This window comes from Micromys minutus (assembly GCF_963924665.1).
Source record: "Micromys minutus genome assembly, chromosome: 21".
NCBI lineage: Eukaryota > Metazoa > Chordata > Mammalia > Rodentia > Muridae > Micromys > Micromys minutus.
Window position 1 is genome coordinate 20,118,304 of NC_137956.1, and position 72,089 is coordinate 20,190,392.

General features: G+C 40.9%; 1 protein-coding gene across 2 annotated transcripts; it reads left to right on the top strand.

Moving 5' to 3' along the window:
- The first annotated feature begins 1,799 nt into the window (after positions 1-1,799).
- Positions 1,800-55,396, top strand: CYB5R4 (cytochrome b5 reductase 4). Of its 2 annotated transcripts, XM_080933933.1 has the most exons (16): positions 1,800-2,009; positions 6,601-6,754; positions 12,482-12,582; positions 14,994-15,075; positions 21,735-21,764; positions 23,417-23,477; positions 24,968-25,025; positions 27,005-27,098; positions 28,191-28,223; positions 29,237-29,359; positions 42,644-42,784; positions 43,988-44,140; positions 45,756-45,906; positions 46,173-46,259; positions 51,401-51,565; positions 54,954-55,396. In XM_080933933.1, exons 1-16 carry the CDS (start codon positions 1,935-1,937, stop codon positions 55,006-55,008), a joined length of 1,563 nt encoding a protein of 520 aa, XP_080790059.1. In that variant the 5' UTR covers positions 1,800-1,934; the 3' UTR covers positions 55,009-55,396. The 2 variants fall into 2 exon arrangements, with proteins under 2 accessions (XP_080790059.1, XP_080790060.1); XM_080933934.1 differs by lacking the exon at positions 43,988-44,140.
- Positions 55,397-72,089: the final 16,693 nt, after the last annotated feature.

Below are 72,089 nucleotides of genomic sequence, written 5' to 3' on the forward strand. Positions count from 1 at the left end.
CATAGCAAAAATGCTTTAAGTAATTATCTATAGTTGAGAAAGAAAAGCAATCCTGGGTCTCTGAAATCTGAAGGACTGTAAATACGTATCAAGGAGCATGGCTCTCACTCTGATACTCTTTAATTGGGTGTCCAGTACTCTCTGTATATATTGAAGGATTCCTATAATTCAAAAAAAGATTTAAATTTGAATTATTTGTATAGAGTCTAAAAATTTTGGGAACATGAAAAGTATTTTTTTTGTCCTGGATAAAGCTAAGATTTGGAAGACATAAAATTCAACATTATCCACTTTCCTTTTGCTCTAGTTCACAGCTCACAATGTTCTCATATACACACTTTCTTATGGGGACTAAAATAAATTCTCAGTGACTGGGTTTTCTTATGTAGATATCATAGACAGAAACTTCGTCCATCATTTAACGAAATGGACAATTTGCATGGTTAGGGTGACACAGTAAAGTATGATCGTGAAGTCTTCTTAGTTTATGTATAATCATCTGGTCAACAGTTTAGTTGCAAACAAGCATATTTTTATTAACCTATAATCTGAGCTACTGGTGAGGCTGAGGCAGGAGAACTGCAAGGTCAATGCTTGTCTGGTAATTTACCAAAAATATTGTCCCTCAGTATTCCAGAATAAAAATGGGTAGAGGTGGAGATGAGAGGTAATTAGCCAGATAAGAAGTGCCTTGTGCTTCAGTGACTTAGCATGTCCACAGACTTCCCTCATAATATTCAACCACATTATCACAACTTTGGCTCTAGGAACTCTGGAGACTTCATAAGTAAATGAATGATGTGTCCAGAGTCAGGATGAATTAGCTTCCTTCAGAGAATAGATAGGGTTCTGTAGATCTGCTCTTTGGGAAAATGTTCTCTTTTTATCGGATTCCACCCTGTGGATCTGTGTATTCTGCTAGAGACATGCAAAAGAAAGTCCAATTTATCACCAACACGGGCCCACAACATTAGGTGCTTCTCTTGTTAACAAATCAGAATAGTACAAGGTGGTCTGTCTTTTGTAACATGCCTATTAGTGTGTATATGCTGTGTGTGTGTGTGTGTGTGTGTGTGTGTGTGTGTGTGTGTGTGTATGCAGTATATGGTTTAGATATGGCCATTTATCTCTTACAAAAACTCAAGTCTATTCAAACAGACAAACTGTTCCTTTAATGAACTAAAAGTAATTTGCAAAAACCATTAAGTACAAGAATGCCACCAAAACCAAACCACTCTATTTAGGATTGAAATCCTTGAAAATTTCAGGGAAAGTGAAAAGTTATGGGAGGAGGAAGTGTGCGGATATAACAGCAGACTGGGAACGTCTTTTACTTGTTCTCCAGACAGGTTCCCCAAAGGTGAGGTTTTCTTCTTAACCCACAGCAGAGGCTGCTTGAGTTCTGCTTCTTAGCTCATGAAGTTGTAACATCCTCTTTTCTAGAACTTAGTATTTTGCAGGAGAGAACTATTTAGAAGCTTGAACGTTTTGATAGTGTTATTTCTTCCATCTTTTAAGCAGTCCGATGATGTTGTTTATCAAGAGACAGGCACTGGTGTTTTTGTTCTACTAGAAATGATCCTTGGCCTCTATCAGCACCAGGGCTGGGGAACAGCTTCACTCTCTGATCTTTCAGCAGAAAGCTGTCAGTTCCTTGTGGTGCTGAAGTTTAGGACCAAAGACTAACTGAGCATGCGCCGCCTCCAATCCACCCCCCAGCCACCCCGCCTATCCTCTGACTCCGCCCCCACCCCGCCTCCCGTGAGCGTGTTTACGTCACGAGGCGCCTGACCCTTGGCGACCCCGGAAGTGGGTCGGGGGCTTGGCCTCGGCCGGGCCAAGGAGCCGGCACAGGCGGTGGTGGCCGCTTGAGTCCCGCCAGGCGAGCCTGTCCGGTGGCGGAGCCTGGATGCGGCCCGAGCCGGGGGCCCAGGATGCTGAACGTCCCTTCCCAGGCTTTCCCGGCCCCCGGCTCCCAGCAGCGCGTTGCCTCCCAGGGGCGCAGCAAGGTAAGTGGCGACGCTGTTCGTCTACTAGACTCATATGCCCTGAGTGTGTTCAAGCTGCTGAAGTTGGCCTCTGTAGGTCTACTAGGCACCCTGCTTCCGGCGTGGTTGCTTTTCTGCCTCATTCTGCCCTCTCCAGTCCTTTGTTCTTTACTGTCAGAAGACCAAGGCTGAACAGCGACAGCCAGAGAGACTTCACCGCAAGTCTGGTGGGTAGGGAAGACTGGAGTCTGTAGATCTCCCATCAGATTTAATGCCACCTTTCCAAGTCACACTCCTCTATGTATATGATAGCTAATTGTTCCAGCTCTGCCTCATCTGTGGACACCCCTGGTTGATTTTGAATCTGGTACCCTCTTGACTATTTGTTGAATATGGTTACTGTCAGCAGCAGGTGGAAATACAAATATAAATTTACAAAATTCAGTAAAAACTGTGCAGTGTATTCATTGTAAGGCGAATGCTGTTTGCTTATGTTATTTTGGTAGTTCCTTATTCTGTAACCACATCTTGGTGTTTTCTTTGGAGACTTCTATCTTCTTGGGCTACTTGATTTCTTTTTCTAGTTACTTTATATGACTTTAAGACTTTTACTGAATGCTTCTTTTTCTCCACTTAGATCTGAGGTTTTGACCTTAGCTCAAAAAAGGAGTTGAGGTTTTTATGTGTTTTTTAGAAGTATCTGTCCCCAGCTTTAATTATACATAGTACTAAGATGTTTTGTGGGCTCACTGATGGTCATGTGTATCTTGAGTCCCTTTCCTGTGTCTGTTGAATCTTCACAGCTACCCTGAAGATGGGGCGTTTACTAGCTCCATTCTGGGTAAAAAGAAATAGGTTAATGAAAGTCTGCATCAGTCACGTGAGCTTGTGATAATGTGCTTCCTTCAATGCTGTGTGTGTGCGCGGCTGCTCACCAGCCATCGGCTGTGAATCTTGGTCTCCTTAAGCTAAATAATGGGCTCTGCAGTCAAAGGTTGCCCTTTGCAGAATGAGAAAGTCAGTTTCTGCCTTTCTTCATGGAAACGACCATGTTCTCAGCACTTATTTAAAGGAGAAAACTTACAGGCAAACACAAGTTCCTTTAGATGTGGCAGCAGATGGGAGCTTTGTTGTCCCAAAAGAGGGCAAAGTAAGATCTCTGTGTGATTTAATAGGGACCTCAGATGGGTTTAATCTCTTAGTTTATGAAATGAGACCATCTTGAACCCTTAAGAAGCTGAATTAGGACTGGATTAAACAATCAGATAAAGTTTTCAAAAATGGAGCACAGCCGGAGAGGTTTGACTATTAAATTGTTAAAAGCATAGACTTGAAATAGAAATGAGATGTCTTTCTAAGAGCCACCACTTCATCTCATTCACCCTTTGGCTCAGGTGTGTGTAGGGATGACCAGTTGATGTTGTTGTTGTCTTGTTCATACGACTAAGTGAGACGATGTTTTCCATAACACAGCCTTGTTATACACTCAGCAGATACTACTTACCACTCCTTTTATCCAAACCTGACAGATTCCTTATGCAATAGCTGTTCATTGTTTATTGAGAAACTGTGTAATGTCCTACATAGGCTAAGGCATTTGATTGTGGGGTTCCTTAGTTGATGGTGCTGTCTGGGGCCATTATGAAACCTGTAGGAGGTTTGGCTTTCTTGGAAACAGTACTGTCACTTTGGGCAGGCTTTGAGGGTTACAGCCTCACCCCACTTTCAGTTTGTTCTTTCTGATTCATCTCTGTGTGCAGTTTCTATATGATTAGTCGGCTGCTTGCTCTGCCTGCCTGATGTCACGCCTTCCTTGCCATTTTGGAATCCCCTTCTGGAATCATAAGCCAAAATAAACTCTTCTATAAGTTGATTTCAGTCATGGTGTTTAATGACAGCAGCAAAAGGAAACTAAGACAGTTTGGTGTGTTGAAGGGTGGTCTCTGATTTCAAGGAACTTAGTCTTACAGGCAGGCAGCACAGGTAAGAAAACACAGTCATACTCTGTACTTCAATAGGGTGTTATCACAAAAACGGGTTGGAGTTAGATTGGAGGAAAATGCAGTGAGCAAGTGCTTGACACTATTGGGGAATCTGTCCCCATTTGGCGAAAGCATCTGATAGAAAGTTGAGGCTAAAACATGGAGCTAGTAATACAAACTGTGACCAGATTATGGAGGGTCTGACTACCAGTTGAGGAATTTAATAAGCATCACTGAAAGGAGCCACTGTAAAAGGAAGATTTATGGTTTGAGTTACATTTCCAAAAGATTAACTGCCCTGGGGATTACTGAATAGAGAGAAAGCCCAGTGATTTTCTCTGGGATAGGAATTGTTTTTCTCACTTTTTATTCTTTGGTTGAAATCAAGTCACCAGAAGAGTTTCACCAACGGTCAAAACAAGAGTGTTGAGTTAGATGATGGAGTGTACTCTAGAGGTACTGACCTATTTGTTTTGGGGTAAATGAATGCCTAAATTAGATATAACTCCAGAAAGTGTGTTTCGCAAGCGTCCTCGAGTGTGCCTGTCTGCAGTACCATTCTCTTGGCACTCGGTCATGAGCTACTTGGACAAGTGAGGAGTGGCTGTTTCCACAGGACCATCCTAACTAAAGTACTAGTGAGCCTGTGTTGATGCACTTAGTACCACTGTAAGAGAGTACTTGAGTGGATAAAGGACAGATTTATTTATTAGAGTGCTCATACCTAGCTAAGGCCTTATGCTTTGTTAGAAGACATCAAGGGCAGTAGAAAATATTGGAGAACTTGTAGCTTCAAAGCCATTTTTTATTTACATTAACCCTCAGGATTTAAACACCTCCCAGTGTGCCCCACCTTGCAGAACAGGTTTATTATTGTGTAAGGTTTTTTGTTTTTTTTTTTTTTTTGTTTTTTTTTTTGGGAGGAGGGAGCACAGTCTGACCATCCAATCTTTCAGCCTTAAAATCTTGACAGTGTGTTTTGTAAAAGAAAACAGAACTCTTTAGTGTCATGTTACTAAATCATGTAGGTAGGGTTAGTAGATATTTCTTGCAAAGAGCACCATTAAAAAACACAGTAATCTTCCCCAGTTCATGACTTCATGTCCCATCTTTTCTGTTATCTATAGTCAACAGCATGAGTTGTCTTGTCCTGTGTCTAAGGTCCACATACTGCCCATCTCTTAGTCACCTGGAAGTCACCTTTTTTGTTACCAAATAGGTAGTTGAAAATTGAAGTGCATATCTTTAAGTCGCCATTAATTTGGGCCATTAATGGCCCATGTGTTGGACTAACAATAGTGGAAATTCTTCTATGTCAAAGAGAAGCCATGAAATGTTTTCTGTGAGTGGAAATATGAAAGTTCTTAGTAAAAAAAAAATTATGCTAAGGTCATTAATACCCATAGTAAAAAGTTTTCATGAATTGTGAAAGAAAAAAAAAATGTATGGGAGAAACAGGTATCCATAGGGTATTTGGTGCTGTTTTTGGTTTCAGCCAGTCTCCGAGACATGTTTGGCTTATCTCAGTGGAAGGTCTCTGTAGGTGAGCAGTCATCTAGAGGAGGAAGCTGTGGTTGGCAGTTTCTGCATACACTGTCAACATTCACACTCAAGACTGTGCCGGTTCCCGTGTCCCAGGCATGGAAGCCTTTGACATGGCTGCACTGTGCTCATATCAGTGACACACAGTCATCTGTGGCTTCCTCTCCTCCCCATACCCTTCCTCTCAGTATTTTTCTGTGCTTGATTATACTTTACCAATGGGGTTGCAGAAAACACTATGGCACAGTAACTTCTGATTTCCCATTTAAAGGTCCACTTCAGCCAGTCTTTGGCATATCTTTTGTCAAGTCTCTTGATTGCTAAGGTCACAAATTTTGGTTCAAAATGGCATCAATAGCATAATTAGTAATAGAACTAGGACCAGGACATTCTAAATTTCTCACTTTAGATTCAATACTGTGTCCATTATACCTTACTGCCATTATAAAGAAAATTTGTGAGACAGAATTTTTAAGTCCTATCTCATAGTATCTTAAATGATATTTTGTTTAAAATTCTAGGCATCTGAATTTCCTGGACATCTTGAACTAGGTGAAAGCCTCCCCCAACCCTGCCCCATAATAAAAAATAAAAACTAAATCAATTAAAGTTGATCAAAAGTAAAAAAAAAAGTTAAAGAGAATAAGAGGGAAATTAAATTTTAAACTTTTTTTTTTTTTAAAGAAAGAAAGTCAGGCATGACAGTTTACCTGTGCAATCCCAGTACTCAGGAGGATTGATGGCTGCCAGTTTTGTAACCAACCTGAGCTGCTACATGGCAGGACTTTCCTTGTTGAAAATGGTAGTAAACTTCTAATGCAGTAGAACAATTTCAAACTCCCTACCCCCACACACAAGATGAGAGAATTCATAGAAGTGTTGTTTCTAGTTTTATCAGTTTACTCATCTTTTTAAAGATGGGATCTTGCTTTGTTGTCCAGGATGTCCCCAAACTTGCCATGCTTCCCAGAATTTCTTCTTTTAAAACGCTAATAAGTAGATGGAAGCAGTCCAAAGGCAAAAAGATGGAGGAGGAGAGGAAGCAGCCAACTTAGAACCAGTCACAACTTTTGTTTTCCTTTCTTTAGGTACCTTTAAAACAAGGCAGGAGTCTTATGGATTGGATCCGACTGACCAAAAGTGGAAAGGACTTGACGGGATTGAAGGGCAGGTTAGTTGAAGTAACTGAAGAAGAGCTTAAGAAGCACAACAAGAAAGAGGACTGTTGGATATGCATCAGAGGTGGGCAGCACTCACTGAACATTTCAGAAACTTGCCTGGGCTTTCAGGCTTGGTAACAAAAATTGCCTTGCTGGATCATAAATAATGTTGTTCTCAGTGTGAACAGTATTTTTCCTTATATAGCCATTTGTATATTGATGCAGAAGACAGAGATCTAATGGGATGGAAATCTTTTGTAGCATCCTTATGTTGCATTCCCTTGGAAGGAAACATGTGTTTGCCAGGAAATTTAACACCAAGGTGATACAGTTAAAACTTTCAGGGTTATCTAGTATATGCAATAGCTTCCCATTCCAGAGCCTGGTGATTGAATGCTGTTAGAGAAAAGGTCTCTGAGACGCTAAAGGAAACCATATGTGTGTGTTGTATCACCTATAAATATTTGTATGTATATATGCATGTGCTTTTACACACTCACACTCATGAGAACACTGCTTGTGTGGAGACCAGAGGTTGATGAGCTTTAGATTCAGTCAGAGACTGTCTCAAAGCATAATAAGAAGACAGCTGAAGTTAACTTCCGGCTTCCACATACATGTGCAGACATGTACATAATGTGCAGACATGCACATACGTGCGCATCCACATGCTCCCATGCTCACACTCACACTCACACACATACATAAAGAATCGGTTCATTAGAAACACTATGTGTGGTAACAAAGCTTCAAAGCACATGAAGACATTAGAAGAACTGATGGATAGAATTAAAAGTTTCACTCAGAGTTGTAGATTTTACTCCCTTTCAGCAATTTTTAGAACTAGATAAGCATCTGTAGACATGAAATTGGGGGTGCAGTTTCTTTATTAAACACAAGATGGCGAAGTCATCACAGTCTTTAGACTCTAAGGCTTAGAGAAACTCCTGTATAATTGAAAAATGGTGAATTATTCCATGTTTTTACCTTATGAACATATCTTTTCCTATTATATATTTTGGGGCTAACATTATTAACAATGGTAAAAATTTTAAGTAAGTAAAAATGCTGTTCTGTAATGGCATTTAACATTTGCTACATACATAATAGACATTAAATTTGCTTATTAAATGTAGTCTAGAACTTTAATATTTGTTTGAATGTTAAAACCAAAAATTAGTTCTTAATATGTTTACTTTAATTACCTGAGTGCTTTCAGACTTTCTTTGGATCTTGAAATAACCCCTAGTCTTTTAACAATTATTGGGAATATTAAAAGGCTTTTGTTTGCATGATATCTCTTAACATTAACATTAATTAAAATTAAGAAATATAAATAACATTATAAATTAATTTAACAAAACTATAATATGTTGTACATAGTACCTATTTTTATGAAAATAACTTTTCTAAATGAAAAATATAGGAGTACATAATTTTTGATTGGTAATTATCTCTAGTGTTCAGCTTAGTAGGAAACAGCTCATGTGTGTTGTTGTGTTACTGTCTGCAGTCTCATATCATGTGTGTTGTTGTGTTACTGTCTGCAGTCTCATATCATGTGTGTTGTTGTGTTACTGTCTGCAGCCTCATATCATGTGTGTTGTTGTGTTACTGTCTGCAGCCTCATATCATGTGTGTTGTTGTGTTACTGTCTCCAGCCTCATATCATGTATTTATGTAGCTTCTAGAAAACCCCACAATTATGAAAGAACAAGAATTTTAAACAAACATAGTATTTTAGTTTTATTGGAAAAAAATTTCACCTTTAACCACCAGAAGTGTCTTTCTTGAGCCTCCTCTGGAGTCCTTGAGCTCTACTATGAGACTCTGTAACTTACAGAAGAGAATAAAAAAGAAATGAAAAATTCCCAGTCAGTGAACATGTGTCCCAAAGCATGGGGATACCCTTAAGTCTGTATGGTGATCCATGGTGGTTTACATACATAGTTACCTAGCCAGGAACACCGTGGTACCTTCATGTGGGAGACAGACAAACAGACACAGGTCTTCAGCACTAACACGTGGTCAGTCTAAGATAGGACTGTTTGGAGGCACTGTAACATAGATCTGGGCTGGAGATTATAGTGGAGTGTGCTGCAGTTCTGAATCGAGTCATCTTTTGATAGTGTGGCCTGATTCAGGTTCTACAGGTTAGTAAAGGCTTTTCTTGTCTCTGGAGCATTTGAGATATAACTAAAAAATAAGCTTTCGATAATTAGAACATTAAAAATTACCATTGCGAGGGTAAAAATTGGCATAATTATTGGTACATCTATGATACACAGTAAATAGATTTATTGGATGAATATAATCTGGAATTTTAATATTTGAATATGAAAACCAAAATTCAGTTTTTAATGTTTCCTTTTATTTATGTGAATGCTGCCAGACTTTTGAGTCTTAAAGTTCTCCCATTCTTCAAATCACCAAACCTAGGAAACGCTGCATATAAATAACTTCTTTCATTAACAAAATACCCAAGATAAACAACTTTTAAAAAGGCTTTATTTGGCTAATGCTTTCAAAGATTTTAGTCCATTGTCATCTGTCTGCAAGGCTTGGTGCCAGTGCCAAGGTGTTACATGATGGTGAGAATACATGGCAAAGGAAACTGCTCGGCTTATAGCCAAGAGCTAGAAAGACCGACAGGAGAAGCTGGATCTTCCTGAATGAACTAGTTCCCTCCCCTTGGCTCAACCAACTGAAAGCACATAATTCCAATAGCACCACGGGCTGGTACCCAAACATCAACACAGATCTTTAAGGGACATTTGGGATCCAAAGTATAGCACCATTTGGCTGTTTATTATATTTTCTCCTAGATGTATATATCGACAATAAGTGATATCATGTGTGTCCATACAACTCAGACATGAGAACACAACATAAAAGCCCATCTAGTGATGAGTAGATGAACCAAATTTGATGTATTCACATGGCATATTACCATATGCCATTTACCATATAGCTATAAAACCAAAATATCCTTAGGGCTGCAAAAGACTATGTTTTGTATGATTGCACTTGTATGAAATGTCCAGCATAAGCAAACCTATCCAGACAGAATGGTTTCTTGTGTTTGTTGAGAATGGGGGAATGCTCCTGAGAGAATGTTTCTGTATGCTATTCAATTATGACTCTCATTATGTAGAGAGTGTGCTCTTTCAAGGATCCCTGATTCTTTACAGAATCAAGGGAGCTTCTTCCTTTTAAAGAATTATGCCTCCTGGTTTTAGTTTATCTTTTTTTAAGTGAAAATATTGTTTTCTATGCAATTTATTAATCCTTCCTTCTCTAACTTCTCTCAGATCCTACCTATTTCCCCACCCACCTAAGTCCACACTCTTTCTTTCATTAGAATGTAAATAGGCATCTAACATCATCATTATCATAATAGTAATAATAATAGTGTAATGAAAGATAAAGTAAAAACAGAAGAGGACAAAACAAACACACACACACACACACACGCACACACACACACACACACACAAAGAGCCAAAGGAAAAGCATTAAGAAATACATATAGACCCTGAGACACATATCCCCACATTCCAATATAAACAAATTATGAACCATAATATATAAACAAAAGATCTGTAACATTTAAAAATGCCCAGACAAAACTTTATGAGACAAAACTTACCAAAAATCCCATTGAGTTTATTTTGTCTTGGCTGTCTGTTGCTGGCCATGGGACTTGTCCATAAGCATGGTTTGTAAACTCAGTGAGTTGCTATTGGAGAAAATGAATTTGTAAGTGGTTGTCAGTTGGAAGTAGTAGCCTGTAGGTGAGGGATGGAGGCTGTGTGTTAACTTCCTTCTCAGCACTGGGACTCCATCTGGCTTAGTGCTCTGCAGGCCCTGTGCGTGCCGCTACCGTCTCTGAGTTCACATGTGCATCAGTGCTGTCGTGTCTACAAGGACTTGTTTCCTTGGTGTCTTTCACCCCACTGGCTCTTATATCAATTATTTTGCCTCCATTTCTGCTGGGTTTCCTAAGCCCAGAGGGGAGGAATTTGGTGGAGACATCCCATTTGAGGCTGAATGTCCCAAGACCTGTTACTCTCTGCACGTTGTCTATTTGTGGGTCTATTTGTGAGTTTATTTCTCCTGCAGAAGGAAGCTTCTCTGATGATGGTTGAACAAGATTTATGATTATAACAGAATGTTATTAGGAGTCATTTTATTTGCTATGTTCCTTTAGCAGAACAATCATATTTGGTTTTCTGCTAGATCCAGGGCCTATCTATTCTCTGTTCTTGGCTACCTGGGCAGTGTTAAGGATGGTTACTATCTCTGAACCTGAGTCCCCTGCAAGAGTATCATGGGCTCTTAACTGATAACTCATCTTTCCTACCTATTGATAGTTTTGATTGTTGACTTGACACAATATAGAATTACCTGAATGCTGAATTGTCTAGATTAGGTGTGTGTGTGTGTGTGTGTGTGTGTGTGTGTGTGTGTCTTAATTGGGTTATTTGAGTTGAGAAGAACCATCCTGAATGTGGGAAGTGTCATTTCATGGGCTGAGCTCTGAACTGAATTTACAGGAGAGAGCAAGCTGAGCACGTGCATCCAAACATTACCACATTGCTCTCTGCTCTTGACTGTGATGTGATTTGACCAGTTACATCAGGTTCCTGCTTCCTTGACTTCCTGACAGTGATGGACTGTAACTTGGAGTTGTGAGCCAAATTAAACTGTTTCTCTTGAGTTGCTTTTGTCAGGATGATTTATCACAGCATCAGGGAAGGAGCCTACAGTTGTCCACAGATAGCATTTATTTCTATGCACTGTGCAGTGAGGTCGCAGATCTGCTTCTGATTTCTCACGTCACAGTCAAGGGGGTTTGTTCTGTTTGTTTTTGTTTGTTAGGAAATGCTTTTTTAAAGTCAAGACGGGTTGAGTATAAGTCTCTGTATCAAAGGGGATCAAGTGGTTTTCTTCATAATGAGCAACAGCCTTTGCTTCCCTCCAAAATTAGTATATCAAATGAACATTTTATGTTATTTGGGTTTAAATGTTTAAAAGTCTTCCTAAATGAGGAATCAGTTTTAGATAGTAAAAAACAAAAAAAAAAAAAAAAACAAAAAACAAACAAACAAACAAAAAAACCCACAAAACCCAGTTCTCGCTGCACCTTTGAGTTGGGTTTACAGCTGGGTTTGTCTGCTGTTAGCTTCCCGTGCAGACTCAGAAAGCTTGTTTTCAGGATGAAAGAGGCCTCCAGTCAGCACTTCCTGCCTTTGCCCCTTGGTCTTCTATTTTAAAAGATAAAACTATAGTTGATCGCACAAACAGATTAAATTAATGTTTGGGGAAGATCAAATGATGACAGTCTGGAGCCTCTATCCTTGGGTAACTGCAGAGATAGGGGCCTTCTACAGAGCCTGCCTGGGGCTCACCCTCACTTACTCACTGGACATGTGACACAGGAAGAAGAAACTCGTCCTTCTCAGCAGATTTTTACCAGGTGGTACACAGCCGTGGGATGGAATTTTATTTCTCTCTTTGTGTGTGTGCACAGCTCTGTGGGAATTGGGGAAAGGAGCTGATGCAAACGCTGCTTTTCTGGTTGCAGGTATTGATGTGTTAAACTTTCTTGTCTTAACCAACAAGTCCCATGCTCCTTAAGAGAACCAGGAAACTGAGAGGTTAATTAGCTAGCTCATAATGTCAGTGGAATTTTAGACTTACAGCTCCCACTTCTTTGAAAAAATGAACTCCTATCAAAACTTACATTTGTAGGCCTTACAATTTGTAAGAAGTTGATTTGGACATTATTCTCCTTGCTTTGATGCAGGGCTTGTTTACAATGTCAGCCCATATATGGAGTACCATCCTGGTGGGGAGGATGAACTTATGAGAGCCGCAGGGATGGATGGAACAGATCTTTTCAATGAGGTAAGTTGCTTCAGAGAATCAGAGCGCTGTGTGCATGGATTTAGTGTGAGGGATTTGTGATTGTCTGAGATGGGTGTGCTTGAACTCTGAAATGTAGGCAGGTGTTCACAGGTGGCAGCTGTTCGTGAGATTTCCCAAATCCCTGCATTACAATTCTAGAGATGGTTTCAAGAATGTGGCATGTACTTCGTCTCCTCTGCTGCTAAGACTTGCACTCACCTTGATTTCTTTTAGTCATGATGGTAATTGGCTTACAGAAAACACCCTCAGTGAGAGAAGGGACAGGTGGATCTGCAGTTACAAATTACTGAAACAGTAATTACAGTAGTTTTTAATGTAATTAAACAGTAAAATCAGCAGTTTTTAATTTAATTAAAATTTTTTAGTTAGCATGTAGCATTCTTATTTCCTTCGTAGGTAGGTCCAGTACATCAAGTCTGTGTTACTGTGTGGTACCTATACACCTTGGAGGAAGTTAGGTACTGTTGATTAATGAATGGGAAACTTGGTTTTCCTAAATTAGCAGGAGAGGGTCTACTTGCATTTCAAAGGATTTGTGTCAGTATCCTTTACTCCAAATTTACAAAGGAGCACAAGTTCCTGCACTGTCTAAAAGTTCCATAGAATGTGTTAATTACTATCAATTTTGTTAATGGTTATTCTGACATCATAGTCCTTAGAAGTTTAGTAATTTGCCTTTGTTTCACATTTCCTTTTGTATTTTAGTGATAACTAACCATGTTATTTAATACTGTTATGTTGGGGTTTTTTTCTTTATTTCTGAGATTATAGATAGTTTTTTTTTTTTTTTTTTTTTTTGGATCAGGTTGTCAGAAACGTAATTTGTTTTTTGTTTAAAAATACTTAGGCGCATCTGCTTTAAAAGTGGGACATGTTTGCTCTAATGCAAAGTCCCATTGGCTCACTGGTTGCATTAACCTTCTCTTGGTAGAGTTTTCTTGCTTCAAGACATGTTCTTTTTGCTTTTCATTCATTTTTAGCAATGTAAACCAAGTCAGCTCATGCCTAACTTGTCTGCTGTAGATTTTCTTGGCTCTCCCTGTGTCCCCTGGTTGAATGTGCCTCTTTATCAGATTTCCCAATTAAAAAATCTCATAGTTTATATTCCTCAGCACCAGCTGCACATGGCTGTGTGGGGGGAAGGCAGTGCTGTGCTTAACACATTGCTGCATCCTGTGGTCTGTTGGTCTTTCAACTCAGTCTCCTGGGGTCACACTGCCTCACCTTCTCTCTGTGTTTCCTGGTGCCAGTTTCCAGAGAAAGGGACTGAGCTGCTAAGTAGTCTTTGCCCTTTCCCATCATACCCACTTAGCTTTCTGTTCAGGTGTAGTTTGGGTAACACAACAAATATATTCACCTTCTTGAGGATGATTGTCTAAGCAACATCCTGCAATTCAGCTGTGAGTGATCATTAGTAACAGTGAAATGAATTTAGTCGTGACTGATCTTTGAGACCCTGAATAAAGTAGTATGTCGGAGTAAATATTCTCCTTTGAACATACTTAAGTGCCTGCTGCTTAGAGTCCTGTAATTGACAAACCCTATACCCTTGCCTCCTTGAATATCTGTCTGTCTTTGTTATCTGTTTGCTTAAGTTACCCGAATTCTTATGGTCTAAAGGCAGGTTTTACACAATAGTAGATGCATTGTGAGTAATTGCAAATAAAATTTCAGTTTCTATTAATGAGTATATGCCCATTTTGTAATGTATTTGCTATTTAGTGTTATTCATTTCCTTAGGATTATTAATATCCTATTAACAATATTGCTTGACCATTTTTTAAATGTTGGAACAATGTATCATGACTGATATTGAGTAATGTAAATGATTTTTCCTTTACTGATGGTTTTGAATCTTGTGTTCTTTCTAATCTTTTCACAATTGAACATTTGAACTTTTATTTTAGGATTTCATTAATTTAAACAATGCTATGCTTCTAGCGTAGTGGTGCACACCTGTAATCCTATCACTCAGGAGGTAGAGGCAGGCGAATGTCTGTGAGTTAGAGGGTAGCTTGGATTACATAGTTTGTTCCAGACTAGCCTGAGTTCAAATTTTCTGTTTTATGGTACATGAGGAATATGACAGTAATTTCATACTCTGTGAGGGATATTCTTAAACACTAGTGCCTACCCCAGTCTGTGGTGCTTTCAGTTGCATTGTAAATGGCAAAGAAATAAAGAGGATAAATTACATTTGTGTTCTTTTGAAATTGTTGGGACCTCGTGGATACCTGACAGTGTCAGAGGTCTACGGACAGCACGTTGAGGACATTCTAAACGGTCTTTATCTGTGGCTGGCTCATTGAATCTGCACTGTTCATGGTAAAATAGGAACATCCTGTGGAGTAGAGTCATGTTGCCTATCAGCCCTTCATTTCCCATGCTAGGTTCATCGCTGGGTCAATTATGAATCCATGCTGAAAGAGTGCCTGGTTGGCAGGATGGCTGTGAAGCCTGCGGTTCCAAAAGGTAAGTAAAAAGAAGTGGTTTTCGAAAATAAAATTGGATTTCAATGAATAGGAATAAATAAGTCACAGTACTTTCCTCAATTTTACTGGCCTTCTACTGTATCTGCTCTAAAGGTTTTACTCAACCTTGGGCCTCCACATGCATGCACATATACCTGCCCCCTACTTACAGATGTACAAACATGCACACACACACACATACACACACACGCAAACACACACAAACAAATGAGAAAAGAAAAATAAAGAATTCTGTATATCTTTCCCTTTTAAAAAAATGATGTATTTTTTAGAAAGTTGTAAGAAGTAAATTGCATAGAAAGAGAACCTTTCTTGGCTTCCTGGTTTTCAGTAATCTCACATGCTGTCAGTAACTAAGCAGGTAAATGGCAGTACTGGCTACAGATGTTGGCTGAGGTTTTTTACTCTTGAGATTTTATATTTAATTTTTTAAAATTAATTTTAGAGTTGGCATCTCACTCTGCTATTCCAGGCTACAGTCAAACTCAGGATCCTTTTTCCTTAACCTCTGAAAAGTTGGGATTACAGGTGTGGCAGGTGTGTGGCCCCATGCTCAGCTTTATAATTCAACTGGTAAGAAGTGATACAATACAGTGCTGCCTTCCACCTTTGTTCCCCACTTATCTTGACTCTTCCCTGTCTCCTCACCTGTGTAGACTCATTCTTTGTTAAGCTTCTTTGAAAGTCTACCTACCTCTGAGCTGGAGCTCTCCTATCTGACAGCTGCTTCTGACCCTCTTTCATAAGAGCGCTCCCCTGGAGTTGGAGTAGAATTGCAGAAGCAGGGATACTTCATATAACCCCTTTCTGTGAAGGGATATAGTCATTTCTGTCCAGTTACTCATGACTCTGGCTCTCATTCAGAATGAATCAGTCTGTTTAGACAGAATCTTTCATTAGTTTAATCTTTGATTAGTTTAGTGAATTTTTTAAATTCAAGGTTTCATTGCTGGAGGATTATCTTAGTAAACCACCATGTAAGTCCTGTGACTTTAGATCCACAGGGAAATGTCCATGGTCACATAGAGGTAGGGAACAGGGGCTTGGATCTATAAAAGGCAGAGAGTTGGAACCAAACACCTGTTTACAGCCTGGACTTGGTAGAACTGTGTATTTAGTGGAAAAAGTATGTAACAGTAAAGGGAGATACTGGACGGCCATGTCTGTCTCAACACTTTTTATAAGGTGATGGAGGAGAAAGAATTCCTTGAGAACGACACAGTGCTCATAGTAGTGAGGGTGTGCTTCCTGATAGTCCTTGAATGCAATATTGTGGAACTTGGATTTTATTCAAAGAACATCTGCATTGTACTTCCAGCTCTGCAAGGAGGCCAAGAGCTCTTTAACTCAGATTTGTCCCCCACTTAAGTGGTAGTGGGGGACTCATAGGAAAAGAAGGGAAAAGCACGTTGTTGATTGGTCAGGAAGGAGAGTTTGGGGGTTCTCAGTATAAGTATTAGGAGGGCAGTGCACCACTTCACAGATTGCATAGTTCTTGTGTTTCTTCTGTTTTATATTTGAGACCAGCCTCTGTGTAGACCAGGCATCTCTTACATTTGCAGGTATCCTTTAGGCTCTGCTACCTAAGATTACAAGTATGCACCACCATGCCTGACTATGCAGACTAAATTTAATTTTATTGCAGTGCTGGGGATTGAACCCAGGACCCTGTGTATGCTAGACAAGCATTCCACAACCATTCTGCAGCACTTGCTTGGTTCTATTTGAGAGTAGTTAGTGTGTTATCCACTGGGGAGTATGAATGCGTATTAAAGAGCAGTGACTGCTGGGACTACTGCTTCTATGCATGTTCACTCTTGGAAGCCAGTCTCGGACCATGTTTGCATGGGTGCTGATAGTTTTTCCTGAGACAGCTTGGGTTCTCTCAACTAAATAACATTTAGTTATGTACCCATGTTGCCTTTCCTAACAAACTAAAGTCTGACCCACTTGGGAATTCTGATAGGCCACATACCAGTTTAAAGCAAGGTTGAAATTTAAGCATGTCACCTATGTGATTCCAGAAAGCTAAGACCAAAAGCGAGTCTCTCACTACTGATTTCCTAGTGTACCTAGCAAATGCCTGGAGGATTCGTATCAGAGGAACATGAATTCAGCCTGAAACCCTGTTCCCATAGACACAGGTCAGTAGTTAGAATACCCAAGAAAGTAATTCAGAAATGAAGGGCAGTTGTGCTATTGAGCCTTGTTATACCTGTCCAGAGCTGTGATAATTGTGTCTTAAATTTTTAGGGAAATGAGATTGAATTGATAACCTAAATTTATGGGAGTATTAAAAGCAACCACACAGAACTGAGACTGAACCAGCGAGAACTGCATTTTAGAAAGGAAAAAAAAAAAAAAAAGAAACACATGAAATTAAAAGCAGATGCACATTAGACCATCAAAACAAAAACAAAAAACCAAAGCCCTTCTCCATGGTGGTAAAACCAGGGGTGTAAGGAAATGGAGATTTCAGGCTAAGCCCTAATCATAAAGGACTAAATTATAAACACTGCTCTTTCTCTCTGCTGGTTCAGGGAAGGGCAGCATCTTTTTTAGGAAAAGAAGGTATGAGCTTTTAGAAACAAAATAAAAACCTCCTTTCCTACTCCATCTTTATTCCTGACACCGATTACTGGGGTAGCATAACCTTTGGAAGAGCAGAGTTTCATAGACAGATCTGGGAACAAGCCTCATCTCTGCTACTTAGACCTTATTTTCCTACGTGCCGGTCATAGAGGGTACCTAATGATGTTTTTTTTTTATTATTAGTAAAATGAAGTATAAGAATAAAATGGGAAATGGCTCCATGAATACATGTGCTTGCCATACAAATTCAGACGCCCAGAACCCAAGTAAAAGCCGCACGTGGTAGAGCAGCATCTGTCACCCAGTAACCCTAACAACTGTAGGAACTCGGCAAGGAGATGGGAGGCCGGGACAAGAACTAGGCAGACAAGTCTGCGCCCAGATATGCGGGTTTTACACTAAGACCAATGCCCACGGTTGTCCTCTGTCCTCTGTCTTTGTGCCATGACTACATACCAACAAGCACACATATGGCAGCTTTCATATTTCCTACATTTACACATATGGATGAACATTTTAAAGCTATTGAAGAATTAACTGAAGCAAAATTTGCCAGCCAACTGGAATCTAAGCAACACGTGTGAGTGTGGAAATGCCACTGGTGTTCCTGTGCTTCACTGCTTATAACACTGAGGCTTTTTGTTTTCAGTTCATTTCTACAGTCATTTCATTAGGAGTAAACTAGCGTGTGATGCTATGTTTCGCCATGAAAAGATGCTTCTTTTCCAGTAAAAGAGAACATTCTTGTTAATTGACAGGACCTGTGAGAGTTTGGGCGGCGCCAGACAGTTTGGGTCATGAGTATTTTGTAGATTGGTGGCAGTGATTTGAAGTGACTTACAAGGCATTAGGAAGAAAAATAAGAATTTTGCAGAGCAAAAAAGCAATGTTTTCAGACAAAGGGACCTTTCCCTTATAAAAATACTTTTATACAACATATTTGGTCATCTTTTTTCCTCTCCCCAATATTCTCCCCACCAACTGCCTACTCATTTATGTGTGTTCCTCCATTTCTCTTTTTCTTAAATAAAACAAAAACAAACAAGCCAACAAAACCAAAAATATGTATAAGAGATTAAAAAGTCAGCAAAACAAACAAAATATGAAGATCGTCTTATGTTGGCCAACTATCCTGGGCATGGGGCCTGGCCTGGAGTGTGATTGACATACCTAGTGACGCTGCATTGTCTTAGGAGTCATCAATCACCGTTGGTTCTTAGGGTCTATTCTCCTCTTCTGCATAGATCCATGAGCCTTTAGGGGAGGAGCTTAACAAAGATCCCAATCAGCATGGAATGCTCAAAGTCCTTTACTCTCTGCACATTGACTGGTTGTGGGTGTCTGGGTCAATTCTCATCTACTGCAGACGCTTCTCCGATGACTGTTCTATAGGGGTAGTAATACATCACTAGGAGCCATTTTTTGCTATATTCTTTTAACAGAATAGTAGCGGTGGGGTTTTGTTTAGGCTTGTGTCAGATTCTGGTCGCTTTGGCAGTAGCAAGTGTGAGCCTTAATTTCTTTAAAAAAAAAAAAAAAAAGAAAGGTGGTTGGTTACATTTGTGTCCCTTGTGCCACTATTGCAGCTGTGTATCTTACAGGCAGGTCACTGTTGTAGGTTGCAGGGCTTGTGGCTGGGAGATACTGATAAGCATCTCTTTCCTGCTGTGGTGCGCACAGTACTCTTCAGTACCATGAATGCCAGTCAGTCAGGGTGAAACTTTTAATTGGGCACCAGCTCATCTTTTCTGAGTTTAATGATGTAAGTGTTGTATTAATCAGTAAAACTTTACATCAAGTGTGTGTGTGTGTGTGTGTACACACGCGTGTGCGTGCACGCGCACACGCGCGCACCACAAGTTTGAGAGATCCTTAGGCTAGTAGGAAGGGGAACCCTAACTTGTGACTTCTTTCAGATTGGAAATTTGAATATGTTATTTTAGTTTATTATTCTTTAAGACTTTAGAAAGTTCCTAACAACTTGCTGACGGGGTTATTTTGACCATAATTATGTAGCACTTGTGTGGTTATTAAAATATATTAGACTTTTGTGAATTGGCTGCTGTCATTGCAACCTAGACTTAAGATGCAATCTGCTTCTACCCCACCCCCACCCCCATGCTGAAGAACTGAGTGCAGCTGACTAGCAGGGCAGTCTGACTGACTGAGCCCATCCAGAAGAGAGGCTTTAGCCAGGCAGAATATTGCCATTTAGCCAACATTAGGAAAAGATACCAGTTTAGTTTTTCATAGAGTCTTTCAAATGACGAAACTAGTTATCAACAAATGATACTGGATTTCTTCTTAGGGAAAAAATTTCTCTTCCAACTAAAATTATCCAAATATAAATGCATTTAACATGGAAAAATTTATATGACTCAGCTTTTTAGAACTTAGGTATAATTGTGAAGGTAATTTAAACAATTTAAGAGGAAGCTTTCTTCATACTGGAATTTTTTATATTAGAAAACGGGCAACAGGGGGTTACTTCTGAAAAATCCAGTAAGTTCTGGCAGATTGAAGTCAGTGCACATTAGGCAAAATAGTCCTCTAATGAAATATTCTTTTCCTAGAAACAAATTACCTAGAGTAATTTTTCAAAATCTATGAGTGCCTTGGGTAAAAACAGATTTTTTTTCCATGACAAATGAAATTTATTAGATGGTGGCTGGCTCCAAAATACACCAAGATGGCTTTAATTTGCAGTACTGTGAACTCGCTGTTTCTTTTCAGGTAAAGCAGATTATCAGAGCTGCATTAGTCATAACAGCTAACACTGATGGAGGACAGTTAGGACCAGGCAGTGGACAGCAGTGCTCCCTTACAAATGGCAAATGCTATAACTGTCATCATGTTTTAAGTCTTGTATGTTTTTAGGAAGCATCAGACGGCATCATGTCAAGAAAAGTAGGGTGATTTCAGAGGAGACAGAGTAAGTCTTGGCTTTGTTGAGGAGCTGTCAATCAGTTTAGGCCTTGGCCTCTTATTTTCATTCTTGAAGAGAAAGGCAATAGTTTGTTGCATATTGTAAAAGTCCTATCAATTAAAGAATTATTTTGATTAAAAGGAAAAAGATGACAATTTGGTTTTTTTAGTTATGACCATTCTATCGGATGAGTGAATTAGAGGTGTTTATGGGAGTTTTGATTATTAGAAATTAGAAGACAAAACATTGAAAGCAGAGCATGGCAGACACTTGTAACTCCACTTGGGAGGTTAAAAAAGAAGGACCACATGTTGAGGGATCCTGAGGCTAGTGGAAAGGGGAGCATCACATTGGAACATCTTTGACTTTTTAAATATAATATTTTAGTTTATTATTCTTTAAAACTTTTTAAAACTACTAACAACTTGCTGAGGGGATTATTTTGACCATAATTCTGTAGCACTTGTGTGGTTACTAAAATATACTAAACTTTTATGAGTTGGCTGCTATCCTGAAAAATATACCTGAAAAGATTTTTTTTCTGGGTTTTAACGATAATACTTGTATTATATGTACATATGAAAATCTTAACATATTTGCCTCATTTTTTATGACTTTATGCTTATTATAGTATAGATATGCTTATAGACTGAAAGACTCATAATAGATAATAGAATCTCTTTGGAGTATTAATATTTGTATTTTATAGAATATAACTAGTAAATTATGTTTTCTTTATACTAATTTAAAATAGGACATCTCCGACAAAACTTGGGGTATAAGAGCTTAGGAAGTGTCTGTGGCTCAATAGTAGAACCTGTGCTGTGCATTCTCAGAGTCCACAGACTGATTGCCAGCACTTGGGAGTAGGGGTCAAGAAATAAATTTATCAAACACACACACACACACACACACACACACACACACACACACACAAACACCCCTATTTGGAGAGATGGGCTGATGGTCTCTACTAAAATGAAAGAAAAGCCTTTCATGTCATAGCCCCATTTTTATTCTCAGGCATAGTTTAATAATAATGAGATTAATCAAGAAATATGACTTGATGTTCTCTTTCATGTTACAGTATTCTTATCTGACTTTTTCCTTTCCAAATACAGACTCTCGTGAAGGAAAGAAAGTCTTAAATGGTAAGTCATATAAATTAGTAATAATAATTACTCATTTTTACATGCTTATGTGTGATATTGCTACATTGCATTGTCTGGGGTATTCAGATTTTTTTTTTAATTCAAAAGCTGCTTAACCAAACTTAAGGGATTTACTAGAACTTTATGGGCCCCTTATTTTAACTATTCCTCTTAAAATAATTGCTTTCATGAAATCTCTGAACCCAATGCATAAATGCTTATAGTGACTAAAACAAGGCTAAAATAGTCTCTTAGGTATATGAGTTCACCTCAGGGGTTAGGAAGATTCCAGAAGCTTATTACTCTAGGCTGCTCCTTGACTGATCAGTACAGGCATCCTCATGGTTGGCACTGCCCCTTTTGTACCGCAGTGTGGTGTGGTGGTCAATACTGTTTTGTGAAATGGTGGGGCTCCTCTGAATTATGTGATTGTACCTGTAGATTCAGATATTTTTTCCCTCCCTGTTTACAAAGTTATAGAAATAGAGTTAGCAAGCTAGGTTTTCAGTAGAATTACCTTCTTTTTCAGTGAGAAAATAGACTGTAATTTGACATTTATGATGTTTGAAGTTGTTGTGATATAACACTGCAGTACCTGCAGGGCTGATCTTGGGCTTCATCTGATGGTTGACTCTTCTGTGACGCTGTAGAAGTAATCATCCCTCTTGCCTACCACATGTGACTTACAGCATCTTTACTTTGGGTTCACTCAATGTATTTAACGTTTCAGTTGAAGATAGACTTAAATGTGAAACATAGCGTGCTCCGCTGTGGGGCCATTGCATGTTGTGACTCGGATCCTGTATAGTAGTGAAGTGTATGTGTATGTTTCTGTGTACTTATGTGTACGTATCTATGTACATATGCATGTATTTGCATTTTGTAACTGTTTCTACATTTGACTCAGCTAAGTCTATATAGTAATTCTATATTTGCAAATGTAATGTGCCTGCTTTTTGTGTCCTTATTCCAACAGCTGATTAAAATCCTGAGTGGGATAGATGAGTTTTGTTGTGCAGTAGGGCCAGATCCCTTAGACTGAAGTCATTTTGTCAGCTAGCACTGAGAGGGAGAGTGTTCTTTTGGACTACCTCACTTACTTACGCTGCTCTAACTCGGGCTTACCCATGTTACCAGAGGGATATCATGTAAGACTTCTTTTATGGTTTCTTCTTGCACATCTTGAACTCAGGATAGATTCTGATAAGTTTGGCATTGCTCTTTTCTCATAAGCTGTATCTCTGTGCTGTTCTCTTGATTCTTCAAAGGTATCTGGAATTGATCTCCTTTGTGCTGTGGAAGATTTGACTCGTTAGAACTGTAATGTGTATAAGGGTAGACAAAAGAGCCAGACCAAAGGACACCATGTCTTATGATCCCTTCTCTATATAGTAAATAGTGCCATTAATACTTGTCCATCATTTAAAACTAGTCTGCTGGCATGAGTCACAGTAGTGGCCATTGTTGGGAGAGAGCAAGCTTTTAGAAAGCACGAAATGAGCATGCTGGTGACAAGGGTCTCTCTGCCTTATGAAAATTCATTTAGTATCGCATTTATTACTTATGTCCTTTATGTATGTATGTGTGTGTGTATGTAAAAACAAGTCAAGTGTGATGTAGATAAATTGCTGTTTTGTTTTGTTTTTGTGAAGGAATGCTTCCCAAGAGCCAAGTGACAGACACACTGCCCAGGGAAGGCCCTAGTTCTCCAAGGTATGCACTCTTTTTACACGGACCCACAGACATTAGAGGAAAGACCAAGGGGTTGGTTTACTGCTTACTGCCAGTCAGTCTTGCTTAGCGAACAGACCACTGCACCTCATGTGTCAAATGCGGGGGCAGATCCGTGAACAGATTTTAAGTAACCGACATTGGATCCATTTTAAATACTTTAAAACACTATATTAATTTTTTTCTGATGATAAAATGTATGGTCAGAGTAGAAAGTTTAGAAAACATAGAAACAGGAAAAACAGCTGTAACCCTGTTAACCTTAGACATAGATGCCTGACATTGTGCTTTACTGATCTATGCCCTGCCCTTCCACGCTATATTTGAATTAAGGTTAGTTTTCCCTGTGAGCAATATCTGTTAGTATTCTGTGAAAGCATTTTTTTTTTATTTGATCACATAGCCATGCCACCATTTATCTTAGTATTCAATCTTATATACCTATTTTGGTGGATTTTTTTAAAAAATAAATTTTAATGGAAATACTTTAAAATGCTTTAAACACTAATTTTCCTGGCTGATTAATACCATGTTAATGGTGCCTTAAATGAACTCAGGTTTCTCTTCTGGTATTCTTTTTCTTTTCCACTGGTCTTCATTGCTCTGACAGAAGCACCCTGCCATACATAATGTTAAATAAGTTTGTTAACAGTTTTGTTAAGGGACTAAAGATGCCTCCATGTGGCTTCTTACACAGGTAATCAGTACTGACTCGATCAGCCTTGCCCTAACTTTTATTACTGACCCATAACCTTGAAGAATGAATTTCTTTTTAAAAACTGTGTATATGCACATGTACCATGGCATACGTGTGAAAGTTTTGACAACCTTGAGCATGGGTCCTCATCTTCTACCTTGTTTGAAACAGGGTCTTTCTTCTCCTGTCCTTTGCTGCCACGTGTGCCAAAGGCAACCGGCCTGTGAGCTTTCAGGTAGTCTCCTGCCTCTTTCTTGCCACAGGAACGGGGATTACAGATGTTCAGTCCCTCATCAGGCTTTATGTGGGCAGTTCGGATTTGAACTCATGTCCTCACATTTATTCAGCAAGCACTTTTACTACTGAGCCATCTTCCCAGCTCAAGAATTAATTCCATCTCGTCTCTCTTTTAAGAATGAATTTCTTTAGTAGTGATATTTTTATTATAGAGAGGAAAGGTGATAAGCATGCAGATTTCCTCATGCTCCTTAACAACACATGTATGTATTCTGTCATTACTCTGAAGATTTTAATAGAAAAAATAGAAGCTTTATTTTGCCCATTTTGGTGGTTTTATTCAAATACACAGAGGTAGATATTTAAGTTTAGAAATAGATGTCAGCTGTATCATGGTAAGTGCAACATGTTAAGACCACCATTTAGGAAAGAGTTTTACCTGGAGAAATACATTTCTCACTGTGGATTTTAAACATTGATTGACCTCATGTGTTCTTACACATCATCCTGAGTATTTTTCATTCTTATTGTCTTACAGCTATGACTGGTTCCAAACAGAGTCTTCAGTCACCATTGTCATATACACCAAACGGAAGGTAAACATCTACTGAAAACAGATAGTAAGAATTAGTTGGGTTTATTTATATGAAGTCCTTCTCTACAATCTTTTCTTATATTAACCTATTCATTCTCCACAATACCCCCCAGATAGGAAGCCCATTCTTCCCAATTTACAAAGAGGATTAGTTTGCATTTGGAACTTAGCCTCCTGCCTGGCAGATATGCTGTGTAGCCTTTAAACCTATTAAGCATTGTTGGTGCTTTCTAGTTAACTTTGTCATAAGATTACATCTTCTGAGATTAGAAAGATATAGTGCTGAGACTTAACATGCTTCAACTGTTAATGGCCTTCAGGTGCCCTGTGTAACAAAGGGAGCGCATTCATTTATGGGGTCTTCAAGGGACTATTAGATGTTTTCAACCACATAGTCCAGTGCCTGCTGAGCTCCCACATTTGAGCTGTGTGAATCTAAAGGCAATCTAAAGAAAATCCCTGGGATTTTCAAGAGTTCAAACTATTTTCATAGAAGTGTAGAGCCTTCTCTGAGCAGGGGCCTCCTCTCTCCTGTGGTGGTGGTTTGAACACTGTGCTGAAGTGGCCAACCTCTGCCTAATAACACACCACTAGTCCTACCTGCTCTCCCTCTAGCTCTTGTTTCCTCATCTCACAGTCTAAAACTAAGAGGGTAGGCCCAGAGAAGCTGGGATATGCTCTACATTAACTCCTGTGGGGTTCGAAGTGCAGTGACCAAGGAAAGGGGAGACTCCCAAAGGACGGTGTAGTCAATGTGCGGTGTAAGTAGTACGTGCCACACACTTTACTGAGTCTAAGACGTTCCCTGAGTAAACTTACCATAGCTGAGGTTAATAGGTTATATACTTCTCCAGCATCACCCAGTGGGAAAACTAAAATAAAAATAACTAAAGAGTTTGATTTCTGGATCATATTTTTATTTTTTTGTTGCATTGTTTCTCGATTTTTTTTCCTTTTAAAAAATTGAATATATATATTTTTTACATTTCAAATGTTACCCCTTTCCCAGTTTCCCCTCCATAACCCCCCATCCCATTTCCCCTCCCCTGCTTCTATGAGGGTGCTCCTCCATCCACCTACCCCTTTCCTCCTCCCCGCCCTGACATTCCCCTACACTGGGGCATGTCTTGGCAGGACCAAGGGTTTCTCTTCCCATTGATGTGCAACAAGGCCATCCTCTGCTGCATATGTGTTTGGAGCTATGGGTCCATCCATGTATACTCTTTGGATAGTTGTTTAGTCCCTGGGAGCTCTGGTTGGTTGGTATTGCTGTTCTTATGGGATTGCAAACCCTGTCAACTCCAACTCCTCTATTGGGGATCCCGTTCTCAGTTCAGTGGTTTGCTGCAAGCATCCGCCTCCATATTTGTCAGGCTCTGGCAGAGCCTCTCAGGAGACAGCTCTATCAGGCTCCTGTCAGCATGCACTTGTTGGCATCAGCAATATTGTCTGGGTTTGGTGGCTGTATATGGATGTTCAGGTGGGGCAGTCTCTGGATGGCCTTTGCTTCAGTCTCTGCTTCAAACTTTGTCTCCGTATTTCCTCCTATGAATATTTTTTAATATTTTTGTTCCCCCTTTTAAGAAGGACTGAAGCATCTGAACTTTGGTTTTTCTTCTTGAACTTTGTGTGGCCTGTGAATTGTATTTTGGGTAATCCAAGCTTCAAAAACTATTTTTGAACAACTAATAGATGCTCTACATGTAGTTTTAAGAGTTCATGACTTCAAGGTGAGGGGCCATGGTGGATGCTGAATAGAGCACATGTCTGCTTAGAGCTCGTCCTACCTTTGTAGAATCACAGTGATGGTCATAGATAGGTAGGCATTGCCTTGAATGAGAGAGGAATGAGGACCAGGAGTAATATTTATACTGCTTGGAGATCTTTAACAGTACGTGAAAGTGCCACTCACCACCCCACATGTGGGTCGTTTGGGGCTAGTTCTCATGCTTTAACCTTCCTGGTTTACTTCCTTTGAAGAATATCAACTTAGACTCGGTGATGGTTGACCTCCAGGATGACTCCTTGAGAGCAGAAGCTTTCATCAAGGATCACTCTTACCTTATACATATCGGTGAGTTCCGAATTCTTATTAATGGGAATAGCTTGCTTCTTTCATTATGGCAACAGCATACTCTGCAGCTGAGAATGCTGTAATATTTTATCTGCTATTGTTGCTTTGAGTTGCCATTTCTGATTCTTTTATAGTTACTGTTTTCCTTTATGCTAATAAAAATGGCAGCATGATCCCCTTTCTAAGTTTAAGCAATTAGAAGTCTACTGTGCTGTCTACTTCATGACAGAGCCCTGACTTTAATCAGTCAGATGTGGTCAGAATCAATCATAAAAAGTTAGCTTGCCTTTGTAAGACTCTCATACTTATGTCTGTAAGTCCCTGGAAACCCTTGGTCACCATCTGAGCATTCCTGACTGGAAGGTCAAAGGCAGAGACGAAACAACCAGGATTACAAGTTCATATTGTGTCCCTCAGTCGCACATCTCCTCACAGCCCAGAGAAAAGCCTTGTTGGTTTTGGTCTGTCAGAAGCAACAAGTGGCATTGAAGTCTGGAACCAAAGATATCAAACGTTGGATCTGTTTCTCACTTATAACAAGTTTGAGTCTAGGATTTCATTGTTTTCTCCTCTTATGACTGTGATGTATTTCTAGTTAGAAAATAGATACAACACACACACACACACACACACACACACACACACACACACACACACACACGATAGCAAGCACATGTTAGTGTTTTAAAATAAATGGTCATTGTGTGTCTGTGCTCGATGTGTATGTGAAGGTGCTGGGACATAACAAGGACGGAGGTTGGAGTTCTGTGGATTGGGTCCTCTCCTTTCTACCCTTACATGGATCCCAGGGAAGGAGCTCAGGCTGTCGGGCTCCCATGGCAAGTGCTATTATAGGTTACCAGCCCGTGGTGCTTGAATAGTTACTCCTCAGTTAGCAGAAAGAGATTCGGAAAAGTGGGAGAGCTTTAAGTAATTTGGAGCGTTTATTTTTTTTTTTAGTCTCTCATTTTTCTATCCTGAGTGTTTTGGAATAGTGCATTTAAAATGATCTTACAGGTAGGTATAAGACAGATTTTTGTGAATTGAATTTTAGTGTTGATGATACACTTTTTTTTTTTTCAATAATCTCAGGGTTAAGCCATGAAGTTCAAGAAAAATTTTCTGGTAAGTACCAAAAACCAGAAACAAATTATGCATATATAGATATAGATGTATAGATAAACACACACACATATACGCACACACACTCATAGGAAGAAAGAAGAAAGAAATTCTGGTCTTCATCTTATTTTTCTTATACATATTTATTTTCATGTCATAAAATACATTAATTTTAAAGTATACTCTGGTTTCTGTTTTTTCCTATTTTCTTTTTCCTTGCTCTTCTTATATCTTTATTTTTTTTTTTCTCTTTTTCTCTCTTAAAATATTCCTGTCTCCTTACTGTGGTTTCTTCCTGCCCTGCTTCTCACGTGCAGCTTATAGGCACATAGACAAGAACACTTGTCATAGCATTATGCAATCAAGTGGATGCCCAGTTCACAGTGTGGAAGAATAGACACTGAGCAAAAGTACATACTATGTGTTACAACTTTGAAAGCACATTCACCTCATCAGACTAAAAGTTTACGTTTTATTATTGGCCCCACACGTGAAGCTGTTCTAGTCACTGAGAAAGGAAGAACATCTAGAAGGTTCTCAGTGGTCAGAGATTCCAAAGGGACTCTCATGCACTTCCTAGGTACTGATTCTTTTGAGTCTGTTCTTATATTTTCAGCGTCAGTGTTGCTCTAAATTCATGTATATCGACTTCTGAGCTTTAACTAAAAATATTAAAAGGGAAAACATCAAATTTGGTTTTGTGGGTCCATTCAGCATGACATGTGTTTCAGCTGTTGGCTAGATCTGTATTGTATATGTGTTCCTTTGAAAGCCACACATACAATATCTGGCCTTCATAAGATGGTTTGAAAGAAATCAATCTGAATCTAAAATAAACTGATGTAACATCAAATAAAATAGAAACCAGTTTTACGAAGTGAACAAAATCTTATTTTTCTATTAATTATCAACATCATTATGCAATAGCATAGTGTGACTGCATGAAAAAAGTTAGTTTTAAAATAAAACCTCACATTTAATGTTTGTGAAACAAATGGAATTTCTCTTCATTTTAGTACGGGTTATTGAGAATATTGGAAAAATAGAGATTGTCCTACAAAAGAAAGAAAATGTTTCTTGGAAATGTCTTGGTGATCCCCTGGACAAACATGATTCCTTTATCCCAAAGAAAGATACAGGTACGCAGTACTCTTGATCTTAATGTCTTCTTTTAAAGGTTTTTGTTTGTTTGTTCATTTGGAGTGTGTGTGTGTGTGTGTGTGTGTGTGTGTGTTGTGAGATACACATTTGAAAGTCAGGGGACAGTTTGTAGGGCTGATTCTCTTCTGCCATTAAGTCCTGGCATCAAGTATAGGTTGTCAGATTTGCTGCAAGCACCTTTAACCACTGAGCTATCCCACTAGCCCATCATTGTAAAGAGTAACAGATAACGTTCCAGGGGTTTCTTTTCCCCCTTCTGTGACCTGTCTGTCTCATGGTCTTGTTTGTCCTTTGTTTTGATGTTTCACACCAGATGCTTTGTTGCTATTTCTGATTCTCAAGTGTCTGCTCCTGTTTCATCTGATTAACAGCTGTGTGTGAAGGGTTGGGCTTGCTGCCAGTATATTTCCTGTACAACTGAGTGGTTTCTCTAAGGGAAAGTCTAATGCCAGAATTTGTAAGCAGCTAGCAGGAACAGTATTTTCAAAGAAAGCTATAGTTCTCTAAATGTGACTTAGCCTCATCCTTTTCTTTCCCCTGTTTTTGGTTTTCATTTTTTGTTTTGTATTTCTTTTCTTTTCTTCTCTTAGAATACTGTTTTAGTTAGTTAAGATCCTGTAATGACTGCTAACCATGTGGCTTAAGATCAGAAATTTGTTTTCTCTTAGTTGTGGGATTTTTTTAAGTCCATTCACAGTATTAGCAAAATTAGACAAATCTGAGGCCTCTCTCCTTGGCCAGTGTGATCTTCCTTGTGTCTATGTGTATCTTAGCTTTTCTCTTCTTCAAAGGGCAGCACTCTTACTGGAAAGGGACACCTATTGCCTTTACTTTAATGTAAGTACTTTTAAAAGACTCTGTCTCCAAATGCAGTTACCTTACAAGACAGTGGGTGTTATACTTCCATTGCTCTAAGAGGGAGAACGGAGTTTGGTCTAAAGTATGCCCGACTCACAGACCCTGTGCAGCTTGTCTAGAGAGCTAGTGTTTTCAGTTTTAGTCAGATTAGAGAGGGCCCATTGCACGGTTGTACTAAGTAGAGAGCTTAAGTGGGTAGCAGAGCATCTGAGTCTCTTAAACACACTTAAGCAGAAACTTCTCATTCCTTGATTCTAATATTAGAGGTGACAGATTCTGCTAACCTCAAGGTATTAGAGGGAGTTTTCTATTTTTAAAAAAAAAAGGCCAATCTAGAGGGTGGGGGCCTGAAAAGATAGATGTCTCAGTGGTTAGGAACACTGATTGCTCTCCCATTGGTCCTGAGTTCAATTCCCAGCAACTACATGGTGGTTCACAACCATCTGTAATGGGATCCAATACCTTATTCTGGTTTATCTGAAGACAGTGACCGTGTACTCATATACACAAAATAAATAAATACTTTTTAAAAAAAGTACTAGACTATTGCTGCTTAGATTTCTGGCTTAGGATTCTACTTTCTAAGGTCTGCTTGGTCAATCATCTGCTTGCCTCATGGGTTCCCAACATTTATTATTTTATCTCCCCTTTCTGTCCTTGTGGATCTATGCCATAAACAACCAAGCACACATGCAGCCTATTGCAGCCATTTAGTGGGTTCACATAGTAACTCTTTGTATTTCGCTAATCATCTTTTAATATTTGAAGTTATTACAAGCAATGGAAAGTCAAACTAATTTTTCTACTCTACTCAGAACACTTCTCTGGTCATTAAAAATATGTGGGGATTTCTCCCCACCAACAACCACTTACCTAGTGACACCAACTGTGTATCCTGTAGTCTAGATCAATTCTGATACTAAGTGAAGCTCATGCAAACCCCACAGTTTAAAGGCTCTGTCCCACAAAACCCTTCTAAACTTCAGGTGCACATAGATCCCAGGTTCTGTACCTTTAACAAACTGACATCAGAGTTTTTATTTGGATATTTTTAAAGTGCTAGAGTGATTCACAGAATTTAGACAAGCATTTATATTCATGCATTTATTTGAAAGGATACAGAGACTTGTAAGAAGAGGTGTGGAGCTTCTATGCTTTCTACGGATCTGCCCCCCATCTCCAAGCACCGATATGTGTCCAGCAATCTTTTCTGGCTTTCTAAGAGCTCTGTAAAGACTTTATGAGATAAGCATGATGTACTGTGTCATTGGCCATTGTTGATGAGTTCAGCATTCAGGCCCCCATCCAGAGTCAGTACAGGATCTAAAAGGTTCTATCTCCCAGGACATTCCAAGAGGTTTGGAGTTGTTTCCAACATACCCATCACTAGGAAATTAGAAAGACTTCCAGGGCTAGAGTTGAAGTTCAACTTTTTATGGCTCTTCTTATGGCTGTGGAGGCTCTGTGTCAGAAACTAGAGGCAATGGCCAGTGTCTTTTTATTATTATTAATCTTCCTCAATTATAAATACACATTTGTATTAATTGTGTTTGTATCAGACATGCTGATTTTGAATGATGTCCAGTGTTGAAGGCTGACTTAGCCACCATGCTCTAGAACAGAAGCAGAATTATTTTTCTAGGAAGGAACGAGAACATGCACAGGAATAAGATAAAATAAACTCTTAGGAAGACATAAGCCAACAAGGGTACGTCAAGTAATCCAAACAACACACTTTAAGGGAGCTTCAGGTGTCCAGATGGATGAATTTGATCTTAAGTGACTACCTGAAGAAAGTAGACGTAAGTGTTCTGACAGCAGGGTCCATAGTTTCACAAAAGCAGCACTCTTCGGAGGATGGAGAGCTGGACATCATTAGGTTGAACTATCGTTAACTTGCTGATGTTTTGTGTGAGTTTCACCAGGGCCTTTTACCAGCTGTCACACATATGTACCATGGAGTGTACACCTGTAAAGATGCTTGCTTGAACATGGTGAGCAGTCATTTCTCTCAGGCCTGGACCACCACCACCCTAGCCCTTGCCCACTAATCCATGTTTTCTGCCACCTTGAAAAACATTCACAGTTACTAGAGATGAGTAAATTCTGTGACATGTTTCACTGTGTTTTACTCTCTTCGATGGTGAAAGCTCTTCTTTGCAAGGTAACTTGGATATGCTTTATATCTTGCTAGCCTGTTTCCATTTCTATGAGAATTGCCTGAATATGAAATCAGCACAACTCTTGCTCTTGCCTTCTTGCTCCTGTTCTGTCTCCTTGCCTCTTTCTCCTTCTTTTTTCATGTTTTCATGGCCAGCCTCTACTCCACTCTGTCCCTCAGTCTCTCAGTCTCTCTCTGTCTCTCTCTATCTCTCAGTCTCTCTCTGTCTGTCTGTCTCTCGGTCTCTGTCTCTCTCTCTCTGCCTTTCTTTTCTTCCACTACCCTCTTAACTCTCCTCCTCATCCCCTGAATAAACTCTATTCTATACTAAAGAAAAAAGACAAAGAAATCAGCACAATACAAATTGATGAAGCAATGTGTAATTTAGAAACTCCTGCTATGTTACAGTGTGAAACAAGTTTTAAACAGCTGTGAGTAACCAAAGTGCAGAGAGGGCTAAGTGGAGCTCTTGGAAAAGGTGCCTCTCTAGCCCACAGTAGGGCCTGGCCTCTGACAGAGAGACTCAGGATCCGTCCTGAAAGCCCATGCTCGCAGACTAAACACACAGGCCCACAGTAAGGCACAGACCCTTGTCAGTGATAACCGGTGACTGCCCTGGAAAGGCAGTGCTTGAAGTTCAGCTCTACAGGTCCTCACACACCTGGACCAGAGGGGAGCCTGGCACATAGGCCCAGGGAGAGCACATCGGGAGTTCTAAGAGAGCAGAAAGTACTGTGCTATCTGGAAAAGGCTCCGTTTTGGCCTAGAGAAAGAGCCAGGTCCCTGTCAGTAGTACTCAGGACCTGTGGTCAGAGGGCTGAGCTCCCAGAACAGGCTCACAAGAGCTCCCCCACCTGAGTCCACAAAGACAGAGCTGAGACACTGCTACCAGAACTCACTGCTTGCCCACTAAAAGCTGAACACTCATAAGTAATTTTCTTCCTGAGTCCACGGGCCCTCAGATCTATAGAAGAGACAGGTGCTAGTCACTGACAACAAGACCATGTATAATCACAGACAACAAGATGGCAAGAGGAAAATGAAAGAACTTAAGCAATGGAAACCAAGACAACCTGACAACACCAGAACCCAGCTCTTCCCCACAGAAAGCAGTGGATTGCCAAACACTCCAGAAAAAGAAGACTCAGACTTGAAATCATACCGCACAATGATGATGGAGATCCTCGAGAAGCACATGAATAACTCCTTTAAAAAAGCACAAGAGGACACACATAAACAAATGAAAGCTTTTAAAGAGGAAACACAAAAATCACTTAAAGAACTACAGGAAAACACAACCAAACAGATGAAGGAATTGAAAATGGAAATAGAAACAAATAAAGAAAACACAAAAAGAGACAACACTGGAGATGGAAAACCTAAAAAAGAAATCAGGAGTCACAGATGCAAGCATCACCAACAGACTACAAGAGATGGAAGAAAGAATCTCAGGAGCCGAAGACAACATAGAAAACATAGACAAAACAGAGAAGATGCAAAACCCCCCCAAAAAAACCTCCTAACCCAAAATGTCCAGGAGATCCAGGACACAATGAGAAGACCAAACTTAAGGATAATAGGAATAGAAGAGGGGGAGGAATATCAACTAAAAGGCACAGTAAATATCTTCAACAAAATTGTAGAAGAAAACTTCCTTACCCTTAAGAATGAGATGACCATGAGCACAAAAGAAGCCTACAGAACTCCAAACAGATTGGACCAAATAAGAAACTGTTCCCGACACATAATACTCAACAACAAGTGTTCAAATTAAACAAGTGTTCAAAACAAGGAATGCTAAAAGCAGTAAAGAAAAAAGGACATGTAACATATAAAGTCAGACCAATCAGAATTACACCCGACTTCTCAACAGACACTATGAAATCTAGAAGATCCTGGACAGACATTATACAGATACTAGGAGAACACAGATGTCAGCCAGGTTACAATATCAAGCAAAACTCTCAATCACCATAGATGGAGATACAAGATATTCCAGGACAAAACTAAATTTACACAATATCCGAACACAAATCCAGCCCTACAAAGAATAATTGATGTAAAACCCAATACAAGGAGGGAAACTACATCCTAAAAAAGTAAGAAAATAACTAAGCAAGAAAACCAAAAGAAGAAAGACACACAGACATAATTCTACCTCTAAAAGCAAAAATAGCAGAAAACAACAATCACTATTCCTTAATATCTGTTAACATAAATGGATTCAATTCCCCAATAAGGAGACATAGACTATCAGACTGGATACATAAACAGAATCCAGCAATTTGCTGCATACAGGAAACTCATCTCAGAGAAAAAGACCCACACAATCTCAGAGTAAAAGGCTGGGAAAAAAACCTTCAAAGCAAACGGCCCCAAGAAACAAGCTGGAGTAGCCATTCTAATATTGAATAAAGTAGATTTTCAACCAAAAGTTATCAAAAAAGGAAGGACACTTTTTACTCGTTACAGGAAAAATTTATCAGGATGAATTCTCAATCCTTAACATATATGCTCCAAATACAAGAGCACCCATATTCATAAAAGAAACCCTACGAAAGCTCAAAAAATACGTTGTACCCTACACAATAATAGTGGGAGACTTCAACACCCTACTCTCATCAATGGACAGATTATTTAAGCAGAAACTGAACAGAGACACAGTGAAACTAGCAGAGGTTATGAACCAATTGGAATTAAGAGACATGTACAGAACATTTTATCCTAAAACAAAAGAACACACCTTCATCTCAGCACTGCATGGCACCTTTTCCAAAATTGACCATATAGTCGGGCACGAAACAAGCCTCAATAGACATAAGAAGATTGAAATACTCCCATGCATCCTATCAGATCACCATGGACTAAGGCTGATCTTTAATAACATCAAAAACAAAAAGCCCGCATACACATGAAAGCTGAAAAATGCTCTACTCAACAATAGCATGGTCAAAGAAGAAATAAAGAAATTAAGGATTTTTAGGATTTAATGAAATGAAAGCACAACATATCCAAACCTATGGGCTGCAATGGAAGCAGTACTAAGAGGAAAACTCAGCTCTGGGTGCCTCAAAAAGAAACTGGAGAGAGCGCACACTAGCAACTTGACAGCACAGTTGAAAGCTCTAGAACAAAAAGAGGCAGATACACTCAAAAAGAGTAGACAGCAAGAAATAATCAAACTCAGAGCAGAAATTAACCAAATAGAAACAGAAAGAACCATTCAAAGAATCAACAAAACCAAGAGCTGGTTCTTTGAGAAAATTAGCAAGATTGATAAACCCTTAGGCAGACTAACTAGAGGGCAAAGAGAGAATATCCATATTAACAAAATCAGAAATGAAAGTGGAGACATAACAGCTGAAACTGAGGAAATTCAATAAATCATCAGATCCTACCACAAAAGCCTATATTCAACAAAACTGGAAAATCTGAAGGAAATAGATAAATTCCTAGACAGATACTAGATAACAAAGTTAAACTAGGACCAGATAAACCATCTAAATAATCCCATAACACCTAAAGAAATTGAAGCAGTCATCAAAAGCCTCCCAACCAAAAAAAGCCTAGGACCAGATGGGTGGAGTGCAGAATTTTATCAGACATTTATTGCCGACATAACACCAATACTTTCCAAACTATCCTACAAAATAGAGTCAGATGGAACACTACACAACTCATTCTTCAAAGCCACAATAACACTCATTTCTAACCCACACAAAGACCCTACAAGGAAAGAGAACTTCAGACCAATCTCCCTTATGAACATTGATGCAAAAATACTCAACAAAATTTATGCAAACCGAATCCAAGAACACATCAAAAGGATCATTCACCATGGTCAAGTAGGCTTCATCCCTGGGATGCAGGAAACCCATCAAAGTAATCCACTATATAAACAAACTGAAAATAAAATACCACATGGTCATCTCACTAGATGCTGAGAAAGCATTTAACAAAATTCAACACCTCTTCAGGTTAAAAGTCATGGAAAGAATAGAAATCCAAGACCCATACCTAAACATAATAAAAGCAATATACAGCAAACCAATAGCCAACATCAAACTAAACAGTGAAAAACTTGAAGCAATCCCACTAAAATCAGAGAGACTCGACAAGGCTGCCCACTCTCCCCCTACCTATTCAACTGGCCAGGGCAATTAGACAGCAAAAGGAAATCAAAGGGATACAAATTGGAAAGGAAGAAGTAAAAACATCACTGTTTCCAGATGACATGATAGTATATTTAAGTGACCCCAAAAATTCCACCAGAGAACTTCTACAGCTGATAAACAAGTTCAGCAAAGTGGCTGGATATAAAATTAACTCAAACAAATCAGTAGCCTTCCTCTATTCAAAGGACAAACATTCGGAGAAAAAAAATCAGGGAAAAGATATCCTTCACAATAATCACAAGCAATATGAAATACCTTAGTGTGACTCTAACTAAGCAAGTGAAGGACCTGTATGACAAGAACTTCAAATCTCTGAAGAAGGAAATTGAGGAAGATCTCAGAAGATGGAAAGATCTCCCATGCTCATAGATTGGAAGGATCAACATTGTAAAAATGGTCATCTTACCAAAAGCAATCTACAGATTCAGTGCAATCCCCATCAAAATTCCAACCCAATTCTTTATAGAGTTGGAAAGAGCAATGTGAAATTTCATCTGGAATAACAAAAGACCTAGAATATCGAAATCCATCCTCGACAACAAGAAAGCATCTGCAAGAATAACCATCCTTGACCTCAAACTATATTACAAGGCAATTGTGCTAAAAACTGCGTGGTACTGGTACAGAGTTAGGCACGTGGATCAATGGAATAGAATAGAAGATCCAGAAATGAGCCCTCACATATATGGTCACTTGATTTTTGACAAAGGAGCTGTAAACATTCAATGGAAAAAGGACAGCCTCTTCAACAAATGGTGCTGGTCCAGCTGGCACTCAGCATGCAGAAGAATGAAAATAGACCCTTTCTTATCTCCTGTACAAAGTTCAAGTGCAAGTGGATCAAAGATCTCCACATTAAACCAGGTACATTGAAACTATTAAAAGAGAAAGTGGGTAAAACCTTAGAACACATAGGCACAGAAGAAAATTTCCTGAACAGAACACCACTGGCTCCTGCTCTAAGGTCAAAGATTGACAAGTGGGACTTAATGAGATTGCAAAGTTTCTGTAAGGCTAAGGACACTGTCAAGAAAACAAAATGGCAGCCAACAGTTTGGGAAAAGATCTTTACCAATCCCATATGTGATAGAGGTCTAATATCCAATTAATACAAAAAACTCAAGAAGTTAGACTCCAGAAAATCAAACAGTCCTATTAAATATGAGCTACAGAACTAAACAAAAAATTCTCAATTGAGGAATATTGAATGGCTGAGAAGCATCTAAGGAAATGCTCGACATCCCTAGTCATCAAAGAAATGCAAATCAAAACAACCCCGAGATTCCACCTCACACCAATCAGAATGGGTAAGATCAAAAACTCAGATGACAGCAGATGCTGGCGAGGATGGGGAGAACGAGGGACACTCCTCCACTGTTGGTGGGGTTGTAAGCTGGGAGAACCACTGTGGAAATCAGTCTGGTGGTTCCTCAGAAAATTGGACATTGTTTTACCTGAAGCTCCTGTTATTCCACTTCTGGGCATATACCCCAAAGATGCTCCAACATTCAGTAAGGACACATGCTCCACCATGTGCATAATAGCCAGAAGCTGGAAAGAACCCAGATGTCCTTCAGTAGATGAATGGGTACAAAAGTTGTGGTATATTTACACCATGGAGGTACTTCTCAGCTATTAGATACAATGACTTTATGAAATTCCTAGGAAAATTGGATGTTTCTAGAGAATATCATCCTGAGTGAGGTAACCCAGTCACAATAGAACAGACATAATATGCAGTCACTGATAATTGGATACTAGCCCCAGAAAGCTCTGAATATCCAAGAAACAATTCACAGATCATATGAAGCTCAAAAAAAGAAAGTCCAAAAATAGAAGCCTTAGTCCATAGAAAACAAATAAAATAAAATATAAAAACAAAAAATATTTCTCAGAAGTAACAAATTAGAGGTAACATTTGTGTAAGATTTGGATTTGTGTGTTTCATTATGTAATATGCCTCTAAATAGCTTAAACATCGTCTTGAATTGTAAATGTTTTTATTTTTTAATGGCAAATAATAGTGTCTAGGTTATGTGGTAAGTGAAAGTGATTTTAACTGTTTTTTTAGTTAAACATTTGCTAATAAAAAAAGGACTAAAGTACTTTAGTACAGCAGTGTTGGCATGGGAAGGCATAGCAAGACTCAGATTAGAGACAGTCTTGTTACTGAGTTCTGCTTCTGAGGTTCTATTAAATCAAGCCTTCAAGAAAGCCGCCCCCACCATGGTTTAAGGCCATTATTTAAATATGAAGCCATAAGTAAAGCAATCAAGTCTCATCCATCTATTTTAGGTAGTAAAACATTTTAGTAGGCTTTAGGAGTATTTCTTAAGACCTGGTTTGTCACTACCATTTAGAAAACCAGACAGGTATATTTAAAAAACAAAAACAAAAACTAGTTAAAACAAAGAGGAATTAATTTAATAATGTTTATTTTTAACTTTCCACTCGAACGTTCTTTTCCATTATCTTTTACCCCAATGTGTTAATTGGTTTGTGCCAATAACACTTGTCATTCTTTGTGCTTCAAGAATGCATCGTGATTCTATTCCTATTATGTGTGAAAGACCTGGTGTAATGTACTGACCCTGTACTACTAGGGGAAGTTAAATGGAGCCTTTTCAAAATTAGTGGAAAAGCTGAATAATTAACAGCAGAATATATTTGGTAATTTAATTCTTGTTAAAGTATATGTAAAGACTTCAACCTTTGTTTCTTCAGAATGCTAATGACCTCGTGAATGAGTTATTTTATCAGTCTTGAAATTCTAATTAGCATTCATGGCATGTGAATGGTTTGTTCTCAGATGTTCAGGACGCTGTGCCCTGCAGTCAGGCTCACTTCTCATTGGTCACTTCCTTAGACACAGACATAGAAGGTGAAACTGGCCTGACCACTGCTCTAGAGCAGGTCACCTTCTAACAGTATGTCTTGTGCTGTGTACTGTAGGACATGGGTGTTTGGGGCATGGGCATCTTTAGGTATTTCTAATTTTAAATAGTTTGTGTTAGTATCTTTTGAGTTATTTTCTATAAACTTCATTTTTACATGTGTAACAATTGAAAGTCATACATTGGTTCAAGAAGTTCTTGTTAAGAATGAAAGATCAAAGATTATAAATTAGGAGATGAGAAAATATTTAGGTAACTGGACAAAGAATGCTTTGGGACTGTGTGGTCAGAGTAGGATGAAGTCACCGACAATCTGCAAATATGTCCTTTTTACACTTGGGAAGACACTAAACCTTCTGCCCTGGTGGCAAACATCTTGGGAAGGCCTATCAAGTTGGGATAGCCCATAACTTCCTGTTCCATCTCATATCTCCTGTCCTGGCCTTGTGACTTTAGGCAAACTTTTAAACTTACACTGGGCTCTGTTCCCACCAGGGAAAATAAGATTGGCCTAGTGGTTTAAAAGTTTGTTAAGGGTAAGAACCTGGCCTTGACTGAGGTAGTACAGACCCTTAACAAGGTTGTTTCTGTCTGTCCTCTGTTGGAGACTTACTGGTGTTTTCTGTTATAGCTTTGTGAAACACTGTTTTTAAGAATGAAAAATATAACTTATTTTCAGTGTTAGTTGTCATCTTATGATTAGTACTTTAGCGTTCTTGAGCATGCCAACATCATATATATTATAAAAAGAGGTTAGGTACTTGGAACAGAGGTTTTTGTTTTACCATTTTATATTAGTCTCAGCTGAAGGTTTTCTTAAGCCATTGTCTATCCTTATGAAGCCGAGAGCCTGACAGGTGGGAAATGCTGCTGTCCCGCGGAAGTAGTTTGTACCATTTGCTCTGCACTGCACCGCGCTGCTCTACGGCTCCACACTTTCCATCCTGTCTGCCGGCCCCACAGTTCTACTGCTAATGCTGTTTCCATGCTATTTACATGGAAGTCTGTGGGTCACAGTAACCCACATTCCCTGGTGGGTTCCATACAGTTGAAGAAAGGTATACTTACTATAGCAAATCCATATGGCCAGCGCAGAAATTTGCAAGTCAAAGATGAATAGTTTTTATCAAACATGGTGTTCCTTCGGCCTGGGAAGAAAGGAAGGCGCCTGCCCTGGGGTTTCTCACTTGAGGAGCACATAGGGCTGTCTTCCATTTAGTCATACCATTCCCCCATAGCAGGAACGGACAAGGCTAAGATTGGGGTACCTGGACTTTTCCTTCTCTTCTTCAACACCATTCTCCCAGGATCTGAAACCTCAAAATTCCCTGCCCAATAGCCCTAAATCCAGTTATATCTAAAGAGTACCCAGGACTGTTGATGGAAGAAGTTGGATGAGCTTGAACATACATGTTCATTCATGCATCTCTGTGTAAACCTACTTGATGACAGGTGAAGATGAAGGAAGAAAAGAGGGCAGACTTGGGCTGTAGGCCTCACCTGTCTCCCTGCGTCATGCTCTGAGAAGCTAAAGAATGCTGAACATTATAAAGTCATGTGTTTTCAAGATGCAACCCAGAACATATTACACGTGACAGTTTTTGTGTGCTGTATAATTTTTGACTATTTTAGACATTCAACATCTGAGCCTTTGGTTGCATTCTCTGTTTGGGGTCTGAGAAAGGTCTAGAGCAGTGGGCCTCAGTTTTCTCAGTGCTGTGAGCCTTTAATCAGCTCCTTATGTTGTGGTGGCCCCAACCATCAAATTATTTTCCTTGCTACTTCAAAACTGTTTTGCTGCCATTATGAATTATAGTCTAAATAACTGTGTTTTCTGATCATCTTAGGTGACCCTTATGAAGAAAGGGTCTTTCGAACCCCAGAGGAATTGATTCCCATAGGTTGAGAGCCAGTTGTCTAGAGAAAAGGATAAAGAGATAGTTTGAACTTTCGTTTCACCTGTTGGTGAGCTTTGTCCTTTGAACCTGTCATTAGTCCAGAACTAGTTAGGCCTTCCAGGATGACTTTAGAATGATATTCCTGGCTGTAGCCAGACCCAAGCCTATTCCCTGGTGCTACAGAGAGGAGACTGCACACATGCGTACCTCCTGAGGTCACAGGTGGGAAGATTGGATGACAGGGTCTTTGGGAGCCACAGGAAAATGAGAATTTGGTTTAATTTTGGCTAAAATTATTTCTGAAAGTTATATATAAATCCTAGTTTTCTGTTAGCCATTGATTGCTAGATTTAGTGGCTTTTGCTTCCTATGATCTGGAGTAAATCTTTCCATACCAAGTTAAATGCAATTAGATGAGCAAGAGGGGGAAAGAAAGAAAGTGATGATTAGGGCAAATGTGTTACTGATCAGTTTTATTTCTGCAACTATTTTCTCAGGAGATAAACAATGATCCGTCTTTAGGGGTAAACTATAGTCAAGAGAATTTATAAATGACAGTGCTTTTAGAATTCCTATAACAAGTATTTAATGTTAATTGTTTTGTGTTGTATAAAGTATTTTAGAAGCATGGCTTTTAAAGTATTTTCAGTATTTATAGAAATACTTGATTTTTTTTTTACTAAAATCTATATATAGCAAAACATTGCCTTCAGCTGCCACTTCAGAAAAGGTTACGTTTGTTTAATAATTTAGACAGTTAAGATGTTTTATTATTCATATGCAAGTACTATATATATACCTATATAAACACAGACATAATACATATTTTTATTTTATCAGAGTGTGTTGCTAAGTGTGTTTAACAGTGACAAGATTGTTAAATTCCAAGTACTCAACTTTCAAAACTTTTTCACTGGAAAAGAAAAAACTTTAGAATGTAAACATCTTTATCAAATACTTTTCACATGTAAAACTAATATCGTCAATATAAAGTCTAAAATAAAGTTACTTAAAAACTAAGCTTAAGAATAAATTAGATGTTAGTGTCTTGAGATATGTTTATAAACAGGTATGAAGAAATAATACTCACTTTATTAAATTATAATACTATTTTTTCAGATTATATATGTGTTTATATGTTTATAAAGTACTTTAGAAAATGAAATTGAAAGTAGCCTTGTAAAGTTAACGAGTTTTAGAGCCGTGAGGTTGGAGTTCTAAGAGCAGAGATGGAGTGTGGGCTTTCTGTTCCTCACCTTCCCGCACTGCCTTCCAGGCTTGTACTACAGACAGTGCCAGTTAATTTCCAAGGAAGACGTTACTCATGATACGAGGCTTTTCTGTCTGATGCTGCCTCCCAGTACCCACCTTCAGGTGCCAGTTGGGCAACATGTTTACCTCAAGCTCAGTGTCACAGGTAAGGGAAACGGAGGCTTGGGTGGGGTTGGGGAGTTACTGGCCTTTCTGGGTACCTGGCTTTAATGGCAGGGTTTGTGGATGTGAGCGATGTCAGACTGTGTCTGCGCTGCTGGACACGTGGAGTCTCCAGTAGGAAGGAGGGAGTGTCACAGAACACTAGGAACAGATGTGTGTCGTTGGAATCTCCTAGGGGCTGTCACATTTATGAGATTGAACCAATAACATTCAGAATGAGTGGGTAATGGTACTCAGTTTCCTTATGTGTGTTACTAGTACTCAATGTTCAAAACTATGTTCCTTGCTGTGTGAGTGGATTTTCCCCATTATTTCATCTTAAATTTCCTTTACTTGTTTAAATTGCTCCCGTTCTTACTGATAGCCACCATTTTCTTGCCTCTTGAAGCTGCAGAACCCTGCCTTCAGCCTGTGTTTGCAGTGTTCCCTCTTGTAGACTCCCTTCTGAGATTGGTAGAGGTGGTGTCCCACGATGGCACTGTCAGTTATTTCTCGTCGTCTTCATGGACACCAGATCACTGTGCATGAGCTGCTGTCTTCTTTGGCATAGTTTTTAACCAGTGAGTTTTAGGTGTCATATGAGCTAATAAGAGACAAGTATAAAATTTTGGTCTTTCAAATGTTTGGTGACTTTGTTTCCTCTGGAATCTGGTAAAATCTGTATTATGTACTTTCATTTTTCTTTTAAAAAATAATACGTCCCATGAGATAATAGGATTATATTGCTTTATTCGGATGACAAAATAATTTTATAACATTAAAACAATTGAAAATATGTAAAATTAAAGGTGAAGTGCCTCCTTTCCTTCCCTAGTGCTCTCATTGGTGATCACTCACCGTTGCTAAACATGTGACTTATTGTTGGAATTGTCTGTCTTTATTATTATATTTCCATGGGAAATTTTGATGTTACTTTATTATAGCCCATTACAAAGCTCATACACTTATTTAGATTCATTATCATAGACTATATTTAATAAACAATAAAAAAGACTATATAATGGTTAACCATTGGTTTATTAAAATTATAGCCCTGAGATGTATGTAAATGTAAGGGAACATCTCATTAGAGGTATATGTACATTAGCTTTGTGTACACACTGATAGCATCATAAGATTTGTATTTTATCTTCATTAAGAGCTTTTAAATATTATACTTTTCTTTGTTTTGATGTTTTTTTTTCAGGTGCAGAAATAGTAAAGCCATATACACCCGTATCTGATTCCTTACTCTCAGATTTTAAAGAACCAGTTTTTTCCCCAAATAAATACATCTACTTTTTGATCAAAATTTATCCTGCTGGACTCTTCACGCCAGAGCTTGATCGTCTTCAGATTGGTTAGTAATGCTGCATTTGTAGCCTTGTTTGTGCTATAGATTGGTTAGAGAGCCTGCTGTCTCTATGTGGGAGTCTCTTAGTATGTCAACAGTGGAAGTCATCCTCTCTTTGTCTTGTGTTCCGTGTCCTCCATCTTTATTATTTGCCACATCTCTTTTCATCTCTGCCCTTCTCTGGAGACTTGCTCATTCCCTGAATTAAATCAGCCACGTTTGATGTCATCTTTCCTCCCATCCCCTGAAAGCAAGTCGTTATCCTTTCTGTTTTTCCCTCTAACCAATCTTTCACACATGCTCTAACTGGTATCTTTCTCTTCATCTGCATCCCAGTAACTTTCCAGGCTCCTCTGAAAGTTGACTTACTTTTGTTGTTCCTCAGTTTTGAAGCCTCTGGTGGATCTGCTTTAGCTGTGCTGCCCATTTCCCCACAAGGCTGACAAGGACCTGCGGGGCTCTCTAACTTTTGTGCTTCGTGAACCCCCAGTTTGTTATCCTCATTCTTAGGTTCCTAACGGAGCCTCATCTAGAATGCCTGTTGGCCCTTCCTTTGCTGTATTCCTTCCTTTAGAGACTCAACAAAGTGGCACTTCAATTATGAAACCACCCTTCTCCTCTGAATCACTTAGTAACCGTCACTCATGCTCTGTGATAAGGATTGTGGGCACACAGCTTGTTTGTAAGACTGGCACTTCCAGGTAGAAGCTGTCTCTTTTGTCTATTTCCAGGACCTAGCATGACCGTTGGCACATACTAGGCTGTCAGGAAATGGACCTTGAAAGACTCTGGAGATTCAAAACACTTTCCTTGTTTCTCATCCTTTCTCTCTGTTTTATCATTTTCTTCATCTCATTTTTACTATTTTTTTCCTCTCTCTTACTGGTAGAAATGCCCTTCCTATATCTTCATCAGCATTAGCTCACACTGGGGCAACAGAGCAGCCTGTCACTGAAGTCTGAAAGTTGACTTAGTAATCCACCTATAGTATGATTGTCCCTTAAACTACTATTACTATCCTGTGGTGGAAAACATAGGAAGTTATAAGCACCTAAACATTTTAAAATACAGTATTTAAAACAAGTTCAAAATAATGAACAGTTTTTTTTTTTTTAACTTTTTAAGTAACAGTGGAGATTTCTGAATGTAGCCCTGGTGACAGTGTTTTTCTGAGAGAGGTATGTACTGTCTGTCAGCCACAGACACTGGGCACTCATTTTACAACTGCCCAAGTACAGTTGGTTCCTCATCTTGCTGTTTTCTTAGGAATTAAACTCGTAATAGCTCATCTTGTTTCAGTCGGTCCCCCTTTTCAAGTATTACTAGAGAAGCTGATGACACATCCCAGTGTAAGGCTTTAGAATACATCTATTTCTAATTTCTCCTGCTAAGATTGACCCTACTAACCAGTGTGTGAACAGCAGATATCTATTCTCCACTGACCTTGTATTAATTACCCATTGGTGTCTGATGACGGCCTCTGCAGCTCCTTTTCCACTGTACCCATGGATGTGGCAAGCACAGGCCAACCCTGTCACTTCCAGGGCTCTGTCCCTGTTTGCCGTCCAGCTATCTTGCTGTGTTTTGTTGTCTGATTAGTTTGTGTTGTTTATTTCTCTAGGAGATTTCGTTTCTGTAAGTGGTCCTGAGGGCAATTTTAAAATATCCAAACTCCAGGACGTAGAAGATCTCTTTTTACTGGCCGCCGGAACAGGCTTCACACCGATGGTTGCTGTACTGAATCACGCTTTAACTCACGTGCCCAGTCTCAGGTATGTGCCCTTGTTTCTGGTTGCTTGTGTTTGGGAGGTTTTGAGTGCAGGGCATCCATCGTACATGGGCAGGTCACTGAAGTTGAGTGGCCTTGCTCCTGTTGCCCGAGTGATCATCTGCCATTCTGCCTCCTCCTCACAAGTTAGCGCTTCACTCTCGTGTCATTTTCTCTCTCATTCCCTTCGAACATTTCCACTTGTGCATATTTCAAAAGTCATAGTGACTTACATAATATGAGTTTTCCTTTTTTTTTTTTCCTTTTAAGGAAGGTGAAGTTGATGTTCTTCAATAAAACAGAGGACGATATAATTTGGAGGTGCCAGCTAGAGAAATTGGCATTAAAAGATAAAAGGTATTGCACCTGTTAACCCAAATTTAAGTGTTTATATGTTGATGTAATGTGGATGGCTGAAGTACAGTTGAATGTCACGGCGTTTCTCAGGTCCTCTAGTAAGCCCTACCTGTGTGCTGTCCCGGAGAGGCATTTCTCACACTGTTTGAAAGACTGGCTTCATTTTTAGTTGATTGAGTTGATGTGTGTTACTAGTTCTATTGCTGGTTTTCTTCTTACGCTGGTATTATTAATATGAAACACATCTTGTCAACATGAACTCAGGGAGAAAGAGTAGCACAGCAAGAGCTTATGTCATTAACAAGAACAGCAGTGTAGCAGACAGCTGAAAGCAGTACAAATTCAATAATATTGAGCTAGATGGGCTACCATACTTCCTAGAACATTTCTGTAGTCATCGGTTTCTGAGATTGCCAGGATTTTCTAAGTTGCATAGACTATCTGAGGTGATTACTTATTTTCATGTAGTCTCATCAAAATAAAATTTACAGTCCTTGAAAAGTCTGAACACTCTTAGAAACCACCGTCCCTAAGGGCTCATACGTGGTGTCTTAGTCAGGGTTTCTATTCCTGCACAAACATCATGACCAAGAAGCAAGTTGGGGAGGAAAGGGTTTATTCAGCTTACACTTCCACATTGCTGTTCATCACCAAAGGAAGTCAGGACTGGAACCCAAGCAGGTCAGGAAGCAGGAACTGATGCAGAGGCCATGGAGGGATGTTACTTACTACTTACTGGCTTGCTTCCCCTGGCTTGTTCAGATTTCTTATAAAACCCAGGTCTACCAGCTCAGAGATGGTATCACCAACAATGGGCTGGGCCCTCCCCCCCCCCCCCCCCCATCACTAGTTGAGAAAATGCCTTATAGCTGGATCTCATGGAGGCATTTCCCCAACCGAGGCTCCTTTCCCTGTGAAAACTCCAGCTTGTGTCAAGTTGACACGAAACCAGCCAGTGCACATGAGTCCTGAACTGTCAGTAATAAAGGGGCTTTTTGTTCTGTTCCCTGTTACTTTCCACATCCTGTCTCCTTCAGTGAGTGTCTCACAGGTCAAGGCTGTCACCTGAGCATGGTTACCCTTGGAGCACTACTGTTATTAGCCTGGCTAAAGCCTCCACTTGGGCATATTTATTCTGCTGAGGCAGCTGAGAATGAGTTCAAGGAATACAGATGGCCTAGTTCCAAGCTTTCACTTTCAATGTTTCAGTGGGAAACATTGACCCAAGAATAGTGTAGCGCAAACCCTAGTTCCCATGTCCTCAGCTTTAAACCTACTGCTTTTGGGGCAGGAGAGATGTCAGGGAGTTAAGAGCCCTTGTGGCTATTGCAGAGGACAAACATGGTGGCTTACAACCATCCATAATTCTGGTTCCAGGGTATCCAGTCTCCTCTTCTGAACTTCACAGGCACCAGATATACACATGATAGATATATGTGCACACAGGTAAAACACTCATTTCTAGAAAAGAAAAATAAATCAGTCTTCTTAATTTAAAGAAATGGAACTGTTCTTTAAAAATTGCTTAACTTCATGGGTTAGTGTCTTTATATTCAAAGAGTGTTGCTTCTTCTGCTGTCTTTGCTAAACAGCTTGGAGGTTTGGGGAAGACCTTATAAATGTGCTGGGAACTGGGAAGCTATCGCTGGGGTGTGTGAAATGGGTTAGAGGCCCTCAGAAGGAGAGAATGGTTTGTCTTATTAGAGCTCCTGTTTCACAAACTTTAAAGATTTTTAAATCGATGTGGGTAGGTGTAGTGACAATTTGGGAGTTGTGGTGTCTTTAAAACAGAAATATAAGAATATGGTTTTATTTTAATCCCAGGTATGGGATATGGAGCTGCTTCAGATTATCCACAGCAACTGACAAGAATTATCTCTTGCTCTATTTTGCCAGTTGCAGATAGTTTCTGCATTTGTGTGATATTTGGAATTTTCAAAGGGTATATAACTTCTAGGACCCCAAAGGTGAGGTGGATTTTTAGTTGTAGTTTGCTAAGTAGTTGTGTTTAAAGAAGAAATAAGAAATTAGATACCCTGATAGTGAAGACCAAACTTGTCCCAAGGGAACTTGATACCCCTAATCAGCAGGAAACAGTCTAATGATAACACCACCCTATTTCTGACCCCTGGCTTTAGTCAGGGACTCTTCTTTCCTCTCCTCTCTGTCCTTCTTTCTCTCTTAGCCAGTGTTAAGGGGTTAAATGTGTGGAAGAAAAAGAACCCACAAAGTATTAAAATTAATTAACAAATGTTTCTAGTAAATCTTTTACAGAAGTAGTAAATTCCTTAAAGAGAATTTTTATAAAATTTAAAAGATCTGAGGGTTTCACCTGACGCTGTGACAGTAGAATAGGGAAGTGTCATGGACAAGTGTGAGAATTGGGAAGGAAGTGGTTTTGAAAGCAAGAAGGAGAAATTAGTTGCTAGATAGACAGACTCTGTATATGTCAGAGTGGACACTGTTTGTCCACTTTACATTTTTTTAATACATTTATTTATTCCTGGTGACTTTTTAGTCTACTGTTAATCCCGCCGTCTGCGACTAAGACCACCACCACACTCTTAAGGCAAGTTTGAAGCAAGCTTTTTTAATACCAGGAGGATGGATCTCTGACCAGGTCCATCTCTGGGTTTCCAGGAAATGGCCACAGGTTGTGTTTTTGCAGGGCTTATAAATGCAAAACTGATAATTCACCACATTTCTCAGGATGGAGCAAGCACACATCCTGCCATGTTTCCTGCCTGTGTGGCTCCAGGTCACATGTGAACAAGCACATCCAGTGCATCTGGGTCAAACAGCACAAACGGGAACTCATTCTTAACGGCAAACAGAACTCAACCTGTAAGGGGTATTCTTCCTGTTTTGGTCTCACACCACATGTACATTCTCAAGGAGCAAGTCCAGGTCTCTACCCCATCCTTTTCTCTCCTTGTCACTTTGCATTTTGTGGGTTGTCTGAACTTGTTTTCAGGCAACCTTTCAACAATCCTAATTTTTTTTTAGCACATTGGATCTAAAGTGGCTTAGTGCTGCAATTGTGTCAAACAGAAGATTCCCAGAGAAGACACTACAGTGATTTGAGACATGACATCATCTGCCTTAATGTGGACTTGCTCCCACTCTGGGTAAAACACTTTTCTCATCCAGGACGGCAGCATCTTCACAGTAACCTTAAATGATCCATGTTGTCTTTTCAGTCTATTCATTGAGTACCAGACTGTAGGCAAGGAACCATTATGTAACTGAGTACAGAAAGCGTGCAAAGGCATACTGTTTACGTAGAGCTCAGTGTCTCATTGTCTAAGTAGGTGCTCGTAGAAATGGTCAGCCTTCCTTAAAAAGCGTACTACTAAAGGAAGGTTAAGAACGGGTATCCATTTCAGCTTGTGGAGAATTCTCTCTGACTTTACATCTTAGCAGTTTTATTTTAGTGAAAGGGTCATTGGAAATAGAGCTGTAAAAGGCCATCTTTTGCTTTTGATTCCCCATAGTAGAAAGACATTTGGATAAAAGATAGTAACAGTGACCTAGTGAAACAAGGTGAGGTTGAGTGTCCCTTATCCAGAATGACTGGAACCAGAAGTCCTTCCAATGTCAGAGTTTGAGAGTCCCCAGTGTTTGCATAGACTTCACCACCTGAGCTTCTCTAATCTGAAATCCTAAGTACTCCAGAATGCAGGAGAACATGGCGAGTGCAGTGTGGGCTCATTTGTGATGTTTGAACACGTTGAGTTGCAGTTTTCAGCTGTTCTTGCTTACCCCTGTGTTTGGGGAGGCAATTCTAAGCATGGTTAGAATTACTGTGGAGACTAAGTGGGGACCTTGATGGGAAAAACTACCCAGTTCTCAGGTATTTTGAAAATTGTGATTGGTCTAATGAATGTCCTGAGAAACCTCTGAGGTAGGGCCTATGTGCAGAGCTGGGAGAGTTTTCTGACCTCTGACTGGTGCTCTTATTTGGTCTGCAGCTGCACCTGGCCTGTCGGTTCTTGGGAGTGTCAGCCAGCCAGCATAGCCACATTAAGGCTGCAGCACTGGCTGCAGTCTATTCTCACTCAGTTTCCTCATCTCTCACCCAAATCCTCTTGGAGCATTCCCCACGCCAGGCTTAGACTGATATGTGAGCAGGGCCTTTTGTTCTTCAGAAAGGAGTAGGTTGTATAAAAGTCCAGTGCTATTCAGATGGCAGTGTTTCAGGTAGCAGGACTTTGGTTTTCTAGTTTTTGGCCAGCAGTTCACTTAGTAGTTCACTAAATTCTGTGTCCTTTCCTTAGGTTCTGTGCTCTGGTTCCATAATGTTTTAGTGCTCCTGTGTTTTTGCCACTAGGGCTACCGTAGCCAAAGCTCACACCATGACTACTTTCATGGAGTTTAGGATTTGAAGGGAAAATGGACTACATGCTTGCAACTTGAAGCTGTGAGTAAAGACACACAGTAAAAGAGCCCAGACCAGCAGGGCCGGTCATAGAATTTGCTGATGGACTTGAAGCTTGAGCTAAGATCAGAAGAGTGGGTCATCGAGGAAGACTGAGTAGCCAGTGTCATGTTGTGGAGACGGAAGGCTGGAGCCAGGGCTGCTCATAGGCTGTATATGACGGGTGAGAGGAATGCTAAGTAAGGTTCTGGCTTACACAACCAAGTGAACAGGTACCATTCACAGGGTTAGGACCAGGCTCTGGACATGGAGACAGATCTCCCTGATTTGGAACTACAGGGGTAAGAAGTCATGTAGGCTTCTTAGCCATAGCGAAATTTGTGGTGCATATTTAAGCAGGGATGAAAGTACCTGTCTCTGGAAGTTGCACTTTTCTGAGACTCATATAGGTAGTTATTAATGCCAGTGTAACAGCCTCTGAGATCCCATGAAGGTCTCTTGCTGATGATTTCAAGAAAACAAAACCGTAAAACAATCAAACCACTGCCCTAGTCATAGAAAGGCTAATCCTTACATTGCCCTTACCCACAGCAAAACCAATCCTTAGGGAATCCGCATCCATGTGTGTGTCTTTGTTAAATGTTTACTTAGAACCCATCCAGTCTTCACAAGCTGACTTTTGGGAAAGGAGACTTACTGGTCTTGAAATGTGACGATAGTGGGTTTGAAATGACAGACTTTGAAAACTCTTTTCTTGTCCTAGATTTCATGTTGAATTTGTTCTCTCGGCACCTTCTCCAGAATGGAATGGCAAACAGGGACATGTGTCACGAGCTCTTCTCTCTGAATTTTTGCAAAGAAGTTTAGAAAACTCTAGAGTCTTCCTTTGCATCTGTGGACCAACACCATTTACAGATGAGGGGATAAGGTGAGTGGCCGTGGGGGAGCTGGAACCCAGAAGTGAACGCTCACGTAGAGAGCACCGGGCCAGCCCTTGGCTCTTCCTGTCCTGCCATCACACACTTAAAGCTGTGCTGCTATGAAGGCAGTGGAGCTCCTAGTCCCCATGCTAGGGCAGAGTTTGGGGCCTGGGTTGTGCTTAGCATCGGATGCAACAGTCGATGTCATTTGCCTGTGGCTGTCAAGAAGAGTTAGAAGCATCTTTTTGTTTTTTTAATGTTGAGCTCTCAATCTCATCTTCACCACCTTCAATGTAAATAATTGTGAGTAAGCCATTTTTCTTTTAGTGTGGCTCTCTGCCTTTATTCTCTGCAGCTGTATAGGGGTTGGAAAATAAAACAGTGATCCCACGTCAGGCAGCAAGTCATAGGAAGATGCTACATTGCACTACATTAAGTAAGCTAGACCATAACCAGACTACACAATGAAAACTACTTTCTATGATACCTTAAAATATTTGGTTAAATGTAGCAAGTACTGAATTCTTAGACTAGAAACTCCATGAGTTTGTTTTGTATAAACCCAACATTTTATAGATAATGTGAGTTTAATTTTATTGTAAAATTTATTTACAAAAATCCCCGACTCCAAGTTTTAAAGAAGCATTCCCTTTTATTGGAAATCGAGGCTAAGTGCTACACTGTTTGTACTGTGGCTCACATGTCAGAGCGTCTCAGGCTGCAGTGATGCTATTGGGCAATGGGAACTTCAAACCTTCAGCATGGGAAGACAGGGAGATCCATCCACACCCCCATCCTTGCAGAACTCCATTCCTCCCCCATGAATGGTAGTCTGCTGGAGCCCCTGGGGCCAGGTCTTCTTCATTTTCATTCACTTGGTTCAGCACATCTTAGCCACTCTGATGCAGACTGGAGCCACGTGATATGCTCATTAAATAGTAGGTTGTCTTGACTGTAGGATTTTCACATGCTGAAAAGCAACCGTAATCTCTATAGCTCATTTCTCAAAACTAATCTACTGAGTTTTGATTGGCTCGGCTAGGAAGCTCAGGGAGGCAGTTAACCATTCCCCATGGCTTCCTGAAATTACCTCTTCTGAACAAGCTTACGGAGCCGCCTGTCAAGGTGACTTGACCCAGCTCAGTGTTTGCACTTCAGAGCTTCTGCCTTGTGGCTTTAGCTCAGACTCATTTCCTTGATTTCTCTTCATTACCATCCTAATGGACTGTGTCTTTCTTTCTGTCTAAGACCAGGTCTTAGTGTGTATCCCTGGCTGACCTCAGACTTAGAGATCTGCCTGCCTCTGCCTCCTGGGTGCTGTGGTTAAGGTGGGCATCATCATGCCCAGCTAATGTGCCTTTCAAATCAAATGTGACAATAGGATCTTACTTTATCCTAGTTTTGTTCTGTAAAATAAAGGCCTTTCCCATCCTCATTACTAATACCTCCAGACTTAATCTCATGTCTGCTGCATGTTGCAAATCAATTCTCCATCTCTTCCACTTCCACATCAAGCTGTGGATCAAGAATACTCTAAGACATTGCCCTGGCACTGAACATTTGCACAGTTGCTGTCACCACTTCCCAGACACCACAGCATAGCTGTACAGCAGTAAGGTTGTTTGATGTATGTAACTAGTCCAGAGGTCACTTAAAATGTCTTCGAGATGTCCACACATAGGGCACACATACACTGCCATTTTATGAGGGTTACAGTGTCTGCAGACTTTGGTGTCTGCGGCTAGGCCTAGATCTAAGCCCTCTTAGTACTAGCTACATAGCTAGCTGTATTCTGAGTGCACCTCCTCACTTCATGAGCACTTGTCAGTTTGTGTGGTAAAGGGTTAGAAGCCTGTACTTTAAAAACCAAAGAACTGATAATGACACTTTGACCCACTCACTACCTTGTTCAAGAATAAGTAGATTCAGCTTCAGAGGCTCACACTATCCTGTGATGAAACAAATGTGACTGAAATATAGATAAATCTTTTATATATATTTATGTGTGTGTGTGTGTGTGTGTGTGTGTGTGCGCGCTATAAACAAATACAGCTTAAAGCATCATAGTCAGGTACTGTCTGCCACCTAAGGGTGGTTTGAGGAGACCAGAACTATGTGATCATAAAAGACCTGTGAGGTTATAAATGTAGGCTGCCATGGTTCCAGAGCTATTTGTGATGTACACACCTGTAACTCCGGCATTCTGGAGGCAGAGGCAGGAAGGTGGGGAGTTCCAGAACAGCCTGAGCTATATATACAAACAGAAAGAAGCAGAGCTAGGGGTGTAGCTCAGTGTTAGAATGTCTGCTTCTCAGATATATGACCATGGGCTCATTCAAAGCAACACATACAATCCAGTCAGAGAGTAGGAGAAGGGCAGAGAGAAATAGGTATGTTAAAAGTGTTCAGATGAGTAGACTGTACTTACAGTGAAGCCCTTCCCTGGGGGAGACAGTTTACATTCTACAAAAGTAGGATAGGCCCCCAGAGTGGCTTGCCTGCTGCATCCTGACATGTGGCCATCTGAGTCCTTGCTTTGAATATTCCTGCTCTGGACAGACAGTGCTGAATGAGTACTTTCCGCAGCCACCTTTATGGTCTCAGACTCTGGTTTGTATGATTTTACAAGGGAAGTATATTTCAGCAGTGGTGTGTGTCCCACCAGTCACTTTGAAAACTGGTGAATAAACGTGGGAAGTAAAGCATTTATTCTGCCTTTTTTCTGTGACCGAGTTGCTGGATAGCCACATAACCACAGATTGTGTTTTCTTTGTAGAATCTTTTAGTTGATCAGTGAAGAAGGAACGATGGAAGCAGAATCTTAGATTTCATAGGTCGCCAGTGGTTGCTAGCATCTAACAAGAGAGGCAGCCATATATAATAATCTTACAGTAGTAACACTATATAAAGTAGACAGAGAATTAAGTCCGTGTATAATAAAGTCCTAGAATCCATACATTTAATTAAGTGTGAGGACTAGAGGTCACAGGGTTATTGAAGAATGTCACAGGAATGCAGCAAGTAGAACTGTGGACTAGTCCACAATAAAAATAGTATCGTTTCCACAGATAAACTGCAGAACATGGCAGAGGTGGGAGCAAAGGGAAGATGGACCTTAGAGACCAAACATATCCAAGAACGTGTCTGTCATTCATCAGGACTGAATTATAATTGGATCTTGACTCAAATCATTTAAAATTAGTGGCATTTGTGAAACTGTTAAATTTGAACACTGGTTAAATAGCTGAAGCTGCTTGGTAATTAAGTTTTTGGTGCATTCATTGTGTTCTTAAACAAACATGACGAAAACGTAAGGAGGGTATGCTGGAAAAGTTTGATCTCATGACTTTATCTGTAAACACCTTCCCTAAAAGTCATACGTGTTTTGTTTTTCAGGTTGCTGCATGATCTTAACTTTTCCGATGATGAGATTCACGGTTTTACAGCATAACAAAAGCTGCCATGTCTTTTATTCACCTAGTTTATATTTGTGATGCCTAGGATTTTTTAAAAGAATTTTTGTACGTACGAAATGTTAATCAGAGCCCTGGCTTCCGTTTCTGGAATGAAATCATGTGTCTTCAGTACAAGTAACTAACTTCTTGGTTTAATTTTGTACCATGACTTGTTTTCCTGCTGATGCCTGACCAGGAACGTCAGGTGCATACAGGAGTTGCTGTTATGGACTACAAGTTTTCTCACCACTGAAACTGTACCGCTGTTCTGCAGTAAACACTTGCATTTTATGACATGATAAACTAAGCAATCACTTTGGTCACTTTTTATGCTGCAAGATATCTTCTGAGCAATACAGATTAAACTTTACACTGCACTGTTCACTCAGGAATTGATGGTGTGTGTCCTCATTAGTCTTAAAACACGGAACGCTGTAACTATTGCTGGTCCAGGTTTGTGGGTGTCCATGGAATCGATACGAATAGAATAAAACTATACTTCATACTTTCTACTCCCTGTGGTGGCTGTGTGGCTGAAGGTAACAAATACAGTGCTTGTCTTAAAGGGAATTTTATTTATGTACTAATTAGTTTTTGAGTCTCACTTTATAGTTTTGGTTGGACTGAAATTAGTTATGTATGCCAGGTTGGCCTAAAACTCCTGCTTCTGCTTCCTGCTGCTGGGATTACAGGTGTGTGCTACCATACCTGAGCTTAAAGGAAAATTTAAAGACACCAGTAGAGTTCAAATTCCACTCGCCAGGTGGTGGAAGAAGAGAACCAACTCTGAAAGATAGTCTCAACTGCACACCGTAGCGTTCTCCAACACACACGGTACTAAATACACTTAGTCTCTAAAATTGTTTAAATGCCAGTAAAAGATATTACAATTCTTCACGCTTGCAGTATGAGACTAGGCGACTGAACACTAGTTACAAGAACAGTAACAACTATCAGCCCAGACCAAAGGTATTAGCAAAGATTGAAGTATGGCATCCAGCCCATGGCCTGAGATAGTTAATTAATCCTCTGCAGACCTTTCCACACCAGCTGGGAAGAGGAACATTCTGTCTGAAGGTTTCTTTCCAGGCTGGCTGCTGCCCCAGCTGCTGGTAGATGAGTGAGGAGCTCTGGTGTAAGCAGCCTTCAAATCCCTTTAAACCTTGAATTCATTCTGCCTGGAGCTATCAAGAGCTTTTCTGAAGGATATGTTAATGGAGTAGGTCCCAATCCTTCCAGCAGCAGTGTTTACACACACAGTGGGGAGGAGTCATTCCCTGGTTGTCCGCAGTTTTGTAAATAGCTACCACGTCTGAATGAATGGCCTGGCCAGCTGACAACAGTGTGGCATTAGTACTTCCCAAAGGACCAGAGCATAGCTTCTGAAGCCTCTGCTGGCAATGGCTGGCTGAACACTGTATTCCTGTGTCTCCCTCTTGTGAGGTAGGAAAACAGCTGCCCAGGTGCAGCTCTGCTGCTCCCACCATCGTTTTCCACCGGCAGGAGGCGTGTGCATCTTTTTAATTATTTCCAGTAATTCATTGCTAATACGTTGATTAACTCACATGAACCGCTTTGTTTTTCGTCTTTTTAAACCTTTTTCTCCTCCATTCCTGTTGCGGTTACTTCGAGCAAAGTTTCCCTATGTCTTTCTATCTCTTCTTTGCTCCTCCTCTTTTGTATTTGAGAACAAGAGGAAACCCAGAAGCACCCTTTGGATAATTTCTACACACACAGTAGTTTACATCCTAGTTCCCAAGTTGCGGTCTGATTTGAGAATCAGTCCAGGATCAGATTTGATGACTGTTACAGATTTTTGTCTACTTATTGATTGGATAATTTGTTCTTCAGGTGCTTTTTAATAGAAGTCTTTGTATATTCTAGGGTCTGGCCAAGATTCTGTAAGGGTCTGTTGTTTGTTGAAGAGTGATACCCGAGGTTCAAGTAGCAATGCAGAAGCAAAGAGCATTTTATTCTGCAGAAACCCAGCATTCCGGGGCCTCTCATTCCAAGATGCAGAGACAACCAAGTGAGCTCGAAGAAGTCATTGTCTGCACCATCAGTGGTTTGGTTTAATTTGGTTTGTTTTCTAGTAGTTTTGGTGTTAAAGCCTTTGGTCCATTCAGAGTTGATTTTGTATATTTTCTACACAGAGATATTGTTTCCCCACCACATGGGTTCAAGAGGCTACCTGTTTCTAGGGTGTGCTGTTGGCACCCTCATAAATCAGATGTGTATGTGTCTGGGTCTTCGTTCCATGCCACTGGCCTACGTGTCTGTTTCCACAAAGGTAGCATGCTGCATTTGTTACTCTGGTGTTGCATAGTATAGCAATAAGTCAGAAATGAGATGCCCTTGGCTATTTGGTGTGATGGTTTGAATGAGGAATGTCCCCAGAACCTCTGATATTTGAATGCATGACTCCCAGTTGATGGCACTGCTTGGTGAGGTTTAGGAGGTGTGAGGTGAGTCACTGCTGGTGGCTGTGAGGGTATATAGCTTTGCACTACTTGTAGTTGATTCTCTGCCTCATGCTTGTGGCTAAGGATGTGAACTTTCAGCTTCCTCCTTGGGCTGCCATGCCTCCCTGCTGTGATGGACTCCAGCTGTGTGGAACCATGACCCAAAGTAACCCCTCCTTCTGTAAACTGCTTCTGGGTGTGGTATTGTCATAGCAACTGAAAAGTAGCCAATACATTGGGTTGTGGTACCTTATGGAGTTAGGGTTGTTTTGTCTATATCTCTGAAGAATATCATTGAATGCCTGATTTCCTCTTTAAAAACACATTTTTGTTTTTATTTCTGTTGCTGTCAGAAAAAAAAAAAATCACCACAAGCTTGATGACTTTAAACAGCATGCTTGAGTTATTTCCTGTCCTCTGCGGAAGCCAAAGCCCAAGTAAGGACTGTGAGCCAGGCTGGGCTCTTCTGCAGAGGCTCCAAGGACACTTGTTCCCCCAGCCTCCTTCAAGTATCAACATGTGATCAGAGCATCTGTTCCCTGGCCTCCAGGGCACCTGTACCGCAGTTGCGGTAGGACCTCCCACATCTCCCTCGGGGCCAGCCTGCTTCCAGCACTGTTAGACTGTGTACTTCTCAGATGTTGAAGCTCGGCATTCTTCCAGCCACAGCTTCCTTGCCCCACCCAGAGAAAGCCCATTGCTTTGAGCAAGCTCTTGTATGTAGAACGGACCCACCATTCTTCTGCCCTGTGACACGGTGTAAGAAGGTTGCAGTTGAGAAGGTAGGGTGTTGAAGGCTTTTGGAGCCATCCTGTGTGTCTGTTTATAAAGAATCATATCTGGCTACAGTAGTGTGATAGGAGGGTTAGACTGTGTAGCTATCACTGCAGACTGCCATATACATACTCGAATCCTTATGCAGACTGACTTCCATCTTCTCTGTGGCCTGCCCTCGTAAGCCTACAAAAGCCTGTCCCAAAACAATGTGGCGCCCAGATTATTGATAGCTACAGACTCTGAGCAGGTGAGCCAGACTCCGTGGTTCATCACAAAAAAGAAAGTGATGTCTCAACCAGCCCAGTCTCGTGTTGTCTTTTAGACCTCCAAACAAAATGTGAGTGATTATTTAAAATGCAAACATGTCTTGGTTAAAATTCCCTTTTAAGTTTTTGCATTGGGGTGGGCCATGTGTTGTATCTGTGTGTCAGCACATCTTACAGGTAGGGACACTTGCATGATGTAGTGGCCAGAAGTTGACTTTGCCTGACTTTCTTCATCACTCACCACCTTAGTTTTGTTCTTGTTGAGCCAAAGTCTTTGGGTGAACCTGGAGCTCAGTGTTTAGTCTCAGTGATGGTTAGCAACCCTGCAGATATACCTGCCTCTGCTTTTCAGCACTGAAGTTACAAATACACCCCCACATCGAGATTTTATATATGTGCTGAAATCTGAACTTAGACCCTCTTGCTTGTACAAGTACTTTATTGACTGAGGCATCTCTCCAACCCCATTGAAATTCCTTTCTGATGTCCCTTTCCCATCATGGATGGAGCCTCTAGCTTGAATCTAGCATTATTCATAAAGATAAATGATGGAAACAACCCAAATATTCATCAGTTATATTGATAAACAAAAGGATAATATATGTATGATGAAACATATTTAGCCATTAAAAAAAGGAAAGAAGTGTTGGATGAGCCTTAAAATATGCTGAGTGCAGGGTAAAAACACAAACAGCTTTTATAGTTTGCCGCACTTATGATTATTTCATATGAAACTCTAGGAAGGCGTAGCTATAGAGACGGAAGGGTATGACTTACAGAGTTCAAGAGCAGAAGATGAAATGTATTTGGTTTGTTTTATTTTGACACAAGTTTTCTAAAGCTGACATATTTGTAAGTATGTACTCAAAATTAAGTAGACAACTTGAATGGTATGAGAACTATATCTCAAAAAGGAATGCTTTTAGTAGACTAAACTAGAGAGAAAACAAGAGTGGACAAAACTTAAGCTTTCTTAAAAAGGCTTCTTGAACATCGTAGGGTCTCCGAGGCAGCTTCAATATTACAGCTACTTGTTTTAATGTCTGGGATCCACACATGATCTTCTGGGCTCCTCCAAAGGACTGGCGTCACTTCTCCAGCTCTGCCCTCGATAGCTCAGGTTGATCCACTCCACTGCCGCTGCTGTTCGTGGTGATCATCCCGTGGTACTGGCACCTCTAATACGCTGAAGTCTTCCGCTGCAACTAGGCTTCACCAATAGCCTCTCATAGGCTCTCTTTATGTTGCCAAGCTTCAACTCCTTTGCATGACCCCCTCAGTCCTGGGCCATTAACTGCCACTGAGGCTGCACATTCACCAGTAGCCTTCCATGGTCTCTCACCGTGTCAAGCCTCAGCTGCTCTCCATGACCCTTCATGCCTTCAAAACCAGTACCCCCTGGGTGACTTACACATTACCAAGTACAGCTGCAGCATGGGGTGCAACCTTAGCTATCTCTGGAACACAGCTTTTTTGTGCTCTCAGAAAACACTTCCCAGGTGATTTCACCTCAGTGGTGCTGGTCTCTTCTTAATCACCACTAATTTCTTAGCTCCAGCTAACCAGCATCAATTCAATTGTCCCAGTAGTCCCTTCTATTTTTTTTACTCTAAAGCCAGAGCCACATGGCCAAAGCTGCTGAGTTCTGTTGCTTGCAGGAGCTGGAACATGGCCGCCTTGTTCTATTACATGGTCACTAGCTTTCTGTTTTCTAACTCCTTCACTGCCTAAGTTTGGCTGTCCTGGATCTTACTCTGTAGGTAGACCTTGAACTCGGAGATCTGCATGGCTGTCTTCTGGGGTTAAAGGTGTGTACCTGGATCTAAATTTAGCTGGGTGGTATCTTTCCTCAAAGTCACCACTCCCTTAATCTGCTATCTATTAGAACGGAAGATTCAGCTTAATTTCACTTCCTGGTGCCCCTTTAATACCCAAACCATGTATTTTATGCTTTTCCTTTCTCACCTTGCCAAGCTTGTTTAAAATGCTCTTCATGAGACTTAACCAGAGAACAAACTCTATGATGGGTATTTCTGAGACTCCCTTTTTCAATGCAACTAATGTGAGTCACCTTAGCCTCAGGCAGACACTTCAGACAAGGGCAAAAGGAAGCCACATGCTTCACCACATTGAAATTTTCCACTGACACCTCTTGGTAACAACTCACTCTTAGTAACAAAGCCGTCCATATTCCTACTAGGTTGGCCCATTACGCCCCATTTAAAGCTTTCCATGGCTTTCCAAATCCAAAGTCCACATTCTTCCAGACAAAAGCATGGTCAGGCTATCACAGCAATACCCCAATCCCTGGTACCAACTTCTGTCTTAGTTATGGCTTTACTGCCGTGAACAGACACCATGACCAAGGTAACTCATGAAAACAACATTTAATTGGGTCTGGCTACAGGTTCAGAGGTTCATTCCATTGTCATCAAAGCAGTAGCATGGCTCCATTCAGGCAGGCACAGTGCAGGAGGAGCTGAAAGTTCTACATCTTTATCTGAAGGCAGCTAGTGGAAGACTGACTTTCAGGCAGCCAGCACGAAGGTCTTAAAGCCCACACCCACAGTGACACATCTATTCCAATAAGGCCACACCTCCACATAGTGCCACTCCCTGGGCCAAGCCAAACAAACCATGACACCCTGTTTCCAAAAGCCTCCCCTAAGGCATCTACAAATGGACAGGATTAGATAAAGACTAGTTTACACACTAGACTATACAGGTTGTGGTACATTAACTCTGTGGGACTGAGATTAGACGGGGGGGGGGGGGGGGGCTAGAGGAAAGACTCCAGACATGGGAGGGCAACCTAAAGATGAGTGTGGGATCATGGAGTTAGGGATGTAGGTGAGCTGGCAGAGCGCCAGCCAAGCATACCCAGGGACTGGGTTGTATCCTCAGAAGCATAGAAACTGCATGCATCGGTGACACATGCCTGTTGTCTCAGCACATCAAGTGCATCCTTTACTCCACAGAGAGCTCAAGCCAGTCTGGACTAGACATCTCATTTAGGCAGACAAGGAAGGAATAATGCCTTGAGAAAGAAGTTCTTTTAGCAAGCCCTGTGGTAGCTGTTTTGATATTGTGATTATGAGCGTGCAATGAAGCAAATTAGGTTTTGAAAATACCTTTTAGTCTCAGCCTCTATTTCCCATAATACCTTTGTATTTAAGTAGATTAAAACTAATTCTGCCCATCAAATTATTGTTCAACTGAGAGTTTTTATTAAAAATCTGAAAAGATTATAATCAAGGGTCCACATTACTGCTTCACTCAAATGTGTGTGTGTCTGTGTGTGTGTGCTTGTGCACACTCATGCAGGTAGATGTGTGCATGAAGCTAAGAGGGTAACTTGAAGGAGTCTGTCTCACCTTTCAACATGTGGTGCTGGGGTTTGAACTCAGGCTTGGTGGCAAGTGCCTTTACCCCCTAGCTGACACTGACTCTTGGGGGCAATCACTTCTTCACCTAAGGCTTGTTAACTCTCAAAACAAGTATATATGGACCAAGAGAGATAATCGGGGCAAAGAGCTTCTGTATTCAAGGTTCCCAAAGAGAGGCTCTGTAGGACAGGAGCAGTGTCCTGGCTTCCAGTGTACATACCTTCAGCTGTAATCAGTGTCAGAAGCCTGAGAGAAAATGTTCAAAAATAATCTAAGCATTTTTTGAACTAAGTGAGACATGACTATAATTCCAGCTCCCAGAGGTCCCCGAGTACAAGGCCATAGAGTTTCGGGCCAGCCTGGGCTACACATACCTTGCATAAAGTGCTGCTGCTGCTGCTGCTGATGGTGATGGTGGTGGTGGTGGTGGTGGTGATGGTGATCTGTGCTAAACTAAATAAAACCAAAGCATTACAGTTGGGTTTAATGCCACCTTCCTACAAATTAGAATCTCCTGAGCTGGCCCCTCACTAGAAGACCTATCCTGATTGCCTCAACTCATGCCCAAGGCCCTCTGAATGAGAGTGGCACCTTTCAGCAGTCCAGCTTGTCCCTTGTGTTGCCCTGTTGCTGCAATGAATCTTTATTGCTAATATCAGGATCAGAACCGGCGTGTCGAAACTCAAGATCATTGGCTCGTCAGGAAACCGCCAGGTGTTCAGTGTAAGACTGAGACGCCTGACTCACCCGTGTGGGCTGAGTGACTGCCAGGCTCTCGCCTTCTCTGCTGTGACAGACACCTCCAGTGCTGGGGACCAGCTTCAAGGACCAAGCAGCTACTGGCCTCTCGGGTATAACTCAGCTGTTACTTTAACTTAAACTGACTTAGTAAGATCTTTATTGATTGTGTGTGTGTGTGTGTGTGTGTGTGTGTGTGTGTGTGTGTGTCGTTGGTTCTGTTCCTTTAAAGAACCTCGACTAATGTAGCAAGTAAGTTCTGGAAATGGGGTCAGGAGGCATGAGTATGAATCTCCGGGTGTTACTCTGAGAAGTAACTAATTTTCAAATAAATAGGCACAGTTGCAGTTCCCATACTACATCTGTTCCTAAGGACCAGTCTAGGATACTTGTTCCTCTTTCAAAACTAAGTAATCTTAAACTTCTATATAGGATTTACCCACATTCTACTGTCAAGACAGAGCCCTCTATTCCCCAGTTCTTGAGGCCAGCTCTGCTAAGTTAGTTCATAAATCACCTATGTAACTGTTTTACTAGTAAAGTTTAGGACTCCCAAGACCCAAGATCTCAGCACAAAGGACATTTATATGCCCCAGAGGAACAAAGAGGGAGTGACCAAGTAAGGAGTAGACTTTAGGGGCTGGCTTTTGGAATGTAATTGAAAGGCTTTTAGAAAGGCAGGGGGAACGGGAGAGAAGGGCAAAGCCTGCCAGAGCCACTCTCTCTATGTTTGAGCTGGCCAGATCCTCATTGGCCCATCATCTTCTTAAGGTGGGTCTTGAGGATGGCTTGTATGCTGGCCTCTGAGGTGCTCCCCCCACCCTTCTTCAAAGTCACTTTGTCAGATGAGAACAGGCTAATTGCCAGGCACAGGTGAGTCATGCACACTCTCCTGTCTCCTAATCAGATTACTAATCTACCCATGTGTACCCTGTCTCCACGGCTCTTGACACTATCCAGTACAGCAATTGAGCTGTTTAAGGCATCTTTAAATATAAGGGTGTGTGTGTGTGTGTGTGTGTGTGTGTGTGTGTGTGTGATGGAAACTAGAGCAGAGTAACTGCTCCAACAGTCACTCATTGTTCGAGGTTTATCGAGCTCTTAAAGATGGCATTATAAGCCCATACGTGAACTTTCTGGCAGAATGCATGCGAACCTTTGCAGAAACAGTTACTTAGAGAAAAATAGAAGCAAAACCCACAAATGTCCCCATCCCAGAAAGTGGGAGATAAGACTCAAGAACTTCTACAAATTAAACAACAAAATAGTTCATGGGTGCAAAAAGAGCATGCATGCACGCATGCGCAGAGGAGCAGCATGCTCCTCTCCCTTACTCTATAGCCCAGGCTGTGTTCAAATGCTCCATCTTCATGCCCTTGTGTCCAGAGGGTTGAGATTACAGGTGTGTACCACACTAGGAAAGTGTATCTTCTCACAAACCAGAACTTCATAACACATTCATTTTGATTATCTCTAACCTAAAGTAAATTTGCTGACATGGCTCCCAGAAGCTTTGTGGCTTTAATACAATTTTCTAGCATCCAATTAGATATTAGAACAAAATATGGTTTGTGAACATTCAAATCCATGGTTTTGATCATTAAGCTAGTGTCGGGCTCCAGCCTTGACACCGGATCAGAATTCTCAACTGGAAGCAGGGATGTCTGGAAGGCACGTAATAGATACACACAGACTACTTTTCAGATACAAATGGACAGGCAAAATTTCGAGGCTTAAAGTCTCTCTCTCTCTGTCTCTGTCTCTCTGTCTGTCTCTCTCTGTCTCTCTCTCTCTCTCTCTCTCTCTCTCTCTGTCTCTCTCTGTCTCTCTCTGTCTCTCTCTGTCTCTGTCTCTCTCTGTCTCTCTCTGTCTCTGTCTCTCTGTCTCTCTCTCTCTCTCTCTCTCTCTCTCTCTCTCTTGCTCGCTCGCCTGCCTGCAGCTTGAGGCTGCACATACTCTGCTTTTCTCCTTTGCACTTTTCTCGAATTCCCACTCATACACATCTCTGTTCCCTTTCACTCTCACACACATTCTTTATACACACCTCACACACATCTCACACACACCACATGCTCTCCTTTCACACACAGACACTTCACACACACCTCACACACTCTCTTCAGATGCTCACACTTGCTCACACATGCTCACACATGTTCTCACATGCTCTCACGTGCTCACACATGCTCTCACGTGCTCTCACATGCTCACACATGCTCACACGTGCTCACACGTGCTCTCACGTGCTCACACGTGCTCTCACGTGCTCACACGTGCTCTCACGTGCTCACACGTGCTCTCACGTGCTCACACGTGCTCTCACGTGCTCACACGTGCTCTCACGTGCTCTCACGTGCTCACACGTGCTCTCACGTGCTCTCACATGCTCTCACTAGCCTTTCTCTTACCCCAGTCTTTTATTGATACTGCAAAAGCAGGTAGAAAAAAAGGCATTATATAATCATTGCCAATCAAAACTCAAAAGGATAACCACATCCCACAAAGAAATAAGAATTACAACTGTTCCCCAAAGTTTCAAGCTTCCCCTATTCCCAGGCCTGAGGCCAAAATAATAATAATTGCAAACTTATCATTATTTAAACTTTAACCTCTATTTTATTACACTTCGGAGCTCAGAGCTCCGAGGTCAGTTACTTGCATTTTCCTGTGAAGCTCTAATGATAAATGACATGGGCAAATCTGCCAGGCAGTGGCCAGAGAAAATCAAGTTAACCCTTAACTCAGCAGTTCCTCCAGCTTTCTGTTCCTGTACATTGCACACAATGACTCTCCTAAGAACTTTAGTATTTTGACTTAGTTTTACTAGTATATAATTTTATGCATTCTATACTTCCTTATCCAGGAGCCACTCTCAAATATTGTGCAAAACTTATTTCATAATTTCAATAACATTTTCCTTTCTTAGGGTCCCAATATTGGCTGTAATTCTTTTTCTAATAATTTCTTAGAACTGTCTTTGCAAGTCAAGCACTAATCTGGAACTACTATTGTGCAATTATTACGTTGTTCCCAAGATGAGAGCACACAGCCTGCACCTGGGCCATTAGGACTGTGCTGTGCTGTGCCCCTGTGCCTCAGTTTCCAATTGTTTAATAATCATTACATCAAGGAACATCTAGTTTCACAGAATCCAGCAGAGCAGAAGGAGAAAGAAATAGGAAAGTCAGATATAATAGAATAAGTATGCACACCAAGGCCAAGTGAAAAACCTTCATGCACAAATGAAATGTACACAGCCATTGTCCAGGGCTAAGGTTAGGAGAAATGAAAACAGTTTTTTACTTTTACACAGAGCTGCCGCAGGCTACTGAAATGTCTCCATCCCAGCCTATTGCAGTCTGTTATTTCAGATGGCAGGTCCCCTGAAGGGATGTGTCTCCTGCTTCTCAGGATCCCAGACACTTTTTTTTTTTTTTTTTTTTTTTACAGAGAGCTGCCCTGGGCCTCTGAGGTGTCTCCATCCCAGCCACTGCTGGCAGTTCCTGTCATGGTATGCTGTCCCCAATAAGCTAGCTGCCTATGCAGGTCTCTATTTCCGTTACAGAAGACAATATACCTACTATACCTCATGTTCCTACCCATGAAGTCATAACCAAACTCAGAAAATAGCAGGCCATAAAGTCTAACCACTAAACTCTTACATGAACCAAAATAGCAAACTTCGTGCATGCAGATAATTCAATTTTGTGAATTTAAACTCCATATATTCCTTATCCTTTGAATAAAGACATTTTAGAGAGGTTAGGCAGGTGCTAGTAACACAAACAGGGTTATGGAAATGTAGACACTTTCATGTGGTCTAGTGAAATACAGGCACAGTAGAAGTTACAGTTCTCATCATGTAAGCAAAGAAAAACCCCGCAGCTTTGTGCACGCTTGGCTCTGAAGAACAGACCACGTCGACGTGGACTTTTTGTCCATTATTTTGGAATAACTGGGGACTTGGAGATGAGCCTGGGAAGAGCTAGCAATGTTGTCCCCATCACAGAGCTGTGCTGTCATTGCCATGTTTGTCCCGGGGGAGTAGACAGTGAGGGAGTGTGTTCACTATCCTGTCTTTATTGTGTCTTCAGAGGCTGCCTGTGTGGCTCCTTTACACATACGTTTCCTTCCATTGAGAGCAGGCTGGGAAGAGCCGCTCTCTGTCTTTTACAATGGCTGTTTAAATGAGTCTGCAGGACAGGCCTTCTGAATTTTTCACTGAAGCACATTCAGGTGCTTGTTAGGATAAAGACTCCCCGCTCTCTGAGCAAGTTAATATTTTATTGTACAAAACCTTCAACGGGCAATTTGAAGACTAGTCTTGAGAAACAAATCAGAAAATCCCAGCAGAGCATCTAGGCTCGTTTGCACCGTTACCTTTCATGTTTTATTAATATTGTACACTTGCGTTTTAAAACCTAGAATCTATCATTCCAAGCTTCATGTGAGGTGGGGGAGGGCTCTGCACACAAATCATCAGAAGAAGCTGCAATGGTTCATGGCCAGGCCAGAGGGAACAAAGAAGTCCACAGTCAGAGTTCTGAGCACTTATGGGTGTCTGAGGAAGCAGCCCGAAGGAACACTAGCCCACTTGAACATGTGGCCATGGCAGATCTTGCCCTTCCCCTAGTCCCTCTGCCTTGCTTGAAAAACCCCTAGATTACATTCCTGAAGCTAGCCACCGAGGTCTATTCCCTTATTTGGCCACTGAGTTTCTGGGGGAATGTAGCTCAGTGGGTAGAGCAAACAAAAATGACTGGAAAGGAAGGCATTATCCTGTGCACACAGTCTTCCAGGGGTGTGGTGTAGCATTCCTGTGGGACCGGGGTTCAGACTAAACACTCCATTTTTGCTCTTCTTGTCTGTGGAATGTTTATGTAACTACTGAGCTCTTCCTCCTTAAGAAGCTAATATGCCAATAAGTAAAACATATAAACCTGACTGTTCTAAATCTGGACATATATATAATAAAATTAGCCTACCTGTTATTTTCTTCCTTTTATCACCCTAATCTGATTCTGATACCGAAGTCATCTCAGCCACCTGACATGTATTTGTATTTCTATTTATGATACAGTTCCTCCTGCAGAGATCTACTTGTTACCTCGGTGGCTAGTGGACATCACTAAATAACTAGTTTATCAATGTTTTCTTGATGTTCAGGGCAGAGTCTTTAAACCTTGGTTCGTCTACTTTAATTTTTTAAAGTCCACCTAGTTTTGTGTCTTCCACTTTTGAGTTAATTTTGCAAACATAGTATTTATTTTAAAATGATTTGCTTCAGCTAACCTTTCTAATGAACTGAGGGAGAAATGTAAGGGCCAAGAATATTTTTAATATTTATTTTTATATTTATCTTAATATATTTTTATAATTAAAATATATTATTTCATAATTATTTTAATATTTATTTTTAAGGGCCAAGAATGTAACTCAATAGTAGAGTTCTTGACTACAAGGCAAAAGACTCTGGGTTCAATCCCCAGAATGACAGAAACACACACACACACACACACACACACAGAGACAGACAGACAGACAGACAGACCAGACAGACAGACAGACAGACAATAAACGGCTGCGTAGTTGCTACCGTTGTGCCTGTTTGCTGACGTTTCTGCTCTAGCATGGCCTCCACACAGCTGAGGCCATTCTGACCCGCCCTCTTTCTCATCTGCACTGATCTCTTTCAAGTTTTAGCTATTTTAGTGAGAACTGTGGCTGCTCAATGGACCCCTGTTCTCCCGCAGAAGGGTGGGAGGGGAAGGAGGAATGTGTAATATTTTTAAATTAAGATTAAGCTGAGGAAAACAGGCTGTGGCTTCTTCAGCGAAGGGCTAGACTCAAGCTGTGGTGTTGTTACTGCTTTGTTCTTTTTCTATTTTTTTCTTTTCTCATTTCAGTTTATTTTCTGTGTGTGGGCCTTTCCCTGTGTGGGTTTCAGTGTGCTCTGTCCATATGGTGTCCACAGAGACCAGAAGAGGTGTCAGATCCCCTGTGACTGGGGTGCTGAGGATCAAACCCCAATCTGGAGGAACATCCAGTGCCTCTAACCACTGAGCTGTCTCTCCTGACGCTCAAGAAAAGGGTTCGCAGTTTTCTTTTGTGCTGTTTGGAAATCCCTGTGAGCTGTGTTCCAGGGGAATGTCTTAAGGGAATATTACTTTTTTATTGTGTAGCAAATTTCTATGCAACATCAGGGGCGAGAGAAAAGCATTTTCTGTTTTCTTTAAAATGCCCCGACTTACTAAGAACCTTGTAGGTGCCTACATCACGGCATAGTTGGGAAAGGACAGGAAAGCAGGGACTGAGTTGCTTCCATGTGTGCCACTTGTGGAAGACAGAGGGGGTTCGTTTTTCATCCGCTACACTTCCTGTTTCCTAGCTAACAACGTGCGGTTCTCACATCTCGTTCATGCGAGAGCTCCAGCGTCTGCGAGCACAAAACAGGCTGCAAGCATTTAGGACAGTGTTTTGTCTTTACCATTACCCACCAGTTTGGTCCTTTTAGTGACCAGACACAGCTGATGTCTCTATCCCTGTGTAATGGGACCTCTCTGTTTTAATCAAGAATGTGGTTAAAACACATGATACGCCTGTATGAAGATGTCCTTGTGAAAGTCATCCCCACGTACGATGCCATTTCTGTTTGAAGAGAAGCCCCTGAGCCAACCAGACACATACATAAGCCGAGCAGCAGTTTGGGCGCTCGATAATGAATATTAAATTAGATACACGTAAAGAGGGAGCGCAGAGCCTGCATGGCTGGCGAGACCGCTGGAGGAGGTCGGAAGCTTGGATTATGAGGCAAATGGAACACTCTCAGAATATGCTGGAAATGGGGGATAAGGGGAGCTTGGCCAGAGGGGAAGACGCTGGTTACGGTTCTGTGAAGGCAGTGAGACCAGGCCCACGCCCGAGCCAGAGTTCTCACTTGCTAGACCGCTCTGGTGCAGGAGAGGACAGGGACATGATGAGCGTTTTAATTGGATGTCCGTGGCGCTCTCCAGCAGAGATGCGCAGCCAGCTCAGCCTCCTCAGTCGGACCTGCTGCAGGCTTTAGCACCGGCTCTCTCCCCTGCCTGGCCTCCTGCCCATCTGTGCTCACAAAGCAGCGATTCTGATTTCTCCCCCACATCCAAACCGTTTCCTTGGCTGACCTTTTCCTTTCTATCATTTTTAGACAGGAACCCAACTGGGATAGAGCAGGAGGGTGGAGATGGAGCCGGGCTGAGTGAGAAAAGGACCAGCTCCAGGGCAGTGGTTCTCACCCTTCCTAATGCTGCAGCCCTTTGATGCAGTTCCTTATGTTGCGGTAACCTCCAAACACAAAGCGATTTTCACTGCTCCGTCATTACTGTACTTGTGTTACTGTTAGGAATCTTTACGGTTGAGCAACTGTAACTCTAAGACATGGACGCCATGCTGGCTGATTAGCCAGATGCCCAGGAGTTCCAAAGAGGGAAACCTACACAATCTACTGAAAGAACGTTCAATTTCAAAAGTAGCTTCTAGGCTACAAACCCTAGGAAAGGAAAAACCCTGTGTATATGGTGAGACCAGCTCCTGCATCCTGTGTGACTCTGAGGCATTTGGCTGAGGTAGCAGACAGGTGATGTAGTCTCAAAAGCACCAGGTAGCTAAATGAAGCCTGAGCTGCAAAACCATTAGCTTCTGTCCCCCACTAATCAATCCCCAGGGCTGCACTGTATTAGCAATTCACCTCTGTGAGCAGGTGGCTGGGTGCTGCATCTGCTCAGGTGAGGTTGGCAGTCAGAACACAAGCTGATATTTGGACTTGAGAGTCCACACTGCTCCCTACCCCTTACTCGCGACTGTGCCTCCTGAGTGACTGAGGGAAGCCACCCCTTTATTTTACAGCATAGGACAGAGAGGGAAGGCTGGCCCTCTAAGGTCTGCCCACCTATAAAGGGGTTCTGTAACCCTTTTTAAAGGTACTGAGAAAACTAGACGTGGGCGTGGGGGTAGAAGGAGGCCATTTTAGGTTATGAGCATTGAAAAATATGCCTAGTGGGTTTAATATTTGAGATGACCTTTGTCAGAATGAAGGGTTTTGATGGTCAGAGCTGGAGGAAAGCCACGGAGCCCAGAAGGGTCTGGTGAACAATTTGATGCAGGGGATGAAAAATCTCTCTGGCTCTTGTCCTCTTGTCCACTTGCTGTTCCCCATTGTCCTCCTCTCTCCATCCCCTCCCCCCATGTGCTCATGGCCGGCCTCTGCTTCTCCACTCCTCTCCTCCCTCTCTGCCTCTACCACCCTCTTAACTCTCCTCCCCATGCCCTGAATAAACTCTATTCTATACTATAAAACAAAAAGGAAAAGAAACATCTGTGTGTCTGTCTGTCTGTCTGTCTGTCTGTCTTCCCCTTCCTTTCATTCTCCTTGCCATACATACAGTCCTCCACTGATTACGTTCTGGATAAACCTAATTCAGACCCCAGCAGTTTCCAAGAGCTTTGAGATGACTAACCAGCCACATTCTGTAGCTGCATTCTCTAGAATTAAGCCATTACTTAGTCTTGGGTTGGGAGGAGCAACAAATAGAAGTAAGAGTATCTGTGTTTCTTTCTTTCCAGGGGTGAGCTTTCCAGAACGGGCATCAAGAGACTAGGAGTCCAGGTTGAGATGTAGCTCAGTGAACACAGTGTGTGTGTGTGTGTGTGTGTGTGTGTGTGTGTGTGTGTGATCCTAGCACTTTCGATGTGGAAGCAGGAAGAGCAGAATTTACAGGTCATCTTCGGTGCACCCAGAGACTCTGTTTCAGAAAAGAGAGAACTCAGCAAGGACTCAGCAGTAACTGTACACAAGGATCTGGAAGTGAGATTTTTTTTTCCCTCTGAAATTGACACTAATAAGCTCAGGCCCACATATACCTCTGACCTGAGGCTTAGACGTCACTTGTCATGGAAGAATGGGATGGCATTTCAGAAGGGAGCAGGGATCTTACCTCACCAGGGTAACAGAGGGCTGGATCCTGCGTTGAGATGCTCACAGCAGGGTTTGGTGAGGTTATAGGAAGAGTAAGAGACAGCCATTGTCATCATTATCTCTTAAAAGTTCAACCTCATTCTGTATCTCCCAGATGTCTCTACCACAGCACACTGTCTGTCTGTCTGTCTGTCTCTCTCTCTTTCTCTCTCATACACACACATACCCACCCACCCACCCACACACACACACACACACACACACACATACACATACACACACCACACACACACACACACACACACACACACACACACACATACACACACACATTCACGTCTTTAATTTCCACATGACCTAAGAGACATACCTCGGGCCTGGAGCCCCATTTTCTCGTCTATATGACAGGGCTCAGCCAGTACATCTTTACTCTTGCTGCTGCTCTGGCCTTCTATTCATCTATAATTGCTTTACTCAAATTGTCTCTGTGATTTG

Excerpts from the sequence above, each read along its gene's own strand:
- CYB5R4 (XM_080933933.1), top strand. The coding sequence starts at position 1,935 with ATGCTGAACGTCCCTTCCCAGGCTTTCCCGGCCCCCGGCTCCCAGCAG. Across the intron at positions 21,765-23,416 it reads AGGAAAGAAAGTCTTAAATG|GAATGCTTCCCAAGAGCCAA; the intron begins GTAAGTCATATA and ends GTTTTTGTGAAG. Across the intron at positions 42,785-43,987 it reads CCTCAAGCTCAGTGTCACAG|GTGCAGAAATAGTAAAGCCA; the intron begins GTAAGGGAAACG and ends TTTTTTTTTCAG.